Here is a 72,089-nt window from a genome sequence, read left to right on the forward strand (position 1 = left end):
TGGATGACCCTGGTGATGTTAGGGCAGTTTCCCCCTCCCCAGGCTCTGCAAACTTTCACATAGTTCACTGTGACCTTGATGATCCTTGGAAAGTTCTACTTATTAAAACATCAAGAGTAGAATAACTGGTTTTGTACTTGCAAAGTCGGAGTGAGTTTATCTGCACTTTGTCACTCAGTCTGATTATCATCTTTATTATTCAGGTATTTGCGAGCATGAAGTGTGTATGGATGGGAGTTTTTTAGCTGGTTGATGATTTCTGCTTGCTTATCTGGTTGCCAAGGAAATTGGAAAGCCACTCTGGGCTCCTTTATTCACTTTCCATCAGAGTTTGTTTATTATTCAAGGTTTGCTTTGTTCCTGAGTTAGTTTTATGTTCCATAAAGCCTGATACTACTCAGAGTGAAATTTGAAGTTCATCTTTTTTGTTGCTTGCCTAATAAAATCCCAGGGCTAGGCAAGAATAGACCCGAAACTTCTGTGAGCATAACATACAGAATCAGGCTTGTTCTCACAGTATTCGAAGTCTCATTAGGTTCTCGCTTGGTTGTCTCACACCTATGTTTCTCGCAAATGCCATCTGACTGGTGATACTTTAGAAACCTCAAAGGAGTGCTCTCAAATATAATGAGCTTTTCTTGCTTTGGCCTGGCCTATAATAATCTAAAGGTATTTCAGGTATTACTTCACCGATGGTAATTTTGACCCATATACTCTACAGCAACTTTTGTGGCCATGAAATGCTGCACATATATATATGATATCCTTTATAATGCAGATATTCGAGATGATATTCTTTCATATCAAAATTTTAATTGTCTATAATCAGTACATTTTTCTTGTGAACATTTTAGGTAACTATGAGAGCACAGGTTCACAGTTTAAAAAGAACAGCAGGATGTAGGAACGTAGTTGATAAGAATTTATATTACATGGATTAGGGTATATTACCTTGGCCTTAAACTACTTGTAGTAAAACGCTAAGCTAACACGGATGGTAAGTGACATGATGTGAACCCCCTTCTGTAACGTATTGTCAGAAACTTACTCTAAATATCCACATGGTTACTCTAAAGCAATGGTTCTCAACTCAGGAGACGAAGGAGGGAAGATTTTGTCCCCCAGAGAGCACTGAGCCATGTCTGGAATCATTTTTGGCTGTCACAGTTGGGGGCAGGGATGCTAATGGCATCTGGTGGGCAAAGGCTGGGTATATCGTTGAACATCTTACAGTGCCTAACACAGCACCAGCCCCACCCCCAGCAATGACTTATCCAGTCCCAAACACCAATAATTTTGAAGTAAAGCAACCCTGCTTGAGAGACTACATCTCAGAGAAATGATGTCCCTTGGAAAAATAAGTAAATTAAATACAAGTATGAAAGAAGGAAAACTTAGCTCATAAGTCCACCACCTTATTGCAGCCATGTCTATATCTGTGTCAGCCTTTGACCCCTAACCTCACTGCAGATTTTCACTGTATTACAATTGTAGTACTCTTGCCACTTTTGACATTGGTAAGGCTTGACTTTCGAAACATGTATTCTATAGTTCAGAAAACAAGTTAAATAGCCAAGAGAGACAGAAGACGCAAGCTTGAGCATGGCAGAGTTGAAAGACAGTAGAATGTACCTCTTAAGGCCTCTCTAGGCTTCAGGATTTATGGCCCACATTCTATAACCTAATATCATATTGAATAATTATTTTAGAAGCTACAAAAACACCGGAGTCAGCAGTCTTTGCCACTGAGCACAGTGGAAGGGAGAAACATTTTGCCTGAAGAAGTCTGGCTGAGTTGATATAATTTAAGGGTTAGTAGAATGGTTTTATATCAAATTCAAGTTCTAAAATTTAAACCAAAACATTATTTTACTGCATTTTGTATCAAAAATTTCCCATACAGATCACAGGAAAAGAATGCACAAATATTAATAGTTACAACTGAATAGCATGGGAGTGGTTATAAAATAATATTTTCAAAAGGAGAAAATCCTTAATAAAATAATATGATACCATAAACGTTAGTAAAATTCCTGTCAGAGCATCTTGCAGAGTGGGTCCTTACATAGATGGAAAGAATTAGCTACAAGCACTCTCATATTTTGATGTATCTTTTTAAAAGTGTATGTTTGAGTTAGTTGCAAGTATTTTGCTTTAGCTATCAATGGTGGATTGAACTACATCTGGAGCAACATTTTTTTTCTTGCTAAATGTAAATAATCCTGTAGACATTGTGTTTTCATTATGTAATGAAACACACATACACATGTGTATGTATGTTTTTCAGGAGCAGAATTCAGGATGTTACTAATTTTGAAAGTGAGGGCAAAAAAATCGTCTCAAAAAAAAACCTTGAAAGTATGATGTGTAACAAAATTAATAGCTCGTGAAATTAAGTATATCCCAAAGGATACATCCACAGAACTTTTCCAGTATTCACCTTACCTCGTTATGATATTGCCCAATTTAATTGCCTTTCTTGATTTACTTCTGACTTACTCTTTTGGTTATTTCTAAATCAAATTTATACTCAGAAGATGAACATACATTACCATTTGAACATTCAAAAAAATGTGGCACAGAAAATGAAAGCCATCTTCAAAAAGAAACTCTAAAAAATGTTTGGAGCAATGGCGACCTTATTAGAATAAGTGTGCAGTCTCCCAAATGGATACTTTAAGAGCCACACATATACTTGGATGTGTAAATTCTGATTTTTTTTTTTTTTTTTTTTTTTGCGGTACGCGGGCCTCTCACTACTGTGGCCTCTCCCGTTGTGGAGCACAGGCTCCGGATGTGCAGGCTTAGTGGCCATGGCTCACGGGCCCAGCCGCTCCTCGGCATGTGGGATCTTCCCGGACCGGGGCACGAACCCGTGTCCCCTGCATCGGCAGGCAGACTCTCAACCACTGCGCCACCAGAGAAGCCCTCTGATGGTTTTTTATATCATGCTAGTTTATGTCTTATAATTTTCCTAGTAGTGCATTTCTTTCTTGGGAATGTTTATAGACCAAAGGCTGCTTGTTACCCCACCAGCCAGCATGCTTGCACACGCACGTACACACACACACACACACACACACACACACACGGAATTTAGAAACGACACTTTCTGTTTTGTAACTAGGTCAACACAATATTGTGAAATATCCATAGGTATTGACTCTGAAAAAGGGGATGGCATGGATTCAGACTCCGTGAAAGTAACAGAGCCTGACGATCCAGTTTGTGTTTAAGGTGTCAATCATATCTCTATTTTATTGAGCAGAACTTTGCATCTGAAAATAATACGTAAGTCTCACATCTCTAGCATGATGAAAAGTAGGATGGACTCAGAAGATTTTATATTTAGAGATTTGTCTCTATTTTGAAAATAATAATCTAAATATTTTCCAAGAACCTAATTTAAAAACTGTTTTCTTCTTTGCTGTGATAATTAAGGATTTATAAAGCGTACATACTATATTCAAAATTTAGTTTTTCTTAATTAGGGAGTTATCATTTTCCAGTACATACTCTTCCTTTTTTGTTTTTCCTTTTAGGCTATTGTAACTGTCCTTCATTCAGGTATCTACTTCCCCTTTTTTCTCTGTTTTAGCTCCCACTTGGCAAGCCTTCAGCTGGGTGACCCTTTTGTCCTGGGTCACTCCTGAGTCATCTCACTATTTGGTAGCACACCTGAAATCAGTGGGCCAACTCAACACTTCTGTTGAAAGCTCATTTTTTTCCACTTCCAAGTTCCTTGTACTGTATATCCCATGCATAATTCCAGATGACATAAAATCACACTGGTAAAACAGATTACATCTTGTCACAGTTATAAACCACTTGGGCCATCTCTTTAATGTATAACACCTATTAATTCTCTCAGTGGAGTTCACTGCTGGTGTTTATTCTACCGTTTTTCTCTCTTTTTTCTATCCATGCCTCTTCCATCTGTTTGACAAGACGTAAAATCTTTGTTTGCCATTATTTCCTGTGAACAATAGCACATGTCATTTTACCTAGCCAGCACAAAGTTTTACCCCTAGTTCAGCATATTTCCATTCAATTATTTTGGCAAGCTAGAAGGAACCATGGTGCTCATCTTCCTGAAAATACAAAAGACTAAGGTATAAAGGTGACTCTGCATCTCATCTTTATTAACTATTGCAGTCTGGTGTTCCAAAGGGGCAAATGTAGATGTAGACTGTGGTCTTTTCTAAGCCTAAACTGAGAACAGCTTTTTGGATTCAGCAACCCTCCCAGGCATATATTTGCATGTCTGATTTGCATTTGGAGAAAGGAGGAGAGAGGAGGAAGTTTCGTGTCTGAAGACCTGAGAGGGCTTTGGGAGATGAAAATGAAGAAAATGTAGAGGATAATATGGCATCTCTTTCCTTGATGGGGTGGGGGCAATGGATAGTTCTGTGAATATTTCTAATTCCTAAAGGAACTGGAAATATTTTCTAAGGAGGAAAGATAGTGCCAGGATGACACCCCAGTGCTGTGTAATATTGGGAACACCAGCAGCTGTGCTGGATAAAGTCATCTTCTTCTTAAGGGTCAGTGACCTCAGATAGGCAGGCACCCTGATGCCCTATGGACCTGGCAAAAAGCCAGGAGAGTCTGAACGAGGACAACCAGCTGGGCTTTCAATACTCAAGACACTGGAAAGTGCCAGAATTTCTTGCGTGGTAGGAAAACTCTTCCGGGCCTAAGACTATAAGCAGGTAGAAGAGAGAAACCTGTAACTTTGTATGCAGATATTAATGCACCTTCATTCCGGTTGCAGACTGAAGTCTGAGAACATTGGGGTTTGATAAATAAAGAAAGAGGAAGAGAATGTTGGGTCCATTACATGGGTGGAAAAAAAAACCCTGGAAATCTGTCAAAATGCAAATATTTACTATAAGGGAAGATGCTTTTCAAAATCTCCTTTCTGCACTTCCGGTGACATATGGTTTGAAGCCAGAAACATGCGGTACGTCCATTAGTCACAGTTTGGAATTAGATTTGAAATTTCAGATACAATACTTTTTCATACTTCAAAATTTTTCAATTTTTCTTTTATAACTTTTATAAATTTGCTTTTTTCTACGTCAAATCTGATGTGCAAGATAGAAAATTTTAGATGTGATTTGGACTCTGTGCATATAAATAGCTACCCTTTTGATTATAGCATGAATACCTCAATCTATTCTTCCTTTGGGGGGTTTGTTTGCAGTCTTATGGCTCGAGTCCTAGCAGGAAACCTAATAACCTACTTTTCAAGCTGTTTTGCTAAATCTTAGTAGAATAAGTATTCCAAGAACAAGACTATTAGCTTTCTATCTCCTATACGTGATGAGGTCACCAAAAGATCAAGTACATTTCACTTCCTTTTAGCATGTGCTTCTCTTAAGCAACACTGGTCATAGGTCACACTCTCAGAGGTCTTTGGTTATCACCCAGACAGTCTGGGTGTAAGAAAGGACTCAAGGATCTATCTCCTCATTGAGCATGTAACCTGGCATCTCTTCCTAATGAGGCCTCTGGGAGCAAAGTACAGAAAGCCGCTGGCAGCAGGGTTAGGGAGGCTCCTTCCGCACCTGTCTTTTCCTGATAGGTCCCGTTCCACGTACTTTGGGGATGAAGGTTTGGGTGTTCTATTGCAAACAGCTTCAGATCACCTAGATCATTCAAATGACCAAGATGTGCAAATTAAACAAACAAAACAAAACAAAAACACCCAACAGACAAACACATATCAGGGGTTAACTTTCAAACAGTGATACCCCAAGCTGCTTTAAGAAAGCACTTAAAAAAAAAAACTGGGTAGAATATTCTGTTCAAACTTGTCCTTGCATTGTAGACATGAACAACTGGATAATGAATTCTTCTTCTTCGTTTTTTTTTTTTTTTTTGCCAAATTTTTTTCTTTTCTTTTTTTTTTAAATTTTATAAATTTATTTGTTTATTTTTGGCTGATTAGGTCTTTGCTGCTGCACGTGGGCTTTCTTTAGTTGTGGCGAGGGGGGCTACTCTTCGTTGTGGTATGCGGGCTTCTCATTGTGGTGGCTTCTCTTGCTGCGGAGCATGGGCTCTAGGCATGCGGCTTCAGTAGTTGTGGCACACAGGCTCAGTAGTTGTGGCGCACAGGATTAGTTGCTCTGCGGCATGTGGGATCTTCCCGGACCAGGGCTCGAACCCATGTCACCTGCATTGGCAGGTGGATTCTTAACCACTGCGCCACCAGGGAAGCCCTGGATAATGAATTCTTTTTAGAACTTTTCCAGTGGTCCTTTGGCCTTGTATAAATGCTAAATTTGCTAAGTTCTCACAAAAGCTCTATAAGACTGATGAAATATTTTGTTTTAATAAACATATCTGCTGCTAGCCTGAAGCATTCTCTTCAAAGTTATGGATAGTATTCTTGTATGCTTAATTTGGTTTATAACAATTTAAATTTTTTGAATTTAAACATTTGAACAGAATAGAGACTCACAGGAACAATAAATTCACCTTTTCTCTTGGAATTGCTGTGAAATATTACGAAAGAAAGTGAACTCTCTTAGCATAACCAAATAGTTAAAAAGACTTTAAGAAAGAACTTCTAAGCCAATATTTATATTATCTAAAGTTAGGGAAAGACAATATTAGCAAATTACAATGGGAAAAAAGAATAAATTACCAAAAGTTAAGTGTTTAAATTGGGCTCCTTTAATCATAAGGAATAGAAACTGACTCAAAGTAGTTTAATTCAAATGAGGGAAAGAGGTCTTCCTGTAATCCAGATAAAACGGAAGCTGCAGGACTGAGTCAGCCCTTCTTTCCAAACAGAGTCCACCTCTCTCAAGCTGTCTCTCTTTCAAGGACCATGTTTTTCTGGACTTTGCCTTTTAATCTGCTTTTATTCTAGTTCTCTCTCATTTCTACTGGCTTCTTTTGCTTATTTTTCCACAGGGCCTCAGATGGCTGCCCTGGCCTTGATCTCGCATGGCCTCAGGCTCCAATGCAAACAGCCTATTGATCACAACCCTCTGAGTCTCTTAGAATGAATTCCTAACAAGAAGAATCTGATTGGTCAGGCCACAGGAGTCACTGCAATGTGAGCCTCCAAGACCACCAATACTATGAAGAGGTCAATTGGATTTTTTACCTTTCCATCTTTTCTATACAAGGTTGATACATTTTCTGTCATGTGCACGGAGATGGAGAGGTAGGAAAAATTGAAATGTCATTTGCGGAAACATCAACCAAGTGCTGGACGTCATCCTCCAGGACTCTAAACAGGATTCACTCCTAAAAGCATTCATTCATTCATTCATTCATTCATTTACTCATTCATTCAAGCTTCCAGTGACCTATCAAGTATTTATTGCATGTCTAATATATGCTGGATAATGTGCTAGGTGCTGGAATTATCTCTCATCTCTAGGCCATTTAGAATTTGTTCTATACAATTTAATACTTAAGATAATATGAGGAAGTATATGATTATGTTTCCTGATTACTAGATGTATCCCTGTAACTAGATTGTTTGTTTCTCATGAGCATGGGCTATCATAATTTGTATTCTACACAAAATGGGTGTACATTCAATAAATAGGAAATGTTCTTGCGCTGGCTCTTTATCCATCCTGCTTTTAAGATTAAAACCTTGGGAAAGGTAGAGTTTAAATATTACTAAAAATAAAGTCTGATTATAGTTGCTGCAAGTAATGTCTCTTCTTTCTCTTCATACCACCGCTTCATCTTTCTAGAAAAATTTTGTCTTTCCCTTGTTCTGAAGTCTAAAATGAAGTATACGATTTAAGTAAGGATAATGTTGTGCTCTACCTGGAATCTGACCCTGAAAATCATATGAAATTTTGATTGACTTCAGAAGAATTTACTCCGGTCCTGGAAAAATTATCATAACTTTTTGTACCACACTATAGAAAATGGCATTTGGGAAGTCTTTTGCACATGCTATTCATCTAAAACTACTACCATCCTTCATGATATTTTCTTTCTCTTCATTGTGAGGAGACATCTCTGTGAAAATCATGCTGGGTATAGGAAAGGTGTAGAATGATGTGGGTAAGGGGCCAGCTGCAGAGTGTAAGGGCCTGAAGCTGATTGTAAAAATTACAGATCACAACATACATATCCAAGCTATAGTTTCAGCCATGGCTGAAGTGATTTATTCATCAAATACATAGGGAGCATTGACTATGCCCTAAGCAATGTTCTGAGGATTTAGCAGTGATTGAGACCAAAAAAGTCCCTTACTCCATGGACTAGAAATCATGAAGCTTTTCAGAAGAATATATGGTATATTTTAATGGCTGTTTCCAAACAAGATTCAGTCCTTAAAAAACTGCATAGTCATCCTTGTATGGATGTTTAATTTTAATGTCTGATCTGTTTTTTAAAATTATGTATGTGATTTTTAATGCACATCTCATATTGATGGGCATCTATTATTTTATTTTCTCAGTACCATATGCTCCTTTAAGAAATGCCACTTGAGTCTGGTCCAAAGAAAATTCACATCCAATTATGTTGTTAGAATTACCTTCAAAGCTATTTGTGTTGGTTTTTAACTTCTATTCACAAATTTAACTAAAACTTGGGAGACGGGGGTGGGGGAGAAGGACACTAAGTTTCTTTAAAATTAGATGTCTTAGTATTTTTTATAAACATATATTTTTGTTTTTTATTTTTTAGATCTTGGGTTTAGACTTACTTTCATTCTGAAATAAATGGACAGCACTCAATCTATAGATGGAAATTTTCAGCGATGCTGGTACACAATGTTCTCTGTTGTCTAGATTTTTGAAAGTTTACCTTTGCATCATTGGGTGACACTGGATTTCCTGTTCAATTCACTGTGTCTAGTGACCTTTTGGGGAGCCTGTTCTTCTAAAGCTTTTGAGATGGGAACACACAGCCTGTTGTGTTCCATGTCATGTCAGTCATTACTCTCTTTGACTTTACTTGTGTTCTCAAGTCAATATGTTCCAGATTAATGAGGCATTTGTTCTTAATCAAGAAACTACTTAAGAATACACTTTTAATTTTAATGACTTGTTTATGATTAATTGTTTCTTCATGCCCTTCTCATACTTGAGGATACTTCAAAGCTGCTGCGTTTTCCCTGAACAGTTCCCAAACGTCTGAATACTGGTAGTTGCTATGACCCAGTGATCTCAAGGGACTGAACAAACAGGGTTATTGATTTCCTTGAGAAAATCATTCACACAGTCCCCTTAAACTAACAATAACTTGAAGAGTAATAATTTTAAAAAGCAACGTTAAGCAAACTGTGTGGTTATACATTATATATTTTTAATGTTCCCTTTAAATGTATGTATCTAATGAGGTCCTACTGTTTTATGAGGAACAATACTAGAAATAATGTGTGAAATAAACTCATTCTCCCAGCTGATCTATACTATGCCATTAGCTGCTTTAATGAAAATTTACTCTGTTAATTTATGTTTTCTTTTTAACTTAAATAACCAACAGATATGTGCGTGTGTTTGTGTGTGTATGTGTGTGTGCTTTATTTCAAGGTACAGACCTAAGTGATTCATGACCTCTTAATAATAAGAGCTAACATCTGTTTAGTGCTTACTATCTGGCAGGTTTTTTTCCACGTGCATAAAATCTATGAACTCATTTACTATCTTCAACTACAACTTGTGGGACCCCTGTTTTTATTCCTGCTTTACAGATTAAGAAACTGAGGCACAGAGATAAGTGATTTGACCAAGGTCATATAGATAATAAATGGCAGACTGAAGATTGGAAATGAAGCAGTCCAGCTCCAAAATTCAACTTCCTAAACACAAGACCATAGTACTCTATACATGAAGAAGCTCCTAGTATTGGCTCCCTAGGACGTTTCCCTTCTTAGGAACCTCAGTTATTTTGTACTGCCTGTAATGTATTTGTAAGCTTTACTCAACTATGGCCATTGTGCAAGGTACTTTGTCCTTTGGTCCTTCCCCTATGGGTGCTAAAAATGGAACAGATGAGTTAGACCCTTTATTAATTCATGTATTTTCTTATTTACTAGATTTATGTTTCCTTTAAACAGAGCAGATATTGATATTTTAGAGACTGTAGAAAACTCAGATGAGAAATAGAAACTAGGATTGATAGAGATCCTTTCTGTCCGTACGGTGGCCCTGAACATCTAACACAGCCATCCTAGTTGTTTTGTGGTAGGGCTGATCATGTTGTACTTCAGTAACTGACTTTCTTTTGGATTTTGTACTGTGTTCACTCTACTTCAAAGTGTTGTAGGAGAAATATGACTCACTTAGCTTTTAAAATGAGGATTCAATATAATCGTGCTTTTGTTCCACCTAGGAGTCCATGCTTTAGAATCATTTAAGGTTCATTGTTGTTCCTAGTGTAAAGCCCAATTGGAAAGATAGGTTTAAATTTTCCTGCCCCTGAAGACAACATCGTAGAAATAGAAAATTAGTCCCTCAGAATCATTGGCAAGAAATTAGTAAGTGTGGTTTGAATTTTTCTTTCATAAGTTTTTCTACATGTTCCTGACAAGTCCATTGATCTCTTGGAAGCTCATCCTTCCATTCGATGAGTTTAAATGGTGGGAATTTTTTTATCAGCACTCTTTGGCTTAGTGTGACAAAATCCAACTAAAAACTATTTTAAGCAAAGTGGGGGCTTTAGACGACCCAGGGTAGAAATGCATCTGGATTTGAGGCAGAACTGGAAATAGAGACCTAACACCATTAGGACTCCGTGTGGTTCTTGCCTCTTTGATTTTCTGGGTTATGCTTTATTTCCCTCTCTCTCTCTCTCTCTCTCGTGCGCGTGCTTTCTCTCTCTTTCTCTTTCTCTCTCTTATTGCCTCCACTTTTCTGTTCCACATGACGGAATATGTGGTTACTGATAGTTGGCCTCTTAGTTTTACATATCATAGTTCAGGAACCCAAAGAATGACTACCAGTTCTAGATAAATATTCTCAAGGATGTATTCCAATTTCCCATTTGTATCAGATGCCCAGCTGGGATTTATAAGCTTTGGCTAGGAAGATGAGGTCTGGGGTAGGGATTATGATGATGTCATCTTGAGTCTAGTGTTTACTACTGGGCCAATCCATTGTTGCCCTAGAACAGTTTATGATAACCTCATAAATGCGGTGAGGAAGACAGGCAATTCCCACCTGAGAGGGCTGGACAGATAACCGCATATGTGTATTCTATAGTTAGCACCTTGCCTATACATAAAAATAGGCCCTTTTCTCTCTTCCACCATAATAAATGAGATATGAGAAGTCTCCTTTTTTTAATCATATGGAGATAAACACATAAAGGAAAGAAAATTATCCCATTAGACACATATTTTGGAATACATAATTTATGTTCTCCAAATTGTGGTAGATTATAATCTGATGGGTATAAAATATTTAGCCCCAAGCCTACTGTACATATATAGATTCTTTTATAAAATATCATTGTCTATGCTTTCCCTGTAAATGGATGTGTGTATCTTTATTAATCGATTAAAATTGAGTTGGGGGTTCAGGGGGAGCTTGATAAAAGAGATAAATATTGTAGGGAGAGCAATTAAATTCTGCGATATTGTGAATGTAACTGAATAATAAAAAAATAAGACTTGGAATGAGGGAAAATGATAGGATTGAATAAGAAAAAAATAGGGATTAATTGGATATGGTAGATTAGTAAGTAAGAAGTTAAATTAAAAAGAGTCTTTTATGAAAGCTGGAAACTGGTATGAACTTGTAGCTTGAGTCTTAGGAGAACCAGGCTATCATGGATATTTTCTGCTTGGCCCCCTCTCCACCCAAGATGTATTCTCCCGTTTGCTTGGTCTGTGCCCTCGGAGTTTGATTCCTACTAACAGTTTCTCCAGGCTCCCTTCCTGGCTGGCTTCTGTTGGGTTGTACCACCTGCAGGCTGACTCACTGGACAGGAGATTACAGAGCAAGAAAGAGAGGTCAGAGCTTTCTTCCTTGCTCCCTTCGTATAGCATCTTCCCCCGAAGCAGGGAGGCCAGGAGAAGGCTCCGCTCAAGGCTCGGCTTTCACTGGGCTGTGAACCCAGCTCCTTCCTCCCCTTGCCCCTTCAGCCCTGTGGTGGTAACTGTTTCCCTCTGTCTCTAGTCTCTGGTGTGTACCCTTCCCTTCTTTGTTTCCTTAACTCTGCTCACACTTCAATTTCATGGTTCCTTCATTAAACTCTATTCATTTGAAATATTGAGGATAAATGATTTTTGCTGCTGGAACTCTGATATTTATAAGTGAGGGAACTTATATATGTATATATAGAAACATATATAATACATAAAAAGATTTCATATATATATGATTTTATCCATAAAGAGATTTATTTCAGTAATTGGCCTTTCTGATTTTAGAGGCTGGTAGATTCAAAATCTGTGGGGAGGGGGCAGTTTGGCAGCCTGGAAACTCTTGGACAGGAGCTGATCTTGCAGACATGAGACAGAATTTCTTCTTCCCCAGGGAGAACTTAGTTTTGCCCTTAAGGCCTTTTGACTGATTGAATGTGACCCACCCCCATTGCTGAGGATAGTCTCCCTTACTTAAAGCAACTGATCATAGATGTTAACCACATCTATGAAATACCTCCACAGCAACACCTAGATTATGATTTGAATAACTAGGTACTATAGTCTAGCCACATTGACACATAAACTAACCATCACACCAGGCATTAGGGAGAGCTGTTGCTTAGAGAAACCAAGAGGAAAAGTAAGCTCCTTGAAGAGCTAGAGACAGGCTTTGACTGGGAAGAAACCAGACTTGGGTGATGAAAAGGAGAGACTGTATAGAATCATTTACACATAAGATGAAAATGCCGAAAGACTCTTTTCCAAATAATTGTCAAGATGTGATGTGAAGTTGACAAAGCTTCACACTTCGCTTGTTGTGGCTTTTTGGTACTCAAGTCTAGCGTGAGTGCTTGGCCACTCACAAGGTTAACGTGTAAGTTCAATTCCTGCCAAGTTCCCTGATGACAGGCGTGATGAGGAAGGTAGGCACCCAGCACTTGACACTTCATTGTGCCCTTCTCTCAATAGGCTTATAATTTTGTGAAGGGGAGCAATCATAGTTCACAAAGGATCAGAGAGCAAGGCTGTGGTGTGTGCACTGCTATTTCTATTTAGTGCATTTTTCTCTCTCCGGAGTTTCTCATGGGTCCAGCGTCATCTGGCATCTGTCCAAGGTTGTTTTATTTTTTCACTCTTTCTTGCCATAGAGGTCATGTGTTGTAATTTGGACTTTGGTCTGCAGTTCATGTTACAGCACAGGCTGTAAATTCAGTCAACAAGCCTTTGTTGAACAGAAAGTACTTTGGGCATTGTGTGAAGAACCCTGAGCTAAGTATTTTAATTGGGAAGGGTCACTAACTAATCCAACAGCTCTAATCTTTATGGGCTCCAGATTGTTCTGTCTGTCAGCACTGGGTTGGGTGGCAGAAGGTTGTGGACAAAGGCCTGGGAAAGTTTCAGACAAAGCTTGAGACAAGGCTTTAGATCCACATGGGTCTGAAATCCCAGGTGGGCAACAGAGATGAAGGCCACGGGAAGAGACTGAGCCAGAGGACTCAGGAAACAAACAAACACAAAAGAGTTATAATTAGCAAGGGACAGATGTTAGGTGAGGAAGTGGGTTTAAGGACCAGGAAATGTAAAAAACAGTAAGAACTCTCCAGTCTCGGGACCGGTGATTCGGATGGAGTTTAGAATCAACGTCATCCTGACTGTCTGGAGGTTTAGAAGATAAGAGCTCCTGGCTGGTCCTGGGGATTGAGGGGCAGAGAACAGATTCCACTTGGCGTCACTCAGTTCTAAATGGAGACCACGTTTTGTTCAGAACATTTCGGATGAACTTTGTTTGGAGCTCGTCTGAACTCTGACCGTGGCTGATATCCTGTCTGACCCCTTAGGACATTTTTCTTGCTGAATAGCAGATGTTTCTGAAGTAGGCTATGCTGTCACTCACAGACTAAGAATAACTGAGATAATGGATCTCAGACTCTGAGCAGTGCGCCTGCCAGTGTAGTGAGCACTCAATAAACGTTAGTGATGATGACCGTACAATCACGTGGTTACCATTTCTTTTTGCACTGCTTGTCCCACACAGTGTCAGTCACATGAGAGTCAATTGCTTATGGCTCACTCAGACCTCCTAATCATTTAAAAAATAATGAACGTGAAACTGTAGTTTCATCCCAACATCAGATTCCAGGCACGCTCATCTCTATTCTTTGACATAAACATACCCTATAAATGATTCTAATTTCTTTAGCTAGGTTTAAATCCAAGCACGCCTCTCTTTCTTCATTCTCAAACCTTTTGAAAGGCAAATACGTGATGTTGCTCTAACTAGTCATCAGTTTTAAGGTTGGAGAAGTGGAAACCCCCATGACTGTAGTGTTGATGGGAGCTGGTCAAATTTCAGTGCCCAGATTTTATTTGGTATAGTCCTCAGATTTTTTTTTTTTTTTCCCCAAACAGTATCCTAACATGAAGACAAAGTTCACTTGACTGAATTCCTGGAATCTCTCTTGGTTCCTTTTTAAAAAATATAGACTCTGTGTTAGAAACTGGACAAACTTCAAGAACAGTTGTTATTTTTACAAACATAGTATGTGCCCTCATCCATCTCTGCTGTTTCACATGTTATTTCCTTCAGAACACTCAGATAAATGCCATCTGGCCTGAGAGCTTTATTGCACTTTGCTTTCTTCGATTGCAGCATGCCTTCTTCATTGGAAACTCTAATCTCTGTCTCTCTTGTGAAAAGCGTTCTCAGAAATTTGAATTTCCCCAATCATTTCCTAGAGTTCAGTGCTGCCAAAGAAGCAAACAAAAACCCTCTTTGCGCTTGTGTTCCTCGAACATTATCATTCCCCTCCTGACCGCCTTACAACATCATATCCAGCGGATTATATGCTAGTGAGTCTGATATCTGGCCAAGCTGGATTTCTGCTTCAGAAGTTTGCCTTTTATTCACCAATGCCTTAACCTTCTTCTTTTGGAGGTGGTTCTGTTCAGTCATCTGTTTGGGCTATTTTCTCTGATATATTCAGGTCTTTTCTCCTCAGATTCTATGATTCTATAACTTTTTAACTCGCGTACTTTTACTACTTCTTTCCAAATAGTCTTGATTAAACGTAGGTAGCACCACTGGTAGATTTTGCATCATGAGGCTAGGTGATCTGGTTTTGGATTTTGGCCCTGCTTCTTCTTAGTGGCACGCTGCAGGCTGAATTGTTTAACTTCAGGTTTCTTATTCGTAGAATGGGAATAATAAAATTATCTATTTCTCAAGGTTGTTGTGAGAAGCAACCGTGCATGTATATGTATATACATTGCACATTATGAGTTAATAAACATAAGACGCCTAGAAGGTGTCGGACACATTATAAGCGTGTAACGACTGTTAGGACTGTGTTATTACCCTTGACTCAGTGGATGTTAGATTAGTCACAATATCAAATACCACCTGTCACAGAGCTGATGTCTAGATAAAGGATAGTGCAATGTCATGGTGAGAAAGGAAAGACACTTTATACAACTGTGACTAAGAAATCAGATACATCTCACAATATTATCAAACAAAGGCTATGATCTAAGAAAATTTGGGAGAAACATTTAAACTTAAAAGAAATGAAGACAAAAATAATGCATGGAAAAGTCATTATTTATGGTACAGATAGGTACCATAAAAACTTACTAGTTTTTCTAATAATTTCATCATTAAAATCTTGAGGGGGCTTCCCTGGTGGCGCAGTGGTTGAGAGTCCGCCTGCCGATGCAGGGGACACGGGTTCGCGCCCCGGTCCGGGAAGATCCCACATGCCGCGGAGCGGCTGGGCCCGTGAGCCACGGCCGCTGAGCCTGCGCGTCCGGAGCCTGTGCCCCGCAACGGGAGAGGCCACAGCAGTGAGAGGCCCGCGTACTGCAAAAAAAAAAAAAAAAAAACCCAACAACAACAAAAAACTTGAGTAAAAAGATATAGGCTTAAATAATTATTTGGATGATAAGACGTCACTTCTCCACTCTATGGTGACCATATATTCTCTTGGGCAAATCATTCTGCTTAGTAGTTCTTTCTGATAAGATAAATACAACATTTTGGAATCAAATCAGCAATTTTGCCCCTTGGAGGCCTGTAAGCTCACAAAAAGGAGTCATACATAGCTACCTGTGTCTATTTTTAGCTTACTCTCCCCTGGCATGGGATCTCTGGTCACATGGAGCCTAGCGTCTTCAGTCTTTTTCTTTTTTTTGCGGTACGCGGGCCTCTCACGGTTGTGCACGCGGGCCTCTCACTGTTGTGGCCTCTCCTGTTGCGGAGCACAGGCTCCGGACGCGCAGGCTCAGCGGCTATAGCTCACGGGCCCAGCCGTTCCGTGGCATGTGGGATCTTCCCGGACCGGGGCGTGAACCCGTGTCCGCTGCATCGGCAGGCGGACTCTCAACCACTGCGCCACCAGGGAAGCCCTCTTTTTTTTAAATTAAAGTATAGTTGAGGTACAATATTATGTTAGTTTCAAGTGTACAGCATAGTGATCTGACAATCAAATACATTGCAAAGTGATCACCACAACACATCCAGTAACCAACCATCTGTCACTATACAAAATTATTACAGTATTATTGACTATATTCCTTATGCTGTATATTACATTCTTGTGAGTTATTTATTTTATAATTGGAAGCTTCTATCTCTGAATCCCCTTCACCTATTTCACCCAACCACCCACCCCTCTCCCCTTTGGAAACCACCAGTTTGCTTTCTATATCTATAAGTCTGTTTCTGTTTGTTTTGTTTATTTGGTTGTTTTGTTTTTCAGATTCCACATATAAGTGTGACCATATGGTATTTGTCTTTCTCTGTCGGACCTGTTTCATTTAGCATAATATCCTCCAGGTCTATCGATGTTGTTGCAAATGGCACAATTTTGTTCTTTTTTATGTCCAAGTAGTATTCTAGTGTGTGTGTGTGTGTGTGTGTGTGTGTGTGCGCGCGCGTGTGCATATCACCACTTCTTTATCCACTTATCTATCAATGGACATCTTTTAGGTTGCTTCCATATCTTTATTATTGTAAATAATGTTGCAGTGAACAAAGGGGTGCATATATCTTTTGGAATTAGTGTTTTTGTTTTCTTTGGCTAAATACCCAGTAGTGAAATTGTGGGATTGTATGGTAGTTCTAATGTAAAAATCTTTGAGGAATCTCCATACTGTTTTCCATAGATGCTGCACCAATTTACATTTCCACCAACAGTGCACAAGTGTTCCCTTTTCTCTACACCCTCCCCAACACTTGTTACTTGTCCTTTTGATAACAGCCATTCTGACGAGGGTAAGGTGATATCTCATTGTGGCTGTGATTTGCCTTTGCCTGATGATTAGTGATGTTGAGCATCTTTTCATGTGTCTGTTAACCATCTAGCTGTATGTCTTCTTTGGAGAAATGTCTATCTAGGTCCTCTGCCCATTTTTTAATCAGATTGTTTGTTTTTTGATACTGAGTTGTGTGATTTGTTTATACAATTTGGATATTCACCCCTTATCAGATACAGCTGGTATCCTCAGTCTTGAAGGCTGATCTCATTCCAGGGTGTGGTGAGTGAGGGAGGAGAGTTTTGAGAGTCTGCAGCTACCTCAAATGGATTCATTTGAGTGCTAAAACTTGTTCTCTGATGGGCCAGTCATTATGAGAATAATCCATGGACTCTGATTCATAAAGTATATAAATTCAGTCAAATATATATAATCAAGCATATAATATAAAAATATATAATAAAAAATATATGTAAATCAAGGCTGTCAGTCTGGGTACAGTCTAGGCTAATCCCACAACTGATTTACATGTCTGAACTAAGCTGAGCTGCCCAGTCCTACCCTAAGCCTGAACTAGTAAAATCTTTTTTTTTTTTTTATAAATTTTATTTATTTATTTTGGCTGTGTTGGGTCTTCGTTGCTGCACGCGCGCCTTCTCTAGTTGCAGCGAGCGGGGAGCTACTCTTCTTTGCAGTGCGTGGGCTTCTCACTGTGGTGGCCTCTCTCATTGTGGAGCACAGGCTCTAGGCACATGGGCTTCAGTAGTTGCGGCATGCAGGCTCAGTAATTGTGGCTCACAGGCTCTAGAGCACAGGCTCAGTAATTGTGGCTCACGGGCTTAGTTGCTCCACAGCATGTGGGATCTTCCCGGACCAGGGATCGAACCCATGTCCCCTGAATTGGCAGACGGATTCTCAACCACTGTGCCACCAGGGAAGCCCTGAACTAGTAAAATCTTTTCCCTGTGATTGGGACTATAAGTCTAATAGCATTTGGGGCAATCTCTCCAGTTATTTCAATATAAGTCTTCCTTGTTTGATCTAAAGACCCCTAATTTGCTTGAAGGGTGAATCAGTCCATTATCTATTTGCAGTTAAAAGGCGACTTGAATTATTGCTTACACAAATTATTTGTATAAAGCACATAGTTTCCCTGCTTTGATCTATGACTCTTTCTTCAGTTAACAACAAGAGGGTGACCATGAATGTTTAATTCTTGGCTGAGTCAGAGATCTTGAAATCTTTTGCAATACCAAATTTTGAAAGCTTCTATATTGGGAATGGGAAGATGTTTGCTTCCCCAACCTCTTTGTGGGAATATAACCAGTATTAATATTTTAACTAAACATTGTATTTTAGGCTTGCATTGACGTCTAAACACAATGGGAGTAGATGTTCTTCTTGCCATGTTTAGAAACTACACTACTGCTATGTCAGGCTCTAAGGAGAGCAGAGATGTCTAAATACCATGGCCCAAACAGTCCAGACGTATCAGAGTAACTGGGTGGACAGGCACAAAGTTACCCAGGGCCTCAGGTTTTCCCGTCTCCTTGCTGTGCTCACTGCCAGGGTATTGTTCTCACTGGCATGGTTAAAGGTGAGAGATACTCTCTCCGGGAAACCACGTGTCAAGGTAGAACTCTATTTCCGTAGAAGGGAAGAGCTTCTTTGGAGGAAATTGAACACCAAAACATATATATAAATATATTTTTCCCCTATATTGAAAACTGGAATTTAATAAAGACTTCCATTATTTCAGAAGTATAGGCTGACTTTGATAGTACAACAATGGAGATGTCTTAGCTGATACTCTAACAGGATGAAAATTTGGCTATGTGAGGAACTCTTTGTACCAACTGATAACCAAACTGCTTGGGTTGGAGAAAAGGAGGAAAAATGAGTGTTGAGTACAGGTGCGGGAAAGGCATTGAGGGAGAAAAGAAGAGGTTGGGGAGACATTGCTTTCCTCCAGCTGGCCTGAGGGACCGCCATTAAGACCCAACTGAAATCAGGGTTAGGGGCCAAAGAAGCTATTTCAATGAATAACTAAAGTGACAGTGATAAGAATGATGAAGTTGAAAATAATAATGTCTAAACCATTTGTTGAGTGCTTATCAACTTCTAGCGCTATGCTAAGCACCTGATTTATTAAGACCAGTATTTCATTTACTTCTCCCAACAATCTTATGAAGAAGGAATTATCATTTCCACTATAATAAAGAAGTAAAAAATAGAAATTCAGGTTCAGAAAGGTTTCATATCTTGCTGAAGGTCAAAGAGATAGCAAGTGGCAGGGACAAGTTTGGAATCCAGATATGATTTTAGAGCCAAATTCTAAAGCACTGGATTGTACTGCTCTGGCTCACCAATAACGATGTGCAGCTCAAAAGCTGGGGGAGAGTTTATTCTTATGTTTTTTAACACCCTTCCTTTCCCTACCCCCACCCTTCCTCTCACTCTGTCAACCAATCCTCCCACCCAAAAAAAGAGACTACTGTGCAGCAGCCTGGGAGCACTTTTACAGAAGACAGTAGTACACAGGGAGGGCTATGCTCAGAGGGGGACCCAGAGTAGGGAATCAGTGAGCAACGGGCCTTAGGGAAAGGGCCAGGGACAAAGAATAGCAAGTGGCTTGTTTCTGAGCATATACACAGGCTCTCTCCCTGGGGCTTTGTGGAAATAGAGAAGATCTTAAGGGGGAACCCAAGTTCCTAAGTGATTTAGATGTTTCAGTTGATGTGACCTCATTGGCCTTCCTATGCTGATGAAGCTCAGAACCATCCAGCTACACTGGTAATTGCCATAGACTGTGTATTCCCTGAACCTCCCCCAAGTGCTTCTAGGTCTGCGAAATGGAGGAGTTGCATGAGATGATCCCTAAAATTTCTTTTAGCTTTAAGAAGCTATGAACTCGTAATTTCATTTCAGCTGGAACCCAGGTTGGGAGAGGAGGAGCAAATTCATTTAAACTGATTGTGATTCTATGAAGAAGCAGCCAAGGCCAATGTGAGGGGAGGAAAGAACAAATGGAAAGTGACATGGCTCAGGACTAAGCAACCATCTAGAAATGTCACAATTTTGAAACACTACATGACTCAGTGGTTTGCTTCTATTTATTTATCTAGAAAATCCTAACATAACCAAGGAAACCATGATTGTAACCCTTTTTTCTGGGGCCACTTGCCCTGGCCTGGAGTCTCATATTTCTATAATTGGCTCAGGCTCCTGGGTCTCCAACCTCTGGAAGATAAATATGAAATAAATCTAACAGGAAGTTATTATTCTCTCTCATCAATGATGAGCATCATGAGAGTCCTTCTAGATGTTAAAGATAAAGGAGTTATTTATATTATCATCTTTCTATTGTCCATCTGTCTATCCTTCTATCCATTTATTCAACAGCCATTCACATAGCACTTACCATGCGTCAAACACTATGCTGGATACAGGGGAAAGTGGGTCCAGAAAAATGACACAGTTTCTGCTCTTGGGAATCTAAAACAATACATCAGTGGCTGATAGAGAGCTGGTTTCAGCCAATGTGCTAACTGCTATGACTGAGCAGTGAATTCAGTTGTGTGCATCGCAGAACAGAAGCACTTTATAAAACCAGCAGCGCTAGTAAAGGAATTCAGAGAAGGACTAGCCTGATCTGGGTCTTGAAGTATGAATATGAATTACCTGGAGGAACAAGAGGAAAGGTATTCCTAAGAGCAGACGCATAGGAAGATATAAGAAGGGTTTGCGTGGCACATTCAGGGAATAGCAAGCAGTTCTGCATGACTCAAGCACAAACGATACTAATAAGGAAGAAAAAAAAGATGGGACCATTTTGTGGAGAGGCTAGGGTAATACGTTGGCTGGTCAAGATGTTTGATTTTATCCTGAGGATAATAGAGAATTGCTAAATCAGTTTAGATGGGAGAGTGACTTATTCTTCAAGAGAATTGTGAAAATAAGGTATATGTAAATTGACAGTCCATTTGTGACTCTCAATTGCACTGGTAATTTCTGGATGCATTTCACAGCATCTTCCTGTGCAGTGCCCCTCATTCTTCAGTTCTCATTGTCACAGGTATCACCCAGGGGCATTTTAATACCCTAATGATCCTGCTCTACCTCAGTTCAATTAACTCAAAATTTCTAGGGCTGGGACCCTAACATCAAGGATATTTTAAAGTTCCCAGGTGATATCAAAGCACAGCCAAAGTTGAGAACTGGTGTGCTCATGGTGTTTCAGAAAGCTGGCAGGACTGCGTGAATTCAGTCTGTCATAGACCCTGTTGAGTCTCAGCTTACCTTTGCCATGCCTTAAGGTATACACTGGATCCTGTTCCTATCAGGTTTCATTCAGTATTTTGGAAGAAGGACCTCCCAAGGAATTGCGTGGGAGTTCTCTCTCTCAATCTGATTGTAAGTTATTGCTGGAGGCTGCAAAATTAACTACACATTACAATACAGTGAGACAATTACTCTGATGTCACTGCTTACACAGGTTGCTGTGGAAGGGACACTTGCATTCAGAGAGGGAGAGGGAGGTGAGGCGTGAAGGAAGAACAGTACTGAGGCAGAGTACAGGGTCCCAGGGATCAAGGACTAGTGGATTATTCCAGGAAGAGGGATCACAATGTGTAAGGCAAGGGGGCATGAGAAAACATGGCAAAGACCCAGGGTTGTCATGACACTTTGTTCATGCCACCTGTAATACACGCCTTACAGTGTTCTGTATGGTTGATGTTATACGGATCCAGTCCTATTTCAATCCTATGAGAACATTTAGGATAAGTATGCCCATAACACAACATGGTCTTACCCTATAATAGCCTCTTACAAAATGAAGTGGTTTGCAGGAAAAAAAAAATACGGAATTCAGTCAGACAGAAGGCTGAAAACAGCTAGCTCAAATACAATGTGGTGACTTAAAAATAAAAAAGAAGAAACATAAATATTCATGGGAATATATTCACAAGATGAATTGAAACCAGAAGTTATTCTCACGAATGTAACACCAGCCTAAGTGAGCAGTGTCCAGATGCCCTTCACCTTCTGATTTAATGCCTGATTTTCCCTGTCCACTCTTCTAAATTCAGTGACTTCCTTTTGGTCAACATCCTAATCAATATGATCACATCTCTCAAATTTCATCCTTTACTTTGAAGTCACACTTTGACTCATAAGGAATTTCCACCCTTCCTTACAACTGTTGAGAGGGGAGTCCTTCCTTACAAGAGGAAGTAGTCTCATGTGCTCTCCCCACTTCCTTCCTGGCTTGTTATTCCTGGGTCTGGGTCATCCAGCTGCATCCAGGAGTCCCAGAGGATACTGTGAAAATTACAGGGTAAATGGGCCTAGGTCACAACTTCTTTGGAGCTGTATCTTCTAGTTTGAATTTGTATTAAAATTAATCAGAAAGTCCAAGAACTTAACTGACATTTGTCAAAACAAACATCAGTGAAAGGTATTTATTATCAATGTGCTCATTATATATCTTTATTTCAAGGTTCTCACTGTTTTCTGTGATTTTCTCATTAGACTGTACAAAAATTATTAAGGTAGGCAAGCAGGTGGTATTATTCTCTTTTGGATAAATTGTGACAAAGGTGCTCTCACAGATTTGGCTTTTTTTTTTTTTTTTTTTTAACAAAGAGTTTCCAAAGGGCATGCAATGAAAAGAATGGACACATATATCATTTACTTTATTAGAAAAGGACACTTAGGTATTGCATGAAATAGCAGCTTAATATGATGTTGGTTTAGGGAGTTTTTCTAAGCAAGCTGGTTGGATTGGTTAATATTTAGTTGGCTCTTCCATACTTCTTAAATGTGTCATGGTTACTTTAAGAAAGCTAGTCTTATCCTTATGAAGTAAATATAGTCATCCCTTGACGTGTGTGGGACATTCTGGAATTTTTTTTTCTCGATATTTTTGATTTGCCGTTGGTTGAATCTGAAGATGTGGAGCCCTCGGGTATGGAGGGTCGGCTGTTCGTATTTAGAGCTCTACAGCTGTCCTCTTGGCTTCATGTTTGAGCTTTAACATTTCGAAGATTTCAAATAGAGTCCATTCCTAATTCCCATGAGGTTCATTGGGTTGATTCATCCATTTCTTTATCCTCTCCATATCCTCCATCATTTTCAGCAAACCCATTTTAATTCCCCAGTCCTTTAAATCTTTCAGATTTAAACCACACTTGAACTCCTGTTTGAACAAAACAAACAAACAAACATAATGGTGTAGAATTAGTTGTAGAAATTGCCTTAAGATAAGACTGTGAACACAATTATTTTAAAAATGTCTTAGGTTTATCTTTTCCAGATATGCCAATCTCAGGGCAGAGATAGGTTAAGAAAGAGCTTTTGTGACTGCTCTCTGAGATTCAAAAAATAAAATAAATTCGGATGTTCAACTCCAAGGCAAGTGATAAAGATCAAAGACTCATTTTATTACAATATTTTTATTTTTATTGAACAGATTCACTTTGGATCTTGGCTTGCATTTAGAATGTTTACCCTGTAATAAGTGATCTGTTTAAATGTGGATCAGAGAACAAGGGTTTCTGTTTTACAGTTCAACTTTTGACCTTGGGGGCTGAATGGGTGGAGGCTAAGAGGAAAAGTCCACTGTGTTTTTACTGAACTTTTTACCCTTAAAAAACAGTGAGCAAGTTTAAAGTTCACACAGTGCACACGAGGTCTCCACTGGGGATTTCTGGTATTATTAACTTCCTGACCTCAGATAATTAAAAAGAAAGAGCAGAGCCACCTCAGACTATGACTCAACTTTGAACTTTTCACCTCCCAAGTAAAGGATTTAAATTGTAAATGGTAGACTCTGGAAGCTTTCTTATTGCTATTAACTTCTTTCATCCCTGGTCTTGAAGTTATAATTTAGGCCAAAAGCAGAGCCTGATCTTTCCTTTTTATTTACTCAACCTCTTTTAGCAGAAAGGACTGAGAACACCATTTACCTAGAAATGACAGGTATTCTGGTGAAAGAAGTTAAGCTTAAAGGGTCATTGAATTTTGGAACTAGAAGCAACCCTAGATGATCTGTCCAGGCTCCTCAGCTGTGAAAGACAATGGAGAACCAGGGAGGCGAGCAACTTCCTTAAGGTCAGACACAACAGAGCACAAAAGAGCATCCCTGATTCATTAGCTGTATTTACTTCTGTAGTAGAGGGATTCAAGCATGATTGGGGGTAAGAAATATTCCCCTAGGTAGCGCAGGGGTCTAGAGAATCTGTGGCTTTTATTTTTACGTTAAAATGCATAAAGTGGAAAAACAAATCACTGATTAGGGAGTCAAGAGGCCTGGGTCCTTCACTCTACTGGTTTGTGTAAGCCTTAGGAACTCATTTAACTTTCCCAAGTCATGACTTGCTTGATTGTCAAATGGAATGTAGTTGGGAGGAGATAATAAGCATCTGAGACTCCTTTGTGTTATGACATTTTTTGGTTCAGTGGTATCCTTGCCTTAAGAATTCCTGCTACGGTTCATGTGTAAACACTGTATAGATATACAATTCTCAGCAACAACTGGGTTTTCTGAACACAGACGGTAGGGCTAGATGGCTGTGATTTTAGGGTAATTGGTTACATGACGCTGGGCTTGACACTGATGAGGAGGCTCTCCTTGCTTTAAGAAAAGACAAAAATCCCAAAGGGGGCTCCCCTGGTGGCTCAGTGGTTGAAAGTCCTCCTGCCGATGCAGGGGACGCGGGTTCGTGCCCTGGTCCGGGAAGATCCCACATGCTGCGGAGCGGCTGGGCCCGTGAGCCATGGCCGTTGAGCCTGCGCGTCCAGAGCCTGTGCTCCGCAACGGGAGAGGTCACAGCAGTGAGAGGCCCGCGTACCGCAAAAAAAAAAAAAAAAAAAAATCCCAAAAGAAAAGGGGGACTATCATGTAATGAGACATAAGGAACAGGGAAAAGAAGAACAAAGGAACCAGGACAAAGAAAGGAGGGATGACCAGGAGAACAGGCATTAGGAAGGAGGGTAACAAAGAGATGGTAGACCCCTCAGTTGGATGGGGACCCAGTCAATGCTTGTGCTACTGAGAAAGCCGAGGACTACGTTGTGAATCTGTGAGAGCCACATGCTCTTAACACTGAAGCTGAGATAGGCAGCTCTCACTGGCGCCTGTACAGCACGCAGTGTGTAGCAGAGCCAGTCATCCCGGGCCCGCTCTTGCCTCCTGCTATTTGCTAACACCTTTATTGCCTCCAGTTAGTTACTCACACTGCGCTCATTCCCATCTGTCAAGGAGAGCTCCCTTCCAACATTCTGTCCTTCTTTTCTTCTATTAAAGAGATCCTCCCAGCGTGGCTGCAAAGCATGGAGCGGATACTGAGCTCTGAGATGAGGCAAGTTTGGAGTGGGGTGAGCAATGATTTTCTCATTTCCTGGTCCCAAGAAATGAGAGAGATGTGACTGTAGGGTCCTGCCCAAGACCCTCCTGCAGAGACAGCTGTGGGAAAAGGAGGTCATCATGGCTTGCTGGAGGGCTGGAGGCCTGTCTGCTCCGCCTGGCAGCAGAGGGCCTGGGGTCACTGTCTGGACCAAGTGTCAACAGCTGTAATTGACTCCTATGCCATCACAGATGTTTACCCACCCAGCTCCTCAACCACTCTCAGCTGCTTTACACTAATTTACTTCTGCTTTACAACCTCCTCTACTCCTTCTCCCTCCTACAAGGGCCAGCCAAGGCGGGTGATGACTATCTGAGCAAGAGACTGCACTAATGTGAATATGTCTCATCAGGTGATTGAAGTTACAGACCAGTGGGCTGCAAATAATCGTTCATCGGGGTTTTTGGTGGGCAAAATTACCCAACTGTTTCCTCTGCTCAGTAAGGCCCATTCATTCACTAAATTCCTCCCACGTTTTCCGGTGTTGAATACATTCCTTCCTGTATAGATGTCCAGTGTGCCGTCATGTTAACCTCAATATCTCCTGAGGAGGGAGGTCACGGGTCACCAAGCAGAGCAGAACTGTCATCACGAAACAAGTCATAATGCCTCATTGACACTTTCATCAACATCTAGAGAGGAAATAAATAAAGGACTGGGTTTGGTCTGCCAGCTACCTCTACTTACAATGGAAAAACATCACAATGCAAATAAGAAATGTTGTACTTGTGAAATTAAAAAAAAAAAGGTTTATGCCACTATTCTCAGTGATGGGCTAAAGCAAATCACTTGTGGCTCAGTTCGGGGTGATGACGATGATTTTTTTTTTTTAATTTACTTATTTTTCTTTTTGTAAAGTCTCTGTACCTTCAGGCAATGGAAGAAGAACAGAGAGACAAGCACAATCCAGAGAACCAGTGCCAAATGAGTCAGTATGTGAATTCTCTGCCCTGAGGACTCTTTTTAAAGTCAGGCCCAAGAATCCCGCCCTGCAGGTAGGAGAGTCTGAGAGCTGTGAAGGGTAGCCAAGCCCCACACCCCATTTCTGAGTTGCCCCAGCCACATCCAAGGTTAATGGGAGGGCAGTAGGCACTAGATAGCCTTTGCTGCCTCTAATTACATCCCACAACCCCAACTCAGCAGACAAGCCAAGATCTTGCATCCGGAGGCAGCCAAAGGCTGATGGATTCTCTACAGCTGTCTATTGCCTCTGGCAATATGACCTCACTTGGCATGATTATTTGAATTGACGATAAAACTTCAAAAAAAATAAAAAAGTTTTTATTGAACTTTTTACCCTGAAAAAAAAGAGCGAGTTTAAAGTTCACACGGTGCACAAGAGGTCTCCCACCAGCTAAAAAGCCCCTCCTCTCTGTTTTCTTCCTGTATACGTTTAGATAAACTAGATCCCCATATATTTGTCTGATATTATTCCTTTGGTTTGAGGCACCCAGCTGGCAAGCATAAGTCATCCATGGTGATTAAATTTAGTAGGGTATCCATGCGAGCGCCAGGAGCGCCAGAGCCCTTAATGGAACTTTGGCAGGCAAGGCAGCAATAATTGTACAGCAGGTACAAGGCGAGGGGGAGGCTGGGAGTTCAAGGAGCTGTAATCGTCTCCCTTCTCTGCCGCAGCAGTTCAGAAAGTGCACGAGGATCTAAATTAGGTGTTATTTTAGATTACAGCTTGTCACACCTGACGCCAGTGACACCATCGGGCAGCCGGATGCCAGCTGGAAATTTGTTGATATCTAGGGATGGCGATTTTTGGCTCATTTATTCATTCAGTCGGTCATTCAAATAACATGGGTCATGCCCATCAAGAAGATATGTCAGCCTCTGGACGCAGGAGTCTTTTGGTGATCCCTGAGATATAAAAGAGCAAGTTTGGAATTATCACCGCTAAATGCCTGTTTATCCAGGACTGCTAGACAGAGGGCACGCCCCTAGAGGAGCTCTGACATTTTATGGAGTATTGAAAACCAAATTTGATTCTCCTTGTGAAGAACTAGAGAAACTGGTCCACTTTACTCCTGAGAGGAAAATTAAGAGGTTCCCCTACAAATTTATAGTGGCCGTATAGATGGGCCTTCCTTTTATCTCCCTCCTACGGCCTGAGTTGAGGGAAGTGGAGTTGGGCTAAAACTGTACTAATTTATGTTTCAAATACCTACATATGCAAGGCATCATGTGGATAAAAGATTAATTAAACATGGGCCGTCCTTGACCTAAAGGGAGAAAAACCTTTTCATATGTAATTGCAGTATAATTCTGGTAAGGGCTGTATGAGAAAATGGACAGTCTGTGGTAAGTTGTTTATAAGAATCCCAGAGAGAAAATTTATTTCTTGAACATGAAAAGATAGATATAAACATATATTAAAAATAATAATATAGATTTTTTTAAAATGCAGGCAGTGCTTTATAAATTGTAGAAAGCAATTGAGACAAGAATGTTAAAGAGTGAGCGAGGTGGATTAAGCTAATGTAGTAAATAATTCCTTAGACTCTTGAAAATGGTACTGTTTGAAGTTTGCATTTTTTTTTATTAAAGATTCCAAGAAACTAGAGACTTCTGGGTAATGTTTAAATCATTGGGAATTGATCTGACATTTAATGGCAAAACGTTGGCTCTCTAAGGCCATAACAAAGTCAATGGGTCAGGGCACCTCCATTACCTAACCTTAGCTGGTCTCTTTCCATGACATATCAGAGTATTGATCCAGGTGGTTATGTGAGATTGGGCATGGAGTTCTCTATCCTTATTTTACAGGTCTTAAAAAACTGGGTCTAACTAGTATGTTATATTCTGCCATGATTTGCATTTTTGTGTGATCCCACAGAAGGGGTCTGCTCTGTCTCTTATTTATCCTCTTATTTTGATTTGTCTGTACTCCCTGGACAAAACTTGAGTCTTCTTCTGAACACTCTCTATCCAGTGTTCATTCACTGAGGGTCTTAACATTCTCTAGGCTTCCACTCTATATTTTGCCTTCAAACTTCATTGATCCTCCAAACTTCAGTGATGTTACCGGAAGGGTAGTCAGTTTTGATGTTCATTGAGCTGTGATCCTGAATGATTGAATAAAATTTGCCGTCTATATTGCTAAAACTGCCTTTATGTTTCGGACTCATTGTTAACAAAAGGGTGCTAGCTTAACTACGATATATATTCTACCCTTACTTATATACTTTCTGTTTGGACTCTGAAGGTTGATTGCTTTTTGGGTTTACCTCTTAGTTATTATACCTTATTTGACTATGGAAATGTTGGGCACTGGCTTCCTAGGTTCAAACTGTGATTTCAACAGTGAAGGAATAACATATGTATTTTAAACTGAAGTGTAGTTGATTTACAATGTTTCAGGTGTACAGGAAAGTATCCATTTATACATATATATATATATATATATTCTTTTGCAGATCCTTTTCCATTATACGTTATTACAAGATACTGAATATAGTTCCATGTGCTATACGCTAGGTCCTTGTTGTTTACCTATTTTATATAGAGATTCAAGTTTTTTAAATTGAACCTATGTATCTGTTAATCCAAAACTCCCAGTCCATCCGTCCCGCCCACCCCCACCTTGACAACCACAAGTGTGTTCTCTATATCTGTGAATCTGTTTCTGTTTCATAGACAAGTTCATTTGTTTCATATTTTAGATTCCACATACAAGTGATCTCATGTGGTATTTGTCTTTCACTGTCTGACTTACTTCACTTAGTATGATAATCTCTAGGTCCATCCTTGTTGCTGCAAATGGTGTTATTTCATCCTTTTTTATGGCTGAGTAATATTCCAATGAAGGAACAATTCAATATCTAACACTGTAGGACTATACCTTTAGCTTTTCCAAACAGCTTTCAGATATATTTTCTCATTTTACTCTCATAAGTCATCTATGAAATAGGAGTATATGCTAATTCATGAGATCAAGCAAATACATTCCCATTACAGATGACTAATATAAGCCATAGGAACAGTTTGCTCTGCAAAGGGCCCAGTACAATGATTCTTGTACTTGCATGTTCCCTTCATGTTCTTATTAAGACCATAAAAGGGCTTAGAGGGTGTGGTGGAGATTACAAGTTGTCCGCCCAAATCTGTACTCTATTGCTTCTGCAGTAAGGTAATGTCATAACTGGGATAAAGCTGCCCATCCATGGACTGTATTTTCCTGCTCCCTCTGCAGCTAGTGTGGCCATAACACTAAGCTCTCTCCAGGGAAGTGTAAGCAAAAGTGATAGATGCCATTCAAGCCTTGCCTTGAAAACTTGCACACTCACTTCTACAGCTTTTTTTGGTTTTTCCTCTCCCACAGGCTGAAATAGTGATGACAAGGATGGACCTTAGGGGCCACCTGTTGAAGGTGTCAGAACTAGCCTCACTCTGCGCTGGGTTTCTGCATGACCGAGTGGAGCAGAGCTTCCCCACCATCCCCCTTCCCTCTCAGACGGTTTCTTGAGAGATAAATCTACTCGTATTTTATTTCAGCCATTACATTTTCAGGGATATTGATTCAGCAGTTTAATTAATATGGACAGCTACTCGATTTTACCAGGAAAGACTTCAAGAGCATTTAAGTCAGGACTGGTGATGAGACTGAAAATGGTCAAGCCCTCTCTCCATTGTATATTTGATGGGGAGGGGAAGGTTAGGAGCACAGGAGAGAAGAATAAAAGAGAGGAAGGTCAAGGGTGGAGAAGGCAGTGTGGAGGCAAGAACTGAACTACAGAGAGGTTTTCACTTCCTCAGAAATGAGTGAACTAAGAACATTTAAAAAATTGAACCAAAGAGGGAGGGGGGTAGGGGAGGGCTAGAGCGGGAGGTTGGGGTTAGCGGATGTAAGCTTTCATATATAGAATGGATAAACAACAAGGTCCTACTGTACAGCACAGGGAACTATATTCAATATTCTATGATAAACCATAATGGAAAAGAATATTAAAAATATATATATATATATTTCTGAATGACTTTGCTGTACAGCAGAAATTAATACAACACTGTAGATCAACTATACTTCAATAAAAAAAATTTTTTTAATTGAAGCAGAAACCCTCCCCACTTTTTTTTTTAACTACATATAGTCTTTATTGAGTATTCTAAACTCATTGGATGTCACCAGCTAATGAATTCTAAATTCTTTGTGTTTGATTCACTCTTCATTCCAGTGAGTCAAACACCAAGAATTTAGCCGGGGTTCTAAAATAAGCCCTGGGAGAACAGTCACCCTGGACACATATTGCAGACAGTAACCTCCACGTTTTCTTCTTAAGTCTTTTCCAATCAAATTGTGTCCTTTTTCTTTAACACATGTCACTTAGATTTTATCTTAGTAGGTCATCTCAAAAGTCTGTGCGCTAGAATCCAGAGAAATAGAGAGATAAGCATCACCAACACTTATTGATGATACAACTACTTAATATCTTCCAGAGGTGCTGAAACAAACACATTCACATGAAAACAGGGCCAGATAGAGACTTTAAGGGGCTCTCACAGACAAAACCATGGGGGGAGTGTGTACAGTAATCCACAGTCATCACTGCCCTAATAGTATCTGACCTGAACCTGGCACAGCTTCAGAAAAAGCCATGTGTTCAGGCTAAAACAAGAATGAGAAAAAAGGAGAACGTTGCTTTCTTCTAATGTGGTAAATAGGGCATGAAGGTTTTATAGTTTGCTAGTAGAACCAGTTTTACAAGTTCTCTATCCACAGGGCTTAGCCTTAGGGAGAAAAAATAGTTTTATTCAGAGATACCTTAAGACTTTTGGTAGAACATTTGAATTTGGTATCCAGAATGAAGAACTAGATTGAAGTTGTTATGTCTACATTTATTGGGATGAAGTTTGAAACTGGAACTATTATATTAAATAATTTTTTCATGTGTGCCATACTTCCCATTTCTGTTTTTGGCATGAGGAAGTGATAAAAGAAAGCTTCTTATGTGTCCTCTTAAACTATGTGGAGTTGGGGGGACCGAACCCCCTCCATTAAAAGTCTGAGTATAACTTCACGGGTGGCCCTCCATATCCAGGGCTCTGCATCCACAGAGTCAACCAGGGTGGATCGTGTAGCACTGTAGTACATAGTTATTTAAAAAAAAAAAATCCACGTATAAGTGGACCTGCACAGTTCAAACCCGTGTTGTTCAAGGGTAGAATCCTCCTATTCATTTAAATTGGTTTCCCAGATTGTTTACTTTAAATATCAAGAAATGATCATTCATTTAAAGGATCCAGGTCTTTGACTTTTCTCAGTCTGGAGAAGAAATAGCTTTAAGTAAGAAATCCCCACCAGGTATCAATATGTGTGTCCCTCTGGGTGGGTGTGCATGAGAGAGAGATAGTGGCAGAGAAATGACACAGAGAGAGGAGACAGAAACCATGAAGCCTTAAGGTAATAAAATCATCTGCAAAGTTGTTGAACAATAATATATTTGCACATTTCAAGTTTCCTTTCCCTTCAAGTTTCAGTATCACTCAGTGGAGTTGAGGTGACTTTTCCTTATGTCTGCTACTGCAGACGGTACCAAGGAGACAGCAGAGAAAGGGGCATATAAAGAGAAAAGGACTATATGTGTGTTTGTATGTAAAGTTTGTCTCATTCATTCCTCTCTCCTGGCTCAGTTAGTGGGAAGTATTCTCATACCAGTTCTTTCCTTTAATAACTTGTCTGCTTTGATGAAGACAAATCAACTTCAGCTTTTTGTGACCCTTAGGGAAATATTCTATATCTAGTGGTGAAACTGATTTTATTAAAGCCAGTGTGAAATCTCTGCTTCCCTATGAAGAAAATTTTATTTTTCTTCACTGAAGATTGAATAAGAAAAAAAGAATCTGAATAAATATTATATTCGATTTTAAAAGATACAAATACAGAGTGGGAAGAGATCGCCTTTAAACTTCAAGTTTGGAACTAAATACACATATATTTAGACATATATTTTACATATTCTTAATTGAGAATATTAATACAATTATAAAGCCTTAATAATGGAATGTTTTTATCCACTCACAAATTAAAGTTTTCATTACATTTAAACAACTTTTTCTGAATCAGGAACAAATTGCTTTTCTTCCTTCCTTCATCTGAGGAGCTAAAATAAGTTTTTGTTCTTAACTTTTACCTTAAAGGTCTGGCTATGCAGCTGATAGCTGGCTTAGCAAGATATCCTCACATCCTCTTCCACAAGGACCTCTCTGATATTTAGAGTCAATCCTGGCAGGAGTTTTGAAGTTCTAAAACAATCACAAAGTTTTCTCGTCTCTAATGATTCTTCGGAACTGTGAGAGCTCAGGTATGCCAGAAAGGTACTTGAAAAGAACAAGAAGTACAAGATGGCTTTGTTCCATTCAAATTAGGGTAGCTGCATTACTGCTATATATATATATTTTTTTTCCCCAGTAAAAGCTGTTCCTCTGTGTTTCTCCCTATCTCCCAAACTTCAGCATTCTGGATCACAAAAAAAGAAAACTATGTGACAGTCCTATCAACAAGCAGACCATATTTTTGTTAAGTAAATGGGGGAAATTAGAATTGATTTCTTATTACCGAAAAGATACTATTGTCAAAATAAGTGATCAGTTGAGCAAGAAAGGGAAATTCAGCCCGTTGTCACCATCACTCAAGGCAAGGCTGCACTCAGCCTAAAAATGAAAGGGAGATGAGTTGAAAATGAAGACTTTCTATATACTGCTTTGTACTCAACTCTTCTTTCAACCTCTGCAAGGAAGGAGAATGTGTTTTCCCTCCCAAGCAAGGAGCAGCAGGGGTTATCTTTTCCCGGAGGAGCTGAAATTTGTTTCCTTGTCAGAGGAGACAGACGAGGTCAGAGAAAACTCCGCCTCCCGGAACCAAAGTGCAGAAGCTGTGATTCTGGTTCATGACAAGAATGACGAGTGCTTATTGGCAGAGCAATCAAGCAAGACACCATCTCGCTTGCTGGACCACAAATTGCAGCACTGATTTAAAAATTATATACAGGACTTTCTGAGCCATGCCAAGGACCCCTTTCCCATTTTAGTGTCACTAGTAGTTAGTTTGCTTATTACATGTCCTATCATTTTTTTAAACATCTTTATTGAGGTATAATTGCTTTACATTGTTGTGTTAATTGCTGCTGTATAACAAAGTGAATCAGCTATACATATACATATATCCCCATCTCCCTTCTCTCTTGCATGCATCTCCCTCCCACCCTCCCTATCCCACCCCTCTAGGTGATCACAAAACACCAAGCTGATCTCCCTGTGCTATGTGGCTGCTTCCCACTAGCTAGCTATTTTACATTTGGTAGTGTTTATATGTCCATGCCACTCTCTCACTTAGTCTCAGCTTACGCTTCCCACTCCCTGTGTCCTCAAGTCCATTCTCTACATCTGTGTCTTTATTTCTTTCCTGCCCCTAGGTTCTTCAGAACCCTTTTTTGTTTGTTGTTTTTTTAGATTCCATATATATGTGTTAGCATATGGTATTTGTTTTTCTCCTTCTGACTTACTTCACTCTGTATGACAGACTCTAGTTCCATCCACCTCACTACAAATAACTCAATTTCGTTTCGTTTTATGGCTGAGTAATATTCCATTGTATATATGTGCCACCTCTTCTTTATGCATTCATCTGTTGATGGACACTTAGGTTGCCTCCATGTGTGATATCATTTTTTAAGGGCCATGAAACTATGCAAAGAATAGAAAGACCATAATATGGTCCTGAGGGGACACCACTGCTCGAAAAGCAAAAATGCTCGTATATTAAACATGTCCCCGCAGGAATGAGAAAGAGTAAATTATTTGAAGCAAAATGAAACGTGATTGGAAGTATCGATATTTCTACATGTCTTTTCCCTCCAACTTTTTATTTTGAAAATTTTAAAACCTACAGAAGATTGCAAGTACAATATGATAAACATGCATATGTCCTTCATGTAGATCTGTGCTAATAGGGTATCTGCTATCCACATGTGGCTAATTGGCCACTTGGAAAATGGTGGCTAGTCCAAATTGAGCTGTGCTGTTCTACATGCCTTTCTAAAAATAAATACTTCCTAAAGTTTTCTGAAAAGTGAACAGATACTTGGTCCCTAAACCAAGCAGATAAAAATTATATACCTCTATATAGGTATAGTATATTATATATACACAAATATATGAATTTATGTTAATAAATGTAAAGAACATGTATATGTGTAGCTCTGAGCACATATGTTTATCCATGGATCTAGTCTTCATTTTCAATAAATCACTCAGAAAAAAAGTGATTGTTTAAAAAGGTAGGATGGAAGTGTAGGCATTTAGCTTTTAAAATGTCTTTCATAAAAAAAAAAAAAAATGTCTTTCATGTTTCTCCTAAGGAGTAGACTGAGTCCTGATGAGTTTAGTTATTCTCATATGAAGTATATAATAGAGCAGAAATAACAGAATCTTTCCCTTTTTTTTGTAAAATAAAATGAAGACATACATCAAAAATGGAAGTTTTAAACACTAAGATGTTTCTTTCCGGTGATTGTGGTTTTACTAGTGAGTTTAGATCTAAAACTTACCTGTTTGAAATCTTCTTTGTTCCTCTTCCTACTCCAATGCAAACTATAACATAAATATAGAATTGTTAAATTTATTTGTAATCAATTCTAAATCCAGTAATCAATATTCAAAGATTCAATAAATCAGTGAAGTCATTGAAAAGTTTAAAAACTGACAGTCAATGACTTTGATCCTCTTTCTATCCACTCCCATGTGAAATGTGACAAGTTTATTTAATAAGTAAATAGAACATACCCAAAGGAATGGTGTTCCCTCTAATTAGTCCCTCCCTTTGCAAGGTGATTCTCTCACAAAAGTTTTTTCTTTTTTTTTTTTTAAAGCATATTTCTATTACTATCCACCTAAGTGCTGTATCATGCTATCATGCTTCTTGGTAAGTAGATTTGAATCTTGCAAACTAACAAACTTGTTTAAAACCAAGTAGGGTGATAAGACTGAAAAAACTACCTCTATTAGTCTGTTCATGCTGCCATAATAAAATATCAGAGACTGGGTGGTTTAAACAACAGAAATTTATTTCTCACAGATCCAGAAGCTGGAGAAGATCAAGGTGCTGACAAAGTAGGTTTCATTCTGAGGCCTCAGTAGTTGTTGTGGCACGCAGGCTTCAGTAGTTGTGGCTTGTGGGCTCTAGAGTGCCACAGGCTCAGTAGTTGTGGCGCATGGGCTTAGTTGCTCTGCGGCTTTTAGTATCTTCCTGGACAAGGGCTCAATCCCGTGTCCCGTGCATTGGCAGGTGGATTCTTAACCACTGCACCACCAGGGAAGCCCCCTGCTTTTCTTTTAACGGAGTCAAAGTTTTCTTACTCATTTTTTCTTTTGTTGATTTATTATTGTTCAGCTCTTTGTCATATAACATTGCAATTTATTTTTGACAGGTTTTCTTTTGACTCTTGATTTAGGGTACTTATTTTATAGAAATGTTCACATCTGTAGTAAATCTATCAATTTTATCCTGCCAGGCAGTGATTCTCAAATTTAATGCGCATCAAGATCTCTTAATGTATTCATGAAAACACAGATTCCTGGGCTCCACCATAAGGGGGTATTATTCCATAACTCTTTGGTGTGGTCCTGGCAACTTTAGCAGTAACTGAGCTGATTCTAAATGAAGTAGTTAATAAACCACACTGTGAAATACTGCCTTACAATTTCTTACTTTGCATTAATACTTAGGGCTTCTCATGGTAATATCACATAAATAGCTATCTATATTTTCTCCTATTTTCTCATGTTGCCATTTTTCTACATCTATCTATTTAGTTCGGCTGGAATTTATTTTACTATATGCTTTATCCCAAGATATTGAACCATTTTTCCTATCACAACTTATTGAACAGCAACACATTTCCCCAATAATTTATAATTCCAACTTTATCATTTACTACAAAGTTATAAATACTTGAGGCTTTTGCCGAGTTTGTTTTTCTGTCCCACTAAATTATCTATCTATTCCAGCATACTGTTTTAATTACTATATCTTTCCAATGTATCCGTTACTATGAAAAATGTCTTGTCCCCATTACTCTTCTTACACAAACCTATTTTGGCAATTCTCACCTGTATAATTAAAAAAAAAAGTTTGTCAAATTAATTTCTGAAAGTTTATTGGAGTTGTACTTAATCTATAAAATGTTTTAAGGAGATGGCACATCTGTGCAATGTTAGGTGCTTCTCACCTAAAAGTAACCCCCAAAGGCCACACCTACTAATACTAATACTCTCAGCTTTGGGGGTAAGGATTTCAACATATGAATTTTGGGGGATAGAGACATTCAGACCATAGCAACCATAAAAGAAGCTGTGAATAAACAGAGATGTATAACACCACAAGGTGTTGGCAGGGCCGTGCTCCCTCTGCAAACTGTAGGGGCACCCTTCCTTGCCTCTTCCTAGCCTCTGGTGGTTTGCTGGCAATCTTTGGTGTTCCTTGGCTTTCAGCTGTATAATTCAATTGTCACATGGCATTCTCCCTATTTATGTATACGTATATATGTATATATATATAGTTATTAAAGTTTTAGTAAATCAGGATGTGTTTTTTATTAATATAAGCTCCTAAGCTATTCCAATCAGTATTAAAATACTGATACTGATATAGGCTTATTAGATTTTCTCTATATAGTCTCACATACATACAAATGTGTTTGAATACATGTAAATATAAAAATTTTCTCATGCTTTGTACTATCTCCCAAGATTCCTAATACTCCACAGTTACTAAGGCAGGCAATGTTGTCATAGGTCTGAAATGAGAAAGGCGTCTGCAGTCTATAAACTAATATATCTATTTTTCCTTCAGAGTTTAGAAAATGATTTCATTTGATATTTTCTATGATTAAGTAAGAAGCTGTTTTATTAACATTCTATTTCCCTTCAAAACTTTTCAGGGTAATGAAGACTTCTGAAAAGTTTAAGATTTTCTCTGCCAAGCAGACTGCCTATATTTAAATATTTATGAGAATATACATTATATGTACCCTCTAAAACACAAATAGAATGTATTTTTGTTATTTATTAGGAAATACTTTGATTAATTAAACAGATCTTAGAATTGTACATCACTTTAGGGTTGTTTGATTCAAAAGAGTATTTGGTTTCAGTGATAATTTCCATTATGAAAATGCTTTAAAATGTGATCTTATTTCCTTTTCATAATCTCTTCTCAGGAAAGTAAACAGGAACGATTAAAGTTGTACCTAGTGATTCTCAGGGGTTACTTCACTGGCTCAATCCAATTCTCAAGTGTGCTGGCCTTTTTCCTTTTAAGGACAGTGAAGTCCTGTCTGGGAAGGCTATGGCGTCTTGCACAGGGAAGCCACAGCCAGGGAGAGGAAAGCCATCCCCTGACCAGGTTCGATATTGCCCCCATCAGGAGCATCTCTGCAATGGAAAGTTGCAATGACTGTCCAGCTGTTTAAAGAGCAGGGGTTATCCATTTTATATATAAAGTAGATAACTAATAAGGACCTACTGCATAGCACAGGGAATTCAACTCAATACTCTGTAATGGCCTATATGGGAAAAGAATCTAAAAAAAAGTGGATTTATGTATATGTATAACTGATTCACTTTGCTGTACACCTGAAACTAACATAACATTGTACATCAACTATACTCCAATAAAAATTTTTAAAAAAGGATATATTAGCTAATATTATAATCTCTTAAAAAAGGAAATGGTTGCTCTAAACTAAGAATAAAATGAGTTTTATTTTTAAGACAAAAAAAAAAAAAAAAAAAGAAGAGCAGGGACGCAGTCAGGCCAGAGAATGAACTTCAATTTTCATAAACTAACAAAACAACAAAAGTAAGAGAGAAATCATTATTCTCTATCTAAACTGGAGGTCCAAACAAATCCTCCCTGATTTAATGTGCAGATTCTGTTACAGTGTGTGCCAGCCGCAGGGATTTTCCAACTGTCTCATGACTCTTGGGCAAATTTGCCTTTTCATTTGGCTTTTAGCTGAGCAGGCTATGGGCTTTTAGGCTTAACTTAGGGAAGCTGCCCCCTATTGGGCTTTGGTTGGTGGGAGAACTCCTGGACTTAGGAAGGGAAGCTGCTGTACTTGCCCCTGAATGACCCCGGGACTTTGGAACCTTCTGGATGACACAGTTGCTTACCCTCTTGTTATCAATCTGAAAACCCAGTCAAGCGATACATTTCCAATCCCCTGACGGTCTCATGACCAACTTGTAGGTATTAGGCAAAACAGTCTAGAAGCACTGTCATAAAGTTGTTTACTGGTCTGTCTCAGGAAAACTTTACTGTGTCCTGGCAAACTTTATGCTCACACACCAACTCTGAGAAGTCAAGAGTATTATGTATAATAGTAAGATTCTTAAAATTGACTCATGAACTGGGCTGTGAGTAGCTGACTTATCCCTGGTCTAACAGAGAGGATGTAAAATGGCCCAGCCATGTACTTCCTCAAAGTCAATGACAGTAGAAATGAGGAAGGGGTCAGTCAAGTCAGAGAAAGCCTAGACAAAGGCCAAGTCAGTACCAAAGAAGCTGTCAATCTCTCTGCACTTTTCACACATGCCCAAACAAGGCACTCAGCCGATACTGGAACAAAATGAAGATAAATGTTATATGTAGTTTGTTCTGATATAACTGTCACTGTCATAGGGCACAAGCTCTCTATGCGAATACTTCTGTTTCATTGATCACGCTTTTCTTTTGAAAATGTAACTAAATGTCATTTCTGCTGCTGCTTTTGCTTTACAAATAGGCTTTGAGTATTTAATTATATATGATAGACGTTAATATTTCTTTGTTGGATGTGAGAAAGGTTATTATAGTATGCAATGTAGTAAAATATTTGTTTTATGGAAAGAGAGAAATGCTCAATCATTTTAATTTACATTCCTGTGCAACTTGGGTCATGCTGCCCTAAGGAGTTCTGTTTTCTAAAGAATAAGTCTATAGGGTGACTCCATCATAGATTCAGGTTACAGCGTGAAACAAATACAGCCTGGGGACTTTTGCTATGCATAGTACCTTAATTTTCTAGAACAAGACAAAAGACAGTTATAATAAGTAATTTTGAATAAAACTCTGATTTATTATCATTTTATTTTAAAGACCTCCATGAGTTTGAGATAATTAACACAAACTTTCATGCTCTGATGCAGTATAAAGAACAAAAAGAAATCTGCTAGTGATATAGTTTTAAATGCAATTTTAAAACAAAATATGTAAGACCAATTTTTTTTTTATGATCAAGGAAAGACAAGTTACCAAACTGCCGTTAGGAATTTATGTTGGTATGAGTGTATTTATTTCAATTAAGGAGAGATATGATACAACAAAAATAATGATAGTAGATTAAATTATGCCTTAAATATAGATAAAGAAAGAGGTCTTTCTTTCTCCCTTTCTCTTTTTATTTGGAGCCAACAGGGTAGAAATTGGAGTGGCCAGCAGGGGGCTTCTTTTAGCTTTCTCCTTTAAATTAAGTGCTAAACTGAAAATGTATTTTAGTATTTAGTTTCATAAATCAGGAATAAAGTTTAAACAAAACATGTTTTTCTTCTGTTTCGTTTATTCTCCTTTCTACTCCCCTTCTCACCACTATTCTTTCTCAAGACCTGTAAAATGTGTTCCCTGCTGCCTGGGTTGGCCACTGCTGGCACTGCACCAGCTTCCCCATCCCAAATTAATACTCTATTTTTGAAAACTTCCTGGCAGGGTAGGGAGATTTGGATGACAGACTTTCCACCAGATGTAAATTAAAATTAAATTAAGAGCAAAGAAGTATAGTCTGGTTTGATGATTTAAATGGCAGTTAGAGAAACCTGGTTTCACCGTGAAACATTTGGGAAGGACTTTCTGAAATGATGGGCTTGAATAGTAGTATAAAAGGTAATGAATGGCTGTGTAATATGACATTTTAAAAGAGTGTTATGTTTTCGCAGGAATTTGAGAGTGTGTGAAAGGCGTCCAGAACTAATCTGACCGATCTTGGAACATAACTCCAAATCATCTTCCCGTCCTGTTTGATCTGCATAAAGTTTTACCTGGTTCTTTACCTTCTTTTGGGGGCCCATTTCATAGACGTAGGCTCAAGAACTTTACTGACAGCATATAACAATTCACCAGACGGGGAATCGGAAGGCAAAATTGTGGCATTTTGTGTTATCCAAGTGAAATCTCGAGATAAATAGAAACTGACCTTATATACTTTTTCAAATAAGAGTTGGGTCCTGACAGAGGAGGAAAACAAGACCTCTATAAGGATTTTGAAGTCAGTAATTCCAGGTTCAATATCCAATATCCAAAATTATGTTAGGATTTTGTTTTAACTTTAGAAAATGAAACTTCGATTGTCAGGGAAATACAGATAATACAGAACAGACCGACTTAGTGTCCTGTTTCCCAAACTGGGACATGGGTTACTGAAACCATAGGATGAGCCTACAGCTACTTTCTATTGTGCCAATTTACATAGGGATTTGGAATAAAAGAAGTAATTTAACTGTCAAAAAAATTTCAAACACCTTTATGCTAATCCAATAGTGCCATGTTATAAAGTAGAATATAAAATTCAAATGATTTGCCTAGATAAAATATGAACCTTTAAGAAATTGTGAACATGCAAATGTCCACTATAGATTGATCATTCCCCTCCCCCCAATCCCCCCACCCCATACACCAGGATACTAGTAAGATAAATGCTCTGGAAGCCAAACTATCAGATTTCTCATCTTGGCATAATGGTTGATTCAGTAAACCCTTTATGCATCAGTAAAATTGATCACAGCTTTTAACCCAATTAAGGAATTCTTAGAAAATTAGGATTATAGAGTTGACTATTGCCTTATATCATTTATATGGGTAAAGTATAAACATCACTATAAATGTGTTTGTTGAGAGTCTTGAGATCTACCTGAGAGGAAAAGGAAAGGGGTTGGAAGCAGAGATATCACGACTATGACTAAAACATAACTGTGATTTATATATGCTTGCATAGCTTTGTCCTCTACCATACCTTAGTTCTCAGGGTTATTCTTCAAAACAGGGAAGAAATACATTTTTATTACTGGATGATTTAACCAGTGACCAAGATTATGACTTATAACCTTGGATTTTAAGACTGTCTATGGTCATAATTTGAGCCTGAAATTTAATAGATTCCCTCTCTGGTCCTAAAAGAAGAGGTCAATAAGGGAAGACTACCTTTATCTAGTTGTAGTTTATAAAAGAGTTCCTAGGAATGACATCGCAGTGCCACTTACTTGGTACAAATCACTCCTCAATATTTGTCGGGACTGCTATCCCAAGGAAAAGATACCTTTTTATTTTGAAGCTCTGATGAGCGTTAAAGTAAATGTGCAAAAATAAAACCCCTAATATTCTTTCTTTTAAAAAATACTCTATCACTTTCCCCTTTTTAAAATTTCTTTTTCTTCTGTGAATGGGAATGAGAAGTGAAAGTTAATGTATGTAATCATTCATTCATTGAACTTGGCTATCCTTTGAATTTTTCTTGCGTGGTTATTATATTGTTTTGAAAAACTTTGATAGAAAAATATTAAGAGGAAAATGAATGAAAGGTAGATCAGTCGGTTGTATGGCACTAACTTTTAACTAAAATATGTCGAACTTTTTTCAGGTATAGGCTATTCATATCTAATTACACAGAGTCGTATTGTCAAAGAGGAGGTACTTGGTTCTCTTTCTTCCATATTCCCTCTTCACACTCAGTATATTTCCCAGTATTTTGTGCTGGAGACCTCTTAAAAAACCACAAAACCCCCCAACCCTATAATCAATCTATTTTATGCTGAAAAAGAACCTTAGACAGTATGATTCATTGATTCTATTAATGGCTCCAATTTTCCATGGACAATTGTTCCATGCCCTTTGGTAGAACCTCCCATCTTGGTCCTAACTTGGCTCTGTGACTTGCTTTGGCCAATGGGCTTATAGCTGACTTGATGCAAGTAGAAACTTGAAACAACACTTCTGCATTTCTGCTTCTCTTTGTGGATTCCTGCCACTGCTGTGAGAACATGCCCTGACTAGTCTGCAGGAGAGACACATGAGAAGGCCAATGAAGGACCGATGAAGAAGAGCTGACTTTTCCCAGTGATGCCATCAAGATAAGCTAATCACAACCGATCAGTCATCTGACAGCAGATGTATGAGTGAGCCTAACTGAGATCAGCCAACCCACTGGTTGAAAGAAAGGAATAAGTGGCTGATGTCTTCAGCCACTAAGTTTGGGATGGTTTGTTTGGCAGCAATAGCAGATTGATATACACTCTTGCACTGTTGGTGGGAATGTAAATTGATACAGCCACTATGGAGAACAGTATGGAGGTTCCTTAAAAAAACTACAAATAGAACTACCATACAACCCAGCAATCCCACTACTGGGCACATACCCTGAGAAAACCACAATTCAAAAACAGTCATGTACCACAACGTTCACTGCAGCTCTATTTACAATAGCCAGGTTATGGAAGCAACCTAAGTGTCCATCAACAGATGAATGGATAAAGAAGATGTGGCACATATGTACAATGGAATATTACTCAGCCATAAAAAGAAAGGAAATTGAGTTATTTGTAGTGAGGTGGATGGACCTAGAGTCTGTCATACAGAGTGAAGTAAGTCAGAAAGAGAAAAACAAATACCGTATGCTAACACATATATATGGAATCTAAGAAAAAAAAAAAAAAGGTCATGAAGTACCTAGGGGTAAGAAGGGAATAAAGACACAGACCTACTAGAGCATGGACTTGAGGATATGGGGAGGGGGAAGGGTAAGCTGTGACAAAGTGAGAGAGTGTCATGGACATAAATACACTACCAAACATAGATAGCTAGTGCGAAGCAGCCGCATAGCACTGGGAGATCAGCTCCGTGCTTTGTGACCGCCTGGAGGGGTGGGATAGGGAGGGTGGGAGGGAGGGAGACGCAAGAGGGAAGAGTTATGGGAACATATGTATATGTATAACTGATTTACTTTGTTATAAAGCAGAAACTAACACACCATTGTAAAGCAATTATACTCCAATAAAGATGTTAAAAATAAAAGAAATTCAAAAAACAAAGAAGTGAGAAAACTGAGCCTGGGGATTTACATTTTCCCCAACTTTATGAAGCTACTAACCTCCCCAGATTTTAGAGTTGAGCGTTCTAGTCCTCATTTATGTAAAACCTAAACACCGAATTATTGACAAACTAGTAAAAACCTAAACACCTAATTATTGACAAACTGGTAAAGTCTTACCAGATAATTCCAAATAACAGCACAATAAACAATGTTGCTTGGAATTGTTTTGATTAATATTATCTTTAAGGTTAAAGATTTTTGTCAAGACTAAGCATATATTACATTGCAGAAATTGTCATTCATGCAAATCCATTTTCTTGTGCAATTGAAAAGCTTCATTTAGTGTGCTGAATCTGTAGTTGCATTTGATTCTTAAGGAGTTAGCCCTGTGAAGCACATTACAACTGTCCTCTAGAGACTGGGCTAGTTTCCAATTGATTTCAGGTTGCAATTCAAATTCTTGTCTTTCATGTATAACAATGGCACATTGTTTTAACTCTTGACCTCTCAAACACTACTGGAAATAAAATCCTAAACTTTGGAACTGGAGGAAATGTTACTGTGGAATATATACAAGGGTAACATCATATGGGTTCTTTTCAATTATAACTCAAGCTTTTGGATCTAAAATATAGAGTTCTTTACTGAATTACACCTTTCCTATGGCAATGAATTTGGATTGAGAAGTGTATATTCAGAATGGTATTCTCTTTTAATAGTTTGATATTTAATATGATTTCCTTTTATTAAGCATGTGTCTTATTTTCTTAATCTTCATCTAGTAGATTATTAATTATGTCAATTATATTTTTCTTTCTCGTCTTGGAGATAGGAGATGATTAATAGTCCTAAATGAATTTTTCTTTCTTCTGATGTTGACTTGCTTTTAAGGACCACGTTTTCCAAACATATGGCACTGGAATTAATTCATTTTGATTTTCATACATTTATTGAGTGTGCACTTTTTGGTCAATATTATAGTATCATTAGTTGGCCAGAATAAATCTATATTTATGTTCTGAAATAAGTTGATTTCTCTATTCTTCCTCTCTATGAGCTTAGGTTATTTTTTATGTCTGTGACAACGTTCAAAGGATCTAAAGGAAAAATACATAATACTTCCCACAAAATACTTCCCTTCTTGGGGAAGAAGAGATATGCCTAAAAGTTTAATGTACTATGCTTTTCTGTCACCAAAATTCAGAAGAGACCATATTAATATCATTGAAATCATTTCATTTTTCTAGTTACAAATTATTTAGTTCTTCCAATAAAAAAGATGAAACAAACTAAAGCCTAGTGTTTAGTTATCTACTACCGTACAATAAATTATCCAAAACTTAATGGCTTAAAACAACAGACATTTAGTATCTCATAGTTTCTGTGGGTGAGAAATCTATGACAACTTAACTGGGTCCTCTGCTCAGCATATCTCATGTATACATCATGTATACATCATGGTTTCATCTGGGGCTGTGGTCTAATCTTGAGGCGCAGTTGAGTGAGCATCAACCTCCAAGCTCATTCATATGGTTGCTGGCAGAATTCAATCCCTTGCAGACTCTCAGACAGAGGGCTTCGCTTCCACACTTTTGGCCAGAGGCCAGCCTCAGTTGCTTCTCAAATGGGCCTCTTCAACATGGGAGCTTGCTTCATCAAAGCCAGCCAGAGAGAGAAGCTGCAAGTGAGAGGAAAGTCAATCTTTTGTAACCTAATCACTTAGATGGCATCCCATCACTTTTGCTATATTCTGTTCATGAGAAGCAAGTCACTAGGTCCAGCCCACACTCAAAGGGAGGAGTTCATACAGGGTGTGAAATTATACAGGAGGAGCTTCTTAGAAGAATACCTATCATAGCTAGAGTGGTCCAGCTGTTATTGTGTTACTGTTGTCCCCCTTTCATATATATATGTGTATATATATAATTTCTCTCTATATGTATATATATATATATATATATATATATATATAAAACTTGGTTTTTCTTATCTATAACATTTAATCACATATATTTAACATCACAACCTAGTGAGAACATTGTAATATACATGAAATTTACATGAAGTGGTTAAGCATAGAGTTCTAGACTACTCTAGCAGCATTAGTGAAAATTTGGGGTGTCCAATAGTACATTGGGATTCTGTTTTCAGAATTCAGTCTACCTGTGAGCTGTTCTCTTCTACAAAAAGAAAGAGTGGGTTATAATTTTTTGGTCTGCTCCAATGTGGGTCAAATAAAGATACAGAAAACAACACTGACTGAAAAATAAGGAGATGCCAAACCCAGCATGATTTGCACTTGCAGCTGGTATTTCACACAATACGGAGAAATAAACTTCTCAGATTCTCAATTGTGCATAGCTTTGCAATAGCTAGAGTTACAGAGAGAGTTAATAAAGATTTTTTACATGACATCTAGATATGAATGATTTCAGATAATTGAGAATTCTCTGTAATTAACAATATAGGTTCTGACAATACAAGGAGCTGGTCATCCCAACACAAACTGGCACAGAAGAGCAGACTCTGATCTATGAAAGAGTAGAATCTAGACCAGGCCAGGTCAGAAAGATTTCTTTTCACCTATCTTGACCAAGGATTTCATCAACTCCATCAGGTATGGTGGAGGCAGATCTTACTAGTGCCCACCAATGTCCAGTTTTTCCCTCCAGGCTCATGGAAGGTTATACTTCCCAGCAACTTTTCAGTTAGGCAGGATCATATGATTTTCCTGGCCAAAGGATTGTAAACAGAAGCGTCATGTGTTACTTTGTAGACCAAAATATAGAAGAATGGGTCTGAAATCACCACACACTCTCTTCCCCCTTGCTGGGGCAACTGATGATTTTCAATTGGTGGAGTCTCTGTCAACGTGGGTCCTTGACTAACTATAATACATAAAAGAAAGTCCCTGCACTGTCCAGTGATGGACATGTATCATGCCTAAAGTGACAACTTTTTAAAACGTTAAGACCCTTTGTCTTACTTTCCTGTTGCTGCTGTAACAAATTACTTTAAACTAAGTGTCTTAAAGTAACGCAAATTTATTACCTTACATGGCTGGAAGTCAGAGGTCCTAAAATCAGAGTTTTGTTGAGGCTGTGTTCCTACCAGAGGCTTTTGGGGAGAATCTGTGTCCTTGCCTTTTCGAGATTCTAGTGGGCACCTACACTCCTTGCCTTGTGGTCCCTTCCTTCAACCTCAAATCTATCAACATAGCATCTTCAAATCTGTCTCTGTCTTTCTCTCTCTTTTTTTCCTCTCTCTGTCTTTTCTCTGCTTCCATCTTCACGTTTCCTTCTTTGACTCCGAGCCTCCTGCCTTCATTTGTTGTAAGGATACTTGTGAATACATTGGATCCATCCAGATAATCCTGTGTAATTTCCACATCTAAAATTTTTAACTTAATCTGCAAAATCCCTTTTGCATGTAAGGCAACATTCACAGGTTTTGGGGATTAGGATATGGACATAATTGGAGACATGTAACCTACCATATCCTTGGATTTAGAGGTTTATGTGTTACTACAGCATAGCTTAGTGTATACTGAGTAATACAGAAGCCACTAGAACCTCATTTTGCATTAATGGGGTATGAGTATGCTTAAAGTAGCTATTTAGTGGGTTCAGATAGTCTCAATTTTTCTTTATGAGGTTACAAAGTACAGAACTTGCTTATGAAAGATATGTACAAAATGCATAAAACAAAATGATAATTATGTATCATTCTCAAATTTTTGATTTCTAGGTTTTCCAGACAAGGTAAACACCAAATAACACCAAAACAAACTTTATTCCTATTTGCGTATTTTTATATTACACATTACTTATTGTATAACTGCATCTGAAGGAATTATAACAGATATGTAAATTATCTGAGAAGAGTGAGAATATTTAATTATAGCAGTAACCACATTTTATTTATTAGGTTGTTTTCCTATGTGGACAAAAAGACTTTTTAATCTGCAGATAATATCTTGTGCTTAGCCGCCATTATGTAATTACTTTCAGGTGGAATTTTATGATGTGGAAGTGCTCATGAAAAACCCCAATTTTTTTAATGGGGTAGTTGTATTCAAGATACAAGCAGATCAGGACAGATGATTAGGATACATGCAGCAAGACTGCAAATGAAATTTTGTGGGTTCAGACAGTGACTCATATAAGAAAAGGAGCTAATGAGTATGGGGCTTGCCCTAATTTTTTATCATTTCAACTCCAGAAAATCATAAATTCAATGATTCATTTATTAATTCATCCATTTATTCCTTCAACATTTCTTCAGGACCCACTAGGATTATACTGTAGTTCATTTATAAGGATATAGGCTTTGGAGACAGATTGACATCTAAGTTTTAATATCAGCTTAACTACTTACCAACTGTATCCAGTTGGGCAAATATGGCCTCTCTGACCCTTAGTTTTGTCACTTATAAACATAATAATAATGTCTACACTTAAGGGTTTTTGTGAAAATTAGAGATTATGTACATCAGACACTGTAAATTATGGGCATTCAACAGATAATAATAGAAACTGTGATTGTTATCTACCAGAAATCAAGATGCAGAGATGAAAACCACGTAATTCCTAGCTACGAATAACTAAAGAGGGAACAAACAACCACAATGCAGTTAGAGGCATGGGCAAGCTATGGATCAGGGAGAAGAAAAGGATTTAGTCTATGGAAGGGTCATAAAAGGGTTCACATGATAAGTGACATTTTAGATGGCTCAGAAAAATTGTATTAGGTGTCCAAGAGAGAAGACATTGGAGCAGTATGTATAGTTACATGTATGAAAGCCCAGGGATAATACAGGAAACTTCAAGTAATTTGGTTTCTCTAGAGCACAGGGCTTTCTTAAACTCTCCCTCCTTCACCAGTTTGCTCTTTCAAGATTCAGGTATAGCATAATTTTGCCTATGAATCTTTTCCTAATATATATCACTCAGAAAAATTACGTACTCTTTCTCTCATGCTACTTCTGTATTGAATATATACCCCAAAGACATAGTTTCTATCACTTTAAAAATATTTATTTGTCTTTCCTCTCTACTTGGTTGTAAATTTTACAGGTTCATGGACTATGCCTTATTCATCGTTATATTTAAAAGAATAAATATTAAGTAATTATAATAAACATTTCTTGACTGAATGAATACATGAATGGTGGGGCAATGGCAGGAGACTAGAAGAAGTCTGAATGAGTTTGCTAAGCTAAGGATTTTGGATTTTTTCTTGTGGGTGACAGACAGGCATAGGGAGGAGAATGAATTGAGAAGCCCAAAAAAATGAATTTTAGGGCATCATAATTGTCCAAGACAAGAGTAAGGGAGAATGGTGGAGAGTGAGGGGAAGAGACATATTCAAGACGTATTTATGACTTAGAATGGACAAATCTTGAGAGTTGTTTGGTAATGGACATAATTTAAATTCCTGGCAGATGAGAATATTTGGATAAATTGTCCACACTGAACAGGTTGAGTTTGAAGTTTCTATGAAAGTCCTGTCGAGAAGCAGTTATAAATATTTTACAGGAAACCAGGAGAGTAGCTAGTGTTGGAGAGCGATGTTTGGGAACATAGGTGAAATTGAAACTGTAAAGATGGTTGAGGTCACCAAGGAAAGTGTGAAGACTGAGAACAGAAGGTAGAGTCGAGCAAAGAACCATGAGTAACATCAATATTTGAGGGGTGAAAGGATAAAACAAAGCCAGAAAAGCCAATTGGAAAAGAAAGATCAGAAAGAAAAGAAAACCGGGAGTATTGTGTGTGATTGAAGCTAAGTGGGTTTCAGGAAGGTGGGTGTCATTAAAAAAATTTTTGAAAAGAAATAAAATAATGTGGCTTTTGAACAGAAGCTCCTGTAATTAGCAACTAAGAAGTTTGTGGTAGCCATTTTTGCCACATTTTAGTTGTAAGGGAGAAGCTAGATTAAAATGTTTGAATAGAGACTTGATCAGAGAAAGAGGATTCTGCATACAGACTTCCTTAAAGAACACTTTGACCTGAAGGATGAAGATAGGCTACTCATTAAAAGATCAAACAGGGCCAAATGTGGATCATTTTAGTATGTGAGAGACTTGACCATAATTATGGCCTGAGAGAAAAAGCCAGTGTAAAACAAGTGATTGAAAATACAAGATAAATACAGGATTATCGATGGAGCAAGTGTTATGAGGCAATGGAGCAGGATAAGTAGAAAGAATGGTGACAGAGCTTACACTTCTCCACACGCCTAAAGAAGAGGAGAAGAGAATTGTACAGTCAATATTGGTTATGAAGTGGCCATAAAATGGTGACTCTGTCTGTAACTGTTTAAGGCATTTATTTGGAGGTATAGCTCATTTTTTTTCAGTAAGCATTTAATTGAGGATGTGCTATGTGACTAGCACTGGGACAGTTGTTTTCACCTTTACACCGTCATTTAATCTGAAGAGAGATCTTTGATCCCAAAGAGAGGTTTAACAGTGAGGCTGTAAAGCAAGTGCGGGGATAAACTTTTGGAGGAAAATACCTAGGAAGTTTTTCAGATTACACCATCCAGCTATAGTTCTTGGCCTGAGGATAAGTTGACCTGTCTTCCAACCTTAGGAAATGACACACCTAGTGTGATTTGTGTGCGTGGAGATGTGGTAGTGGGGGAGGATTGTATGGAATGCCCATATTTTGTGGCCTCTAGGTCAAAATAATTGCCTTTTCTTTAGGCATTTTGACTTATTAGCTTTGGATGTCTAACATGTCAGCTTCATCGAGCTGGTTCTAGAAAGCCATTCATAGTGGCAAAGAGCCTTAGAAAATATAGACAAAATATAGATGTGTACTGTGAAGATGAGGACCAAGGTTTCTTATTCCAGGTTTATAATTCTTTCCAAGAGGTCATGGTCATCTTCATCTGAGATTTAGTTTGAGCATGAAATTAGAAAGTTCTAGTTTGCATGTGGAATTTCATTCTGATCATGTCAGAACAATAAGGAGCATTTACGAATGTTTTCATTCCACTCTTTTGAAATGAATTAAATACAAATTACTTAAATGTATTTAATAGATGAGAATCCTATTTTCTAAATACTGTTTGGGCTAACATAAATTCTTCTCAGTCCAATGTTTACTTTCCAATGGTCTATGTAAGATAAAGAATTTTAGTTTACTGAGCCCTACTTTGCCATATTTATTTATGTAATGGTTAGTTTATAGGCTTGTTTTAATATCAACCAAGGAGTGCTTTGTTTCTATTGACTTTTCAGCTTTTCTACATTTCTCTTCTCTTCTTTTGTCCCTTTGTCCCCTTTCAGTGGGCATCGTCATTTATTTACTACCTTTAAATCTTCTGAGCCCATTCTTTTTGCTGAACTAAATCTTTAATCACTGTGGCAGGGGTTGAGGTGGTCTTATCCTCTATTCACTTAGGTAAATGGCTTATATTTCTAATTTAAAAGGGGAAAGCGAGAAGGAGGAAAAACTTCTACGGGACTGACAACTGGGTTTCTTTAGGAAAGATAAATGGGTTCTTAGGAAAACAAATGGGAGATAAGAAAGTTTGTGATGTTTGTTTATGCCAGTGTGAGTGGTCTTTTTCTGTCTTCTTCATAGCCATAAAATTCCCCACCACCACCCCCAGAGAAGGTATTTATGATAGTTGAATTCTTTGGGGAGAAATCTCTGTAGACAGATAAAGGAAGTTCAGAAAAAAAAAAATCATACACATTGTTATAATTTTGTGCTTTATGTGTTTAATTTCCGTGTCTGAAACTTCGCATAAGTTTCATAAATAAGCTGAGTTGTCTGATTGCCCCATATCTCATTGAATCAGCATTCTAGTCCTGGGAATAGGTCAGTAAAATTATACAGTTGTATCTTATTTCAGGAGGCAGTGGTACAAGTAGGGGTGGGGCACCCACCAAAGTTAGACCTTTATATGGTGTAAGCAATTAGGCACTTAATGGGGGATATTTCTATGGAAACAAAAGAAAAATAAAGAATAATGACCAGAATAGACTACAAACCTGGGGTTTTTTTTTGTTTGTTGTTCCATTCAAAGTGTCTTTAGATGGGATAGTAAGGATGGTAGTGACAGTGTCACAGTCATGGTTATTTCCTGGAGCAGAGTATGGAAGATGCAGGTTTCTAGTAAAATTTTTGAGTGATCCACAGTTATGGTGATGAATTTTTTGTACTAATTCATCTAGCTTCAGCTTGCAGCTCTTTGGGAAAAGGGCAGTTTTAGTCCTCAGCGATGCCAAGTCAGGAGGGTAGGAGTAAAACTAGAAAGATTAATTGCCAACAGCATTGTAGGATCCAGTTTAGAAAGAGGCAAAAACAGCTCAAAGACAATGAATAGGACTAGAATCTGATAACCCACAAGGATGCATTACAGATTTTCAATAAAATATAATTTTTTTCTCTATGGTCACCTCAATTATGATCAAAAATAGGCAAAGTAAAATTACTCTTGCTTACAAAATAAGTCTAGTGTCATTAAATTTGGCCTGGTCATTTACATAAATGTGGCAAGGATGGAAATTGACTATATAGACCTTTTGAAGTTTGCTTTGCTGGAACTTTTTTTTTTTTTTTTTTTTTTTGCGGTACGCAGGCCTCTCACTATTGTGGCCTCCCGCTATTGTGGCCTCTCGTGTTGCGGAGCACAGGCTCCGGACGTGCAGGCTCAGCGGCCATGGCCCACAGGCCCAGGGGCCCAGCCGCTCCGCGGCATGTAGGATCTTCCCGGACCCGGGGCACGAACCCATGTCCCCTGCATCGGCAGGCAGACTCTCAATCACTGCGCCACCAGGGAAGCCCATGTTGGAACTTTTTAAAGCCTCTTGAATTCGGGAAGTCAAGCCAAGAACTCGCCATCAGACTTTATTTGCAGTATCTGTAGATTTGGGTGAATTTGTCTCTTCTTGAGGTTCCCCAAATATTCTACAATTCCTGAGCTGGTCAGGAAGTTACTATCCTTACTTATTTGTAAGGCTTGGAATCCTATAAATCAGATACAGCACCAGCTTTTTTAAGGAGGGCTTTGTAAGCATTGGCTTTATAAAGTCAACCTAGGGGCTTCCCTGGTGGCGCAGTGGTTGATAGTCAGCCTGCCGATGCAGGCGACACGGGTTCGTGCCCCGGTCTGGGAAGATCCCACATGCCGTGGAGCAGTTGGGCCCGTGAGCCATGGCAGCTGGGCCTGCGCCTCTGGAGCCTGTGCTCCGCAACACGAGAGGCCACAATAGCGGGAGAGGCCGCAACAGTGAGAGGCCCGCGTACCACACAGAAAAATAATAATAAAAACAAAGATAAAGTCAACCTAGTTTCTTAAAACTGTATGGTTATAAATGATGCTATGCACATCATTCTCAAATATGACATTCTAGTGAAAGCTTTAGTAAAACTAATGTTTTCAATTATGTCCTGTTACAAGGAGAAAATATTATTATTGAATTTACACAAATAACTATATTGCCAGAGTTTCTGCATTCTGGAGGGATCAGGTAACAAGAAAAAGATAAATGCTTCATTTTTACTTACAAGGTACCATCTATTCAATTATTGTGTATAGATAGCTTAAAAGAAAGAGGTTCTTTTTATCAAGAAAACAGAACATTAAAAAACCAGTAATACTCTGAGAAAAAGTCAAAAAAGAAACCATAATCCTTCTTCATTAGTTCTTTCAGCTCCACATAATTAATTCTTATTCTGTTTGATCTTGGGTTAGTGGTTTTGTGAACTCATTAGCTTTTCCATTCATTGTGGAAATCCTTATTCATTCCAGTATATGATCTTAAAGTTATTTAAGCAATGCCATTAGAAGCTTATACTTCAGAGTACCTGTCATAGTCCTTTTCATGAGTCTCTGAGACAGTCCTTTTTGATGAAGATGAAGCACTTTGGCCAGTAGCTGATTGTAAGAACTTTCAGAAAAGAATCAGAGTAAAACAGTAACTATGTGTGAATCACTAAAGGCTTAAATGACTGTGGTTAAAGATCTGATGAGAGTTTATTATAAGGCAATTGAAAAGGAAATTTAGATGACTTTGTCACATACGACTTTTAAAAATAACTGGAATTACGACTGATAAAATTATAACAAGACATATTATGGATAGTAAGGACATTGTCAAATTTCTAAAAAACTTTATATAATTTCTGACATACTTACATTAATAACATATACACATACAAATATAACCTAGGAAAGTAAGTATCTCTACTTATTTGACAATGCTTCCCATGCAATTTAGCTTATCAAATAAACCTAATTAGTGTGACATCTCTCTTTTTACAAGGTAAGAAAAGAAATTCTTTGAAAATTTCCAGGGATCTTCTGGGAAATCTCAAGGTCAGTTCAAGGTCAATAAGACTTTATTTAGAATTTGATTTGGAGAAGTTATCAAAAATGTCAAAAGGTTTGAACACTTGATTAAACAGGATCACAGATCAATATGAAACAATACTATTCAACCAAAGTGATAATAAAAGATTTAAAAAGTAAATATAGGGGGAATGGGAAGTTAGTGTTTAAAGGGGACAGAGTTTCAGTTTAGGAAGGTGAAAAATTCAGGAGATGGATGATGGTGAGAGTTGCACAACAATGTGAATGTACTTAGTGCCACTGAACTGTATGGTTAAATATGGTTAAAATAGTATGTTTTATATTATGTGACTTTTACCCAATAAAAAATAATTTTTTAAGTAAATATAGGAGGTTATATGATTATTAAAACAAATACACAAATTAGCTCTTTTAACATTTAGAGAACTTAGTTTTGGTTCTGTTCATTTTCAGGACATGATAAAGACAACAAAAAGCACAAGAAATTATTCTGATAAGACACAGAATCTTTGTTCCTAGGTGAAAGACTCAAAAGGTAAAGAAAAACCTTTTATAATCTGTTATTAAGAGCAGACAAGTAATCCAAGAAAACTTTGTCATTTTAGTTTTACAGTGGTTATTGATAATAAACCTCCTTGTAACAAATCCTTTCAGTCTTAGCCAGTTTAACCACATAAGCTATTCTCTCTTGCTCTCTTCTTTCTCCTGTTTCCTTTCTGCCAACTCTTTATAACTTTTTATTTCCATCAGGATTTTGTCCTTTATTTTCCTCTTTCTTGTTTTGGAACAATGTGTTGAAAACCTCTAAAAAATTACTTCAGGGCAAGATTCCTCTCCTTTTTTTCCTTAATAAAAACATTCTACATTCTTTAAATACTTTGCATAGGATTTTTTTCTTCAATCTTATTAGTCTTAGTTCTATCCACACATACTGTTTACAATTCTTATTTTGGGGGGTTGCATTGGGTCTTCGTTGCTGCGCACAGACTTTCTCTAGTTGTGGTGAGCAGGAGCTACTCTTCGTTGAGGTGCCTGGGCTTCTCATTGTGGTGGCTTCTCTTTTTGTGGAGCATGGGTTCCAGGGGTGTGGGCTTCAGTAGTTGCAGCATGTGGGCTCGGTAGTTGTGGCTTGCGGGCTCTAGAGAACAGGCTCCATACAGGCTCAGTAGTTGTGGCTCTCAGGCTCTAGAGTGCAGGCTCAGTAGTTGAGGGGCACGGGCTTAATTGCTCTATGGCATGTAGGATCTTCCTGGACCAGGGATCGAACCCATGTCCCCTGCATTGGCAGGCAGATTCTTAACCACTGCAACACCAGGGAGGTCCTGTTTACAACTCTTAACACTTAGTGACCTCAATTTCCAGAGAAAAAGAACATGCAGGCAATGTGAACTGTCTGCTACAAACCAGCATTCTTTAGTATACTGGCAAGTTTATGAATACACAGTTTCATAATGTATAGAGGCATATGCTTCTTTATAGTAAAATATCTCAATATGGCAGCCTCCAGAGTGATTGATGAGTTCCAACCATCCTATTCTCATCACCAGACTCTTGGGGAGGAAAACTTTTTCCTCTACCCACTTATATTAAGGGACGGGGATACTGCAAATTAAGCCAACAAAAAAGACAGATTAGCAAGAGAAAAAAAAAGTTTGTTTGGACATGGGAGTACACAAATGAAGTGGCTCATTAAACAGCTAAGCTTAGGGGCTTATATATCTAACTTAAAAGTAGAAAGGCAGGGGTGAGAAAAGGATTCTCAGAAAAAGATGGGTTTCTTTAGAAAAAATAAATGGGTTCTTAGAAGAAAAAACAGGAGATAAGAAAGTTTGTGATAATGTTTGTTTATGCAGGTGCAAGTGGTCTTTTCCCACCTTCTTCATGGCCACAAAAATCCCCTGGAAAAGGGATTTATGATAGCTGAATTCTTTGGGGAGTCTCTGCCTTTAGACAGATAAGAGGAGTTCAGAATACAGGTTCTTCACAGAGGTATATTCTGGATCTCTCTCCACAGTCCATTGCAGCTTTATCCACGTGGACTTCCGTGACTGTCCTACTCTGTAATGCAAGATGTAATTCCTGAAAGCCTCATACCTAATGACAGTGAGGCCTAGCGTATTACATATAGCATATATTGTGTTTTTTTTTTTTTTTTTTTTTTTTTTTTTGGTGTTACGCGGGCCTCTCACTGTTGTGGCCTCTCCCGTCGCGGAGCACAGGCTCCGGACGCGCAGGCTCCGCGGCCATGGCTCACGGGTCCAGCCGCTCCGCGGCATGTGGGATCCTCCCGGACCAGGGCACGAACCCGTGTCCCCTGCATCGGAAGGCGGACTCTCAACCACTGTGCCACCAGGGAAGCCCCTATATTGTGTATTTTTTAAACCACTGGATAGTTGAACTGATTAGGCTTTCGAGTTATATTTATTTTTAAGCCACTATGTGTTGTAAGAAATACATGAAAGACATCAGAGACCCTGGCTTACTCTGGTCTCTCACAAAGTTATATAATCTAGTCTTTTCTTTGAAATTTATTTTTTTCTTAGGTAAAATGAGGATAATAATAAACCATTCCTACAAGATTGATGAAAGATAATGAGATAAAGGAGAATGAAAGAACTTGGCATAGTGTTTGATACATAGTAGGGATTCACTAAATTTCAGTTGAATCTAAATCTAGTTGAACCCAAATTTTTGATGATGGCAATGAACTAACCCATTATGTTTTCTCCCTGTTTCCATTCATTTCTTGTCTTACTTTTAACAGTTTTAATTATAGTGGAGATGTAATAGTGTGGTCTATTTTTTTCACTTAACATTATCTGATATATATTTACACTACATTTGTACCATGTTATCCCTCTTAAGGTCACTACACCATGTTGTCACTAAAAATCAGTCAAGTGGAATCACACAGTCATTTGCCAGTGCTAGTTATTTGTTTGGCAAGGTGGAAGCTTATACTTTTAGATTGCAAACTAATGGCTAAGTTAATCTTCCTTTTTTAATTAAGGAAAGTCAACTAACCATAAATGTTGATTAAACAGATGATGGTACTGAAAGCAGCATATAGATAATATATGTTACACAAATTACTTAGCCTGTGTGTCTTCATGAAGAGTAAAGAGAAAATCAAGGTGATTATCTGAAATCTATAGGCTCAAAGTCTAACAAAACAATGTTTACCTCAACCACATTTGTGAATTTTTGCAGGGATTATCTGTCTAATTGCTCCAATAATCCACTTAGGTCCTTAAAATTTTATCTAAACCCTCTTTGTTTTAGTCATTAGAAATGATTATTTTCCCTTCACTATTTTATACATGTAAATATTGAGAAGATAAATGACAAAGAGTGATTACTAAGCTCTTTACAGGAAGTACTGAGAATAAAGGCAAAATACAAAATTAAAGTTTTAAACTGCTCACATTATTTTGGATGGGAATTTTCTTGTTGTTCTTGGTCAATATTTCTTAGTCTTACAACAAACCTTAGAGAATCAGCATCCTAAGTTATTTCTGCAGGATGTAAATTCATCTGTTCTTCCTCCAGATAAGTTATTTATTTTAGAGAAAAATCAATGTTGAGGTTGAGACTTTATCAGGTTAAAAAGCAGCTTAAATCCAGTGATGAAAGTGTTATCTCTCATTTGCACCCGCTATTAGTTTGAATTCAGGTATTTGTGAACCTCTAGAAATATTTACTTTTTTGCTTATCTTCCTGCTGGTCTTATGGTCAAAGAAGAAAGGGGTATAATATTTATTGTCTAAGTGCCAAGTATTAATTAAATCATTTGGTGGTTACAGACACTAAAGAAAAGGAATAAAAAGGAGACATTTTGTTCCTCTGCAAGAATAAAAGAGCTGGCACTCCATTCATTTGGTATTCTACTCCATTTGGTAAGGACTCTTTTCCTCTTGCTTTCACTGTTTATGTTCAAACATCTAGATGCATTTTTCAGATTGCCTTTGGAGACTGCCTGTGAGGATAGGGATTTACATTCATTTTCAAAGATCACAGCATCTCGTTGCAGGGAACATTCATTCTACTATGAAATGCAGCAGTCTATATGAAAAATATGCAAGTGTCACTTGAAATCTAAGCTCTTAAATGAGAAAGAGGACATCTGGTTATACTGCTTGTGCTCCCTATACACCCACAGTCTGGAAACTTGCAGAAAATTTTCTTAGCAAGTAACCAAACAACTACACAGTACAATGAAACCTCACCCACCATTGATTCAAAGATGTAAAACAACCTTAAAGAGAGGAAGTTTAGAGTCATCAATTTTGTAATACAAACTTGTAAGAATTTAGAAACTATGAGTAAAGGTTACTTGAACAATATCTTTGGAGGAATTTTGCAAAATATCTAAGAAAATAAAATAGTGTATGATATTTTAAACAATTTACAATTCTGACCTGTTCATTACTTGGGAGTTGACATCTCCAAGCCAGTCTTGATCAGTTCATATTATGAAGAATTTTATTACACATTCCATTTTCTGCCAGGGACACTCTGTTCTCAGATACTCACGTGACCTGCTTCTTTATTTTCCTTTAAGTCTCTACTCAAGTATCCCTACATAAAATAGCATCCCCCCTGTCCCCAGAGCACATTCTACCTTTCACCCTGTCTTTTATTTTTTTTTTTTTCTCCTTAGCCTTACCACTTATTTAACAATCTGTGTATTTGTTTGTTTGCTGACTCTCATCTTCCACTAAAATGTAATCTTTATGAGACCAGGGACTTTACTGGTTTTATTCATTTTTTGTTCCCAGTGTCTTTAGCAGCTCCTGGCACATAGAAGGTACACAATAAATATTTGTAGAAAAAAGGAACAAATGGAATTTGCCTGACTCTGAAGCGAAAAAAAAAAAAAAAAGAAAAGAAAGAAAAAGACTAAGGAAAAGACGTAAATTGATAAATAACTGGTAGAACAATAACACAGAAAAGGGACTCTTTCTGTTTGTGCCTGATGTTCTCAAATCTGTTTGATGTTTGTTTTTTGCTGGGCTTGAAATGTAGGCATTCAGCCAAGAGGCTGCATGCTGACTAATGAGATAGAGATACAGGTCTAACCCAGCAATATTCATATGTTCTATATGCATTCATTTTTCTCTAGTGACATTTTAATATATTTTGGTGAAGATATTCCCAAGATAATGAAGATATGTCGAGTGAGCATTGAAAGTGATGAGTTTTTTTTTCCATTATCAAAGACAAATACAGGTGTGTAATATATGCAGAGCATTGAAAGTGAGGAAAGAAAATGAGAGACCCCTAAGTAATGAAAAGAAATTAAAGCTCTCCAGTAATGAAAAGGAAGGCCAAACTGAAAACATAAATCTCTAGACTCAGCAAGGATTTATACTGATGTGGAGTGAGTGGACCAATGGCTTTCATGATGGGACTCATTTTGAAAAAAATGTCATTTCCACTGCCAAATAGAGTTCATGGTTTAGTGAAAATTTTGTCTTCAGTCTAATCACATGAGCCAAATTCTGGCCTCATATATTCTGATATGAGGAATGAACTAATTCCTGAGGTTATTTGTGAGATTCTAAGAATAATATCAAGGAGGGTGGTCCCAGCTAAAGTGAGATCTTGGTGTATTTGCATTAGGTCTTATGTTACAGTCTGGAACTTCTGTGTAACATGACATTAACAGAATAAAGACTATTTAATTCAAGACTGCTTTAGAATCTGTCCAAATGACCATGAAAGATATCAACTCACTTATAATGCAGTCCTGATGGCCAGACCATAGCGTATGTGCTGGTTTTAGCAGAGACTTAGAATAACAAGGCAAAGGGGAATCTAGACAGGTCATTTTCAAGCAGGACCAAATCTAAATCAATTCAGAGAAGTATCATCAGTTGTGGGGTTTGGGCTGTAAAGAACAACTATCACTGCTCTATTTTTTTTTTGAAATTGACCATGTTAAAGTAAATCAGATTAGAACATCTCCTCTAATACTGGCTATATACTAGCAAAATTAGGGCAAATAGTTGACACAATTTATACCTGAGGGTATTGATGATTCAAATGAATCCAGCTGTTTTATTGGGAGGATGGGGAAACTCTCTGGATGGTAAGCATAGCAGTAGCAGCTAATACAAATAATGCTCACATAGTGTAGGTCATCCTACCTTGGTCTGCTATATATTGGGTTCCATATATTACACAATAAAATTTGACTTCAGTCTTTTTCAAAAACTTTAGGGGGTGGGCTGTTTAATTCAGTCGCTAATAAATTGATTTCCAGTTCTTTTGGTTGGAATAAGTGAATATTCATAGAAATAGAGAAATAAAAATGGAAGTCAAAGAGTAGATGTAAAGACAGATGCACAAAACTACACTCAGGAGGAATATATTTTAAGTTTAACAAGATTGTTATAAATCATGTTGTCATCCCCTTGAGAGAGCCTCTCTGGACGTTTCTGCCTGCAAGTCTTCCAATTATTGTTGTAGATTTATCCAGGCTTTGTTTTTTTTGTTTGTTTATAGAAAACGGTACAAATTGATGTCAGAAAATGTCACTTGTTTCAAGTTCTAGCCAGTATTTCCATTTGCTCTAATCTGAATTCTCCCAAAGTGGTCCACTTCCAAAAGCAAATATAGAGCACAAAATAATAAATCATGATCTGAAATACAGTGTACATTTGAAAAGCTTATTCTTTTATCTTATCAAATGAGTGGCACTTTTGCCAAGATAAATAAAATATGTTTTCTACATGATATTTGATGAGTATAATATTCTTTCTTAAGTTAAAATTAATTTAATTTCATTGTTATTAGAATAAAATATATAGACTACAGAATAGAAAACAAAATAGAATTGGGTCTCAATAAACTTCCAACATGCCTTTCTCTTATAGCTGCATATGAAAAGGGAAAAAAAGCAATATAAACGCTTGTTTTCCTGAAACACCATCTGTTATTTCTGTTTGAATTAAGCTCAGTGCTCTAAAGGTTATGGATACTGTACAGTAATTAGCACCACTGTGGGAAATGTTTTTACTTCTATGCATTAGAGTTCCCCAATTATACAAGTATAGAATTCCAAGATGATCTCTTTTATCAGAGGTGTGACTAAATTTCTTTCTTGTGCTATAATATCAGCAAAGTAATACTGCATTCAATGTTCTTGCTCTGAAATGCAAATAAAATAAGAGCTTTGTTTTACATATTTTACATCTCATTGTTGTTTTCTCTGTGTCACATATACAGACATTTTGAAGAGAGTGATCATCAAATTGTTATCAAATACCTGTAAATTCTTTTGATTTTTATACCTTAGGGAAATTAATTGTCTTATACTAATTTTTTTTTTTTTTTTTTTTTTTTTTGCGGTACGCCGGCCTCTCACTGCTGTGGCCTCTCCAGTTACGTAGCATAGGCTCCGGACGCGCAGGCTCAGCGGCCATGGCTCACGGGCCCAGCCGCTCCGCGGCACGTGGGATCCTCCCGGATCGGGGCACGAACCCACGTTCCCTGCGTTGGCAGGCCGACTCCCAACCACTGCGCCACCGGGGAAGCCTTGTCTTATACTAATTAATCAGAAAATTAGATTCCCTTCCCCAAAGGGAGGCCAAAAAATTTTAAGTACTTATAAATACTGTATAAATATCAATATATGTTTCATACATAATTCCCCCCCATCCACCCCATTCTTTGGGAGCAGTGGTCCAGAAATATTTAATTGCATGGCATAGGGTTATAGGTATTTTACATTGAGGTTATGTCTGTCCTTAACTTACAATTAAAGTGACAAATTTAAGAGTTATGTTTCTCAAGCACTGTTCTTGTAATATTTTTAAAAAATTGTTTGAAACAAACCAAAAAAGAAAACTAAATTGTGTTTATACATAGGTCAAAGCTATTCAAATTAGGACTTTGACTATAAATTCCAAGAGAGTAAAGAGTATTCGAAAATTCACAGAACTCTGTAGAGTCCAGCAGTGGTCTGGCCATGAGCTTCACCAGGGTCAGTGCTATGTCATTGGTGGCTCTGCTCAGTGTCAGGGATTGCCACCTGGTTAATTCAGCCAGTAGTGGCGATGATAACTAAGGTAGGTGTACACTTGGTATGTACTGAGTGCATTACATAAATTAACTCATTCAATTATAACAACAAATATTGTACAGTAGGTACCATTATCTCCATTTCACGGATGGGGAAAGTGAAGTTACATACTGTGTGATGCTAGGCAAGTAAGTGGTGGATCTGAACCCAGACAACCTCACCTCAAGGTAAGTCTGTGCTTTTAACCTACCTAAGAATGGCAGTCAGCAGCTGAGATTTGCCTTAGGACTGTCATAAAAGGCAAACTTCATAAAAGAAGGCCAGGGCTCATTCTCTACAATAATAATAGCAAAGCCTTAGATGGCACTCTCTCTACACCGAGCACTTTATCTCTAGCAATTAATTTAATCTTCCTAACACCCCTAAGAATAAGGTTCTCTTTTTTTATTATTATTTTTTATTTTTGGCTGTGTTGGGTCTTCGTTGCTGCACGCCAGCTTTCTCTAGCTGCGGTGAGTGGGGGCTACTCTTCGTTGTGGTGTGTGGGCTTCTCATGGCGGTGGCTTCTCTTGTTGTGGAGCACAGGCTCTAGGTGCACAGGCTTCAGTAGTTGTGGCTCGTGGGTTCTAGAGCACAGGCTCAGTAGTTGTGGTGCATGAGCTTAGTTGCTCTGCGGTATGTGGGATCCTCCTGGACCAGGGCTTGAATCCATGTCCCCTGCATTGGCAGGCAGATTCCTAACCACTGTGCCACCAGGGAAGCCCAAGTTTCTCTTTTTATTTTTACTTTATAGTGGTGGAAACTGAGACACAAAGAGACTAAATAGGTTGCCTACAACTGCATCATAGAGGCAGAGGAAGGCTTTGAACTCAGGTGGTCTGATTCTACAGTCCATTTTCTTTGCTATTATGCGATACTGTATCATGTTTTGGAAATTTAAAACCTAAGAAAATTATGGGCAAAATTAAGTTTATGGTAGTCAAGTTTAGGGGAAGGAGGAGGAAACATATAAAGGGCCATTTATTTATTTATTTCCCTTTCATCTAATGTATTAAACAGTTTTGAGGCCTTCTCTGGTGACGCAGTGGTTAAGAATCCACCTGCCAATGCAGGGGACACGGGTTCGAGCCCTGGTCCGGGATAATCCTACATGCCGCAGAGCAACTAAGCTCGTGCGCCACAACTACTGAGCCCGCGTGTAACAACTACTGAAGACCGCGTACAACAAGGGAAACCACCACAATGAGAAACCTGCACACCACAAACGAAGAGCAGCCCTCGCTTGCCGCAACTAGAAAAAGTCCATGTGCAGCAACGAAGACCCAACACAGCCAAAAATAAATAAATAAAAATTTTAAAAAAAGAATAATAATGAAAGATAATGAGAATGTCCCTTGTCTGTACAACACTTCATTAATTTAATGCTATCTTTAGATTCCCAGCTTCTTGCTATACATTACATGATATACTGTGCTATTTACCATAGTCCAGAAATTGCAGGAATGCTAACACATGTACTCAGGAACTTCTGTTACATTCTCTGAAGGCTCTGTCTATATATGAGAATTATTTAACAAAACATGGTTTATAAAGTCCAAGTTACTGGAATGAAGGTTTTGCACAGGCAGCTCTTAACATGAAAATGAGATTCATTCCCAAAAAACCATTCCACACCATTTTGGATGCTGTCTCCACTTTCATGTCTTCTAGCCATCACCTCTGCCCTGTGCAATTATCCTTTCCCCTAGACTGCTTCTACAGAGATATTTCCTCTATGTGTTCAAGTGCTTTTTAAAAATTCAAATTCAATAAAATGGAAGAAATATATCAAAAATATCAATGACAATAATACACTGGCACTCTACAATTTAATCTACATTTACCCTCTTGTTTTAATACTTGTAATAGGTTAAATTGTGTCCCCCACCAATTCATATGTTGAAGTCCTAACCTTGAATACCTCAGAATGTGACCTATTTGGAGATAGGGTCTTAACAGAGATAATCAAATTAAAATGAGCTTATTAGGGTGGGCCCTAATCCAGTATGACTGTTATAAGGAGAGGAAATTTGGACACAGACACACACTGAGGGAAGACAATATGAAGAGATGCAGAGAGAAGATAGACATTTCCAAGCCAAAGAGAGATTGTGGAACATAGCTTTCCCTCAAAGCCCTCAGAAGAAACCAATCTTGCTGATAATGTTATCTCAGACTTGTAGTCCCCAGAAGTGTGAGATAATAAATTTCTGTTATTTAAGCCACCCAGTTTGTGGTACTTTGTTATAGCAGCCCTAGCAAACTAATGCAGTACTCTTAGATTAAAATTAGCAAAAAAAAAATTTCAAACAGCTTAGCCAAAAAATAGAATTTAAGAAAGGAGACTGGGACACCTCATAGATTCCAAGAAAGTCTGGACAACCAGCCCCAGCCTACAGAGACTAGGGAACACCAGGAGCTCAGGCAGCATCTCCCCATCTCATTCTCTCTGTCCCACAGGCCACATCATCCCTCATTCCTTTCTCTTTCTTGCGGACAGATCACTGTATCACACACATGACTGTACCAAAGGCTACAAAAGGTCCCATAAACTAACAAATACTTATTAATATTAAGTTTAAATCTCAATTCCAAACCCATAGGAGACAGAATCTGATAGACCTGATGTAGGTCAGGCATCTATCCCTGTTTCAATCAGCTACGGCCAGGAAGGCAGAGCTACGTAGGATAAACATAGCTTTGGGGAGTAGGACCACATTGCGACTGTTATGGACTTTAAGCACTTTTGTCTTCATAGACCCCATCATCCCTAAACACAATTAGTAAAAATTATGTTCTATGATTACATTGATTTAAAGATATAATTATACATTAAAACATTTTCTTTGACATGAAATTAATTTTTCTCCTGATTTTAAAGAATTAAGACATTTTCATGGGCCTCAAAAAGTATTCTGGTCCTAGGTACTGGGCCTGCTGTGCCTCATATAGCTTTTTTTTAGTGAAGTGGACTTTTTAGACAAAGAGGGAGTATGTATGTATAGCTACACGTTCCTATTTAGCTAGGCTTTTCAAAGTCTGTTCTCATCATTTTTCCAGTAAGACACTTGTAACTTGTGTTGTTGTTAATGACGATACAAGTAATATCAATGCTGGAGAGGATATTTTTCCTCGTGTGTTCCTCCATCTAATGCCTTTCAGATTTATAACTGACAGTGGTTGACTTCCACCTCCTGATTCCCATATGGTCTCAAGGGTGTAGAATAACCTGGAGGCTTGTGATAGAAAAGACTTGGGGTAAATTATTTAAGCTCCTGGAAAGAGCTGAGTAAGTATTTTCAAATCCCTTCTCTAACACACAGGGTTATATTTTATCAGCTATATCCATGATAACATCTCACTGAAGCGTATGTCATTAGTCCATCTTTCATAAGTAAAATAAATCAAGAAGTCCACTTATTCACTAGAAATACATATATCTTGCCTCTTACATGACATTTAATTATGGGTCAAGTTGTACAACTGTAGAGGTGTGTTTTCTGTGCTAGAAGTATAAAGGGGTTTCTAATACTTATTCAACTTCTCTATTATATGCCAATTTTGAGTGCGTTTATCTGTGCTAGCAATAATGATAGAAATGAAGTAACAAAAGCAGGGTGACAAGTGTGCGATTATCTTCTGGGTTTCAAATTTAACAGGTTGGACATATGACGAGATTGAATATGAGCATTGCACCTAAGTGACTATTTCACGAAGCTTTCAAGTGGGACTACTAGCAAATGACTGACATACCCAGTGAGGCACAACTTTGGGGGAAAAAAAGGTCAGTTCTTATAGACTTGTGGGTTATAGAAGTAGCAGTAGTTTCACAGAAATTTGGGTGGCTGATTTTGAGAAATCAAATCAAACTAAGACTCTGCAAAATGCCACGAGTCACTCAGTGGAGTCATTGCTTATGTTAGTAGGTATTGGTTATTCATTGCCATTTTAGGCTGTACACACAAATGTGTGTTGCATTCACCCTGGAAACTCCCGTCTTTGAGAGCAAAGGATCACTCTCTACATCAATAAAATAAGTATGAAAAAGTGAAGCAGAACTAGAGTGGCTTTGGGACTTAATCTGGAAATCTGATGGGTATGATCATTAATTTCATGTGTCAACTTGACTAGACTACGTGGTGCCCAGATATTTGGTCAAATGTTATTTTGGATGTGTCTGTGAGGGTGTTTCTGGATGAGGATAAGATTTGAATTGGTAGAATGAGTAAAGCAGATTGCCCACCCTAATGTGGGTGGCCTTCATCCAACCAGTTGAAGACCTGAATAGAATAAAAAAGCTAACCCTCCCTTAGTAGGAGGGAGTTTCTTCTGCCTGACTGCTTTGAGCTGGGACATCAGTCTTTTCTGGCCTTCCACCTAAACTAAAATATCATCTTTTCTTGGGTCTTCAGCCTTTCAGCTTTCAGAATGGAACTACACGAACTACACTGTCAGTTCTTCTGGGTCTCCAGCTTGCCAGCTGCAGATCTTGGGACTTCTCGACTTCTGTAACAACGTGAGCCAATTCCTTATAGTAAATCTGTTTATACATAGATATATGTCTGTCTATCTATCTACCTACCTACCTACCTACCTACATCCTCTTGGTTCTATTTCTCTGCAGAACTCTAATACAATGAGTCATATTAAGTAAAGCTCAGTCTAAATTTCTTCCTTGTAACATATTTACTTTTAATAATTTAGCCAAAGTGAAACTAGCACATTGTAGACTCTCAAATGGATTTATTATAAGGGAAAAAAATGAAACAGAAGTTACAACTTCTATGATCAGACATCTTTTCAGAATTGAAGCCTTTGTTTCAACCTAATCATCTATTTTTTAAATGGACTAGATTAGGGCTTTCAAACTAGTGAGCAGTAGCACACTTCTTCATAGTGAATGAGGTACCATGAAAAGTTGAAACTTGAATGGCAGCTGAGAGCATGTGGGGAGAACAGGGCAGGGATGGGTCACCTGCCCTGAAGGTCTTCACCAGAAGCAGCGCTCTCTTGCGTCCACCAGAAGTGGGCTTTGCCCAGGCACTGGGGTGCTCTTGTGTGGTGCCCCAGACCAGGGAGATGAACCTGTTAACCAAAGTGCAGCTGGTTGATGAGCTGAATGAATGCGAGGCTGGTACTATGGTGATAGCTGAGGCATCATGGCACTCCGAGTACAAGGACAGTGCCTGGATCTTCCTGGGAGGCCTTTCTTATGAATTGACTGAAGGAGATAGCCTCTGTGTATTCTCCCAGTACTGGGAGATTGTTAGCATTACTCTCGTGCAGGACAGGAAGACAGGGAAGTCTAAAGGATTCTTCTTTATCTTCTATGAGGACCAGAGGAGTACAAGTTTGACCACTGACAATTTTAATGGAATCAAGATCAAGGGAAGAGTTATCCGAGTCAGCCACATACCTAGCTACCATCCCGTCCCCCTCAGGCCTCAGAGGATGCAGATGATGCCACCAGAAAGCTCTGGGAGAGGGGCTATGGGGCTCAGATCCCCTTGTCTAGTTCATCTGAAAGCTTGGATGATGAGGCACTCTCAGAATGGCACAAATGGGAAAAACAGAGAAGAAAGAAGATCAAAGTGAATACTGATATACAAGTTAAAGATGAAGAGGGACAAATAAGTCATGGTCCTTGCCAGCCAGAGGCCAGATTTAAAAAAAGAGGATGCTCTAGGCTCCCATAAACCTACCAAGGTTAAGCTAGAGTCTGCAGAGGGCACGAAGCCCTGACACCCAGCTACCCCGAGGCCGGGATGGCTGCTGCAGGGGACAGCTTACTGCAGGGTACGGAGGGATCTGGAGAGGGGGCTGAGGAAGGAGAACCCAGGCTCTGAGTCCACCTGCCCTTGATCAGAGACCAGAAGAGCAGGGATTGGGACAGAGGTGAAGCTCAGATAGATTTTAGCTGATATGAAGGCACAGCCACACATATTCTCCAATCCCAGTGACCACGGGCTAGACCAAGACTGCAGCCTGCTTAGATCCTTAAAGTTTGAAATGAAATGTGATATTTAAAATGCTATGGGACTGGAATTAATTTATTAATTTTATATAATTTTATAATATAAAGCCATTAATATATATTAATTTTATTAATTAAAATTTTATTAATTTTATGTAATTTTAATTATTATTAAATTTATGATTTATTAATTATATGTTAATAAATTAATTTAATAGAATTTCTTTATAAAATTTGAGCATCATTTGTTTTGTTCTGTATTCCTACAACCATTCAAAATTTTACAACAGTTGAAATTACATTACCAGATTTGTATGGCTCCTTTGATAAACTCCTGAGATTTTTTTTTTCAGTGGATTTTTTCTTTCGTCCTTTCTTTCTTTCTTATCTGCCTTGGGTCTTAGTCGCAGCACCCACATGCGGGATCTTTTGTTGAGGTGTGTGGACTCTTTGTCGTGGTACGCGGGCTTCTCTCTAGTTGTGGCGTGCCGGTTTTCTCTCTCTAGTTGTGGCGCGCGGGCTCCAGAGCGTGTGGGCTCTGTAGTTTGCGGCATACGGGCTCTCTCATTGAGGTGCTGGAGCTCAGTAGTTGTGGCACCCAGGCTTAGTTGCCCCGCAGCAAGTGGGATCTTAGTTCCCCGACCAGGGCTCGAACCCTAGTCCCCTGCATTGGAAGGTGGATTCTTTATCACTGACCACCAGGGACGTCCCGATAAACTCCTGAGATTTTGATGCCTAAGATTTAAGAGTAGTTCTCTGTGGTGATCCACCATGCAGTAACTCCCCTCCCATAGTATTTGGCTTAAATATTACCATTTTCTATGTAGCAGGATGTGCAAAAGTTAGAAGCTCTAGATGATCTCTATAGTCTTTTATGTTTCTAAGCTCTTTAGGCTACCATGGAAGAATTTCAGCCAGCAGAGAGGGAACTGATTAATATTACGTGATTTTTCTAATAAGCAGTAAAACATATTTAAAATATTTAGGTTTCTGCTCCTATATGATTTTATATATCAGTAGTCATGGAAATTGTTTTTTTTTTTTCACTGTACCTTCAGCTAATGATAAAGGGCAAAGAATATTCTTACAGAAAGTAGTATCAGTTGAGATACATGACTAATCATGGTTGATTAAAATAGATTATTTCTGATCGCATATTCTTGCTATCCTTCTCTACTTCATATATATGTGTGTGTGTGTGTGTGTGTGTGTGTGTGTGTGTATTCCAAGAAAGCATGATATTTTATTATTTATCACAAGAAGTTGCTTACCTGCTAGGGAGCTTGGGATATGTAAAGTGATCTAGCATAATTGAAAATGCAAAGATTTTCTGGATTTTGTTAGTATTTGATGTTTGATTGATGAGCATTTCACTCCCATTTGCAATTTCATATTCTGCCTATGGACAGAACTGCATACATGAACTAGCAGGGTTACTACTTAGGACAGAAGCCTTAAGCAAACCTTTTGAGAAATTGTCTGTCCATTTCAAATAAGTCCCCAAGATTCTAATATCTTGAATGACTTTGAATATTGTGACTTTGGACCAGTAATTTTTTATACAGGAACTCTATTTGGCCTAAAAGTTTTCTCAAAAGATCTCTGCTTATATTGCACTAGTACATACAGAAGTTACCAGTACTATAAGCAAGGACAATATTGCTAATCAGTATTTACTCATCAATGGAAATTTCTATAGTAGGCATTTACTATGGATTTTAAAGATATTTATTATTGTAATATTTTCATAAAATAACTGAAAATAGAAATACTTTTAATTCATTTATCAGAAATTAGCTATTTCCCACATTTACTTCTAGTCTTTGCCTACATGTATGCATATTTTACATAACTGTAGGTCCTTTATTTACTCCTTTCATTCACTCATTCATTCATTCAATAAATATTTCTTAGGCTTCTACTAAACACCAGAGGTTATAACATAGTTGGGGATAAAAAAATGAATATGACACAATGCCTGACCAGAGGAGGTCAAGATATAGTGGAAGAGATATACATGTAAACAGTTAAATTAGAAGTTATGTTTAGAGTACTCTGGAATAGTAAAAGGAGACACAGGTGAGTGAGTGAGGCAAATAAGGTAAGAAAGGACGTTGCAGGCAGGGATTCCAAATCAGGGTGCAGAAATGAGGAGAGATGCAAGTTGTTCAGTATAAGTGGGAGCACATAGCAATGTGAAATAGGGCCTTTTCTCCTTTGAGAAAAGGAGAGATGAGAGAAAGATGCGAGATGCGAGAAAGTCCCTGCATACTATACAAGCTATTTGAGTTTAATTTGAAGCCATCAATGATTTTAAAGAGAAAGTGACATGGTGAGAAATTGGGAAGGTGGAGGATGAAGTAGACTGGGGAGGAACTGGGAGCAGAGAGATGAGTAGGGAGGCAATTGCAGTAGTTCAGGGAGGAGATCATGAGGGACTGAACGAGGCAGCTTGGTGCAGGAGATAGAGAGGAACTCAGGATTACAACAGATATTTAAGAGATCATTTTAGGGGACAAGGAAGGCCCCCAAGTTTACGACTAGAGCATACAGGAAAAGGAGCAAAGTATATGTGGTAGGGAGGGAGTGGAGAAATGGAAGGTGACGGCAGAGAAGGTTGAGTTCCTTTTGCTCCTTGTTGAAGTCAATCAAAATAACTGGTTGATAGTGGCCCAGAATTTAACCATTAGGAAATTATTGGTGACCAGTGTACGAGCAGTTCACAAGAAAGATAAGGGAGAACACCAGGTAGCACTAAAGGTGAGCAAATAGAAACAGCACCTTCAAATAGTCTTTTGCTTATTAAATATAAGAATACACAGCCTTCAATAATTTTAATAGCTATATAATGTCATATAGTGAATATAGAATAATTTAGCAAACATGTAGAAGTATTTATTTTTCCCTTAAAGTAGCAGTGCACTGAACATGTGCTTACTTTGCTGCTGTTTCTTATGTTATTTCCATAGGACAGATTTTCAGGAATTGGATCACTGGGTTGAAGAATATGAGTGTTTTTGGCTTTTTGGTTTTTCCAAACCATTGATCATCATTTATACATATGATATAAGTGAATTGATTCAGTCATAAAGAATTTTGTGAGTGAAATAAAATGACAAAATTCTGAACTGAAATGCATAGCTCTGGTGAATATGGCTGGATATGTTAGGCATTTGGATAGAGGCTAATCATTTTTCTCAAATATTATCCATTTGAAATAAAGGTGGGCCTAGAATTAGTGAGATACCCAACCAAAGCTGTATTATGACTTCATAATACTCTTGCCTGTGTGTGTGATACACTTGTTTATCTTGTTATTTAAAATTCTAACAGAAGAAACAAAATACATGTTTTATCAAATGTTGGGAAAACTGAATTTTATTCTTAATTCTGTAAGGTGAGAGTAAAATTGACTGTATTACTTGAAACTTCCTCTATGAAGTCCTTGGTGGCTACCTTGATCACTTCACAGTAGAGCTGCCTCTGATTAGAAGAGCAAGCAGGTTAAATTTTTTTTTTTTTTTTTTTTTTTTTTTGCCGTACGCGGGCCTCTCACTGTTGTGGCCTCTCCCTTTGCGGAGCACAGGCTCCGGACGCGCAGGCTCAGCGGCCATGGCTCACGGGCCCAGCCACTCCGCGGCATGCGGGATCTTCCCAGACTGGGGCACGAACCCGTGTCCCCTGCATCGGCAGGCGGACTCTCAACCACTGCGCCAGCAGGGAAGCCCCCAGGTTAAATTTTTGATGCTTTGTATTTATATAGAGGAGTCCATCTATTGCCTAAAACATGTGACATTAAATACCTGGAGATTCTAAATGGAAAATAAGCCATAAGTTAAAATAACAATATCTGTTATCAAAGATG

This window comes from Leucopleurus acutus, assembly GCF_964270905.1.
Source record: "Leucopleurus acutus genome assembly, chromosome: 5".
Taxonomy (NCBI): domain Eukaryota; kingdom Metazoa; phylum Chordata; class Mammalia; order Artiodactyla; family Delphinidae; genus Leucopleurus; species Leucopleurus acutus.